General features: G+C 36.9%; 1 protein-coding gene across 1 annotated transcript; it reads left to right on the forward strand.

The window, feature by feature from the left end:
- Window positions 1-18,212: 18,212 nt before the first annotated feature.
- Window positions 18,213-32,418, forward strand: DPT (dermatopontin). The gene is made up of 4 exons (XM_015816012.1): window positions 18,213-18,582; window positions 23,294-23,419; window positions 29,633-29,740; window positions 31,122-32,418. The coding sequence occupies exons 1-4, from the start codon at window positions 18,284-18,286 to the stop codon at window positions 31,186-31,188; spliced, it is 600 nt and encodes a 199-aa protein (XP_015671498.1). The 5' UTR covers window positions 18,213-18,283; the 3' UTR covers window positions 31,189-32,418.
- Window positions 32,419-72,089: the final 39,671 nt, after the last annotated feature.

A 72,089-nucleotide genomic window follows, 5' to 3' on the forward strand; every position in this document is an offset into this window, starting at 1 on the left:
AGATGTTATTTGCATCAGTTTCTGGATGTGAGGTTCAGGACCAATAGAGAGAACAGAGAGATAACTGTGTCGGCCAAAGGAAAAAAAACACCAAATATTTAAAATCTCATTGGATGGTCTTGTCCAAAAAATGCTCCTTTGATTCCGGAAGTGTAATAACTTGTTTTGCTGCTGCTTTTCAAACAAACAGCCTAAAGCTCAGCTGTCATATCGCTTTGTCAGAATTAAATTACAACAAAGGTTGCAATCATTACCATGCTTTTTAAAAGAAGTGCAAACATTAGGCAGAAACTTTCATAGTGACAACCATGAGGATGGAGCCTAGAAATTCAGTGCAATCTACCAAACTGTATTTAATATTCCCTAACCCTCTCTTAAAGGCAGAATAGCAAAAAAAAAGAACATATATGGATAATAATTGGCCAAATCTTGCTTCAGTAGCAGCATGTATGGACTCTTTTCTCTATATAATGTATCAGAGTTTCTGTAACTTAAACAAGGAATATTCCCGTTGGATATGGCTGTTCCTTATGGTAAAGACCAGAACAGCTTGTTGCAACCTATGGCTGGATAGTTTGGTCTCCTCAGGTCCTGAATTGACTTTACCTACTCAGAGAGAATGTGAGTTTAAAACCATTTTTTTATCCCAGTTACGTTTTGGTTACTCATCAAGCCTCAGATGTCTTTGTTGTTTATCTTTGATTATGTTTTTCAACTTGTTTTGCTTTTTTATCATAATTTTTTGTTTTACTTCTTGATGCTTTCTCATGCTTTATCATTTAGTGCTCACTTGGTCTTGACTTGCTTCTTGCTCCTGATGTTTTCTTTGTAATATGAGGATCTTGCTTTCTGCCTTATCTTTTAATATTGATTTCACTTTAACTCTTCAGATCAATTTGCTTGATTGTCCAAGATTCACTATAGCCTTTACTCTTTAAACAATGGAAGACAATATTTCTGTTGCTTTTGCTTACTGCTATCAATCTGTTGTAGGATTTGGCATAGCCATATCAAACCATGATGATAATAATGATGATGTTATCTATTCAGTTGAGTTCAGCTTTCCACATTTTCCAATCTTGTGCTATTCCTTTGAGTTTTTCTATGCTCTGGCTGGTATCAGCTTTGGTAGTGTCTAGTCACCTTGTTCTTTGACAGCCTGGTTTCCTTTTACCACTAAATCTTCCCAACATAATTGCTTTCTCCAGTGAATTCTCCCACATGACATGCCAAAGTAAGTGAGACACAGTTTCGTGATTTTGTCTTAGTGACATGTTATGCGCTCCAATACTTGTTTGTTAATCACCTTTGCTGTCCAAGGAATACACAGAAACCTTTTATAGCACCACAGCTCAGACGAGTTGATTTTCTTCCTGTCTTGCTTTTTTAAGGTCCCACTTTCAGAATCATAGATAATGGGGAACACAATAGAATGAACTAACCTACATTTGGTTCCCAGGCTGATATCCTTGCTTTGCCATATTCGATTCATGTTCATCATTGCTGTGTGACCCAGATGCAATCTGATATTTTATGCCCATAATTAAATCCATTGCTATGTTTTGTATCAGCTATAGATTCCAAGTTATCTTCAAGGGCAATCCCATGTAGAGCACACTGCAGTATCCATATGGGAGGTGACCAGAGCATGAATGACTATGAGTAAGAACTCCTAATCTAAGAATAAGTGCAATTGCCGCAAAACATAGATTTGTGCAATGGTTCTCCTAGCTGCCATCTACACTTCAAGCAGAAGACTGGGAAGATTTTTAATTGTGCACCAGGTCTGTCTGGGTGAGTCCTATCCGATTACTAGTGAAGATGGTAAGGCCTCACGTGCTGACCTGGCTTTATCCATTCCATTTCAGTTTTGCATGTACTCAGTTAAAAGTTCATTCCATCAAATTACTGTATTTAAAAAAATAAAATGTGCATTTATTTATATATTAACCATTCCCTAACCTGTACATTGTATACATATTGGTTCATAATTTATAAATTCTGTATAGTGTTTGTACATAGTCCTGACATACTGTACGTATGAACAAAAAATGAAGCAGGTATATATCATATATATACTGTACATGGATAAATCTGGGGTCCTCACTGCAAATTTTCTAAATTTGCAGAATCTCTGCACTGTAATATTTTAACATTTATTTTAATGCATGTAGTACAATATATATGTGTTTCCTGTTTTAGAGCGATATGAAATATGCTGCTGATTTTTGACCACTGTACCTTTAAATTTTAATAGTGTAATGACAATGAGTTCTAAATTAAACAGAGAGCTGTAAAAGATGCTGGGTCCATAGATTGTCACCCCAAGTTATTTGAAGAATTTTGGGACACATTATGAGCATTTTGGGGGACAATTTTAATAGGCTCCATTTCAAAAATAATTTCTTTCACAAGGGGACGCCTAGTAAAAGCATGACCTACCCATGATTTCTAGAATATGTTCTATATTTTAATTTGGAACTAAATTGTCACTATGTCAGTTGTTTTGTCAGTATTCTCATGACGTTTTAACCCAAGTTGGTATGGCTGTTAATTGCCACCAAGGGGTAAGATTTTTCTTCATAGGTCAGGGATTGGCTTTCTTGGAACATTTAGCTTCTTGCCAATCATCTTTCTAATCCCTAAGAATGCCACTGGTCTTAGCTAAAGCTTGCCAATGTTTCTTCTACATCTTATTGGCCCAACTTGCTGAACTTGCAACTCTTTCCATAACACCTCCCAGATCAACATAATATTTGAACACAATGACCTTGAACTGTTCTTTATGACCATTTGGGACAGGCTGCCAAAAATAGTCCTGTGCACCTGTTATCTTGTTTTCTGGCTGAAAATGAAATTGTGAAACAATGTCTAAACTGTAGAGAAAGAAAGTGCATTCAAAGCATTGTCAAGGAAAAAAGTGCATATCAAATTTTAGATCATGCATGGCAAGCAAAAAAAAAAAGAGCAGAAGAGGATTAAACATATACTTACCTGTCAAATTCTGATTCTATATACTTTTCAGTTTTTGCCAGATAAATCAAACAACTCTTGGTTTGATGAATATGTTATTAATCCTATCAAGGTCAAAAGTAAAATAAAACAACCAAAACAAACAGTAACTGTTTCATTATGAAAAGGAGATAGCCGAACACTACAGTGATTTTTCATTTAGAATGGAATTAAACTTAGAGATCTTTGAAAAGGCCTTAAAAGTTATGTTCATGAGGGTTTCCTAACAAAAGAAAGCAAAGTGGAGCTTATTATTTATTGAACTGGTTGGACCTTTTTCTCAATATCATCTTCTGCAGCTGATATTTGTGTAAGATAGAACAAAAGATGAGGCCGAATTAATTCTTCTGCTATTAATTCTTCTGCTTGGTCTTGAGCTCGAACATGGCATCAGAATATGAGAGATTGAGGGTTCAACCCTATTGTCTTCATCTATCTCAGACTGTATTTGTTCCAGGAGAAAAGTTTTACTTGAACCTAGTGGAAACTCCAAATGCCACCACCGAAATCTTCAGTTAATATTCCTGGAAACTGCATCTGACATCAAGTGATGGTACTGGAAATTTAACTGATGTGCTAAAACTTGGGATAAATAAAATACATTCCTTTTTGGATATGATCTGACTTTTCTACTCCCTATATATTTCCAAGCTAGTTTCCTTCCCTATTTATTTGCTTACTGGTCTTGTACAAGTATGATCTTATCTGCATTATCTTATGAGACAGCAAGATTCTGTAAGTTTTGATAATTCTTTGAGAATAAACATCATGTGTCAGGTTTCCCATATGACTCATATAAATTTAATTATGTGCTTTAAAAGTCATTTTGTTTATGGAAATAATTCGTGGTATATTGAGAAGTATAAGTCCCCCTGATTAGTCAAATTTCCCAGCTGCTGTAGTCAACAAACCATTATACTGATGAATCACAAAAAATTGACAACACAGAAAAATAGACAGTTGGTATATATAAGATATAATAGCCCCCCTTTTTTTACTTTATCTGTATGCAGAAGTTTCAGCATGGTCAAAGAACAGGAATTCTGGGAACTATAGTCTCAGAATGATCCATTTCTTGGTAGGTGTCTCTACCTTTTTAAATCATATTAACAGAACTAATCAGAGATGGGCAAAACTATTTGTTTTGGTAATAAACTATTCCTGAATAGTGGATCCAAATGTTCTTGAGAAAATGGAACATTTTGGGAAAAGCCTGAACATTCTGTAATTGTAACACAAAGTTAGCACTGAACTGTAGATAATTATTACTTCCAAGTGGTCAGGGATTCATATCTTCGGAATTTTGTATAGTTTGCCAGGGTCGTTATTAAAAATGTGTATTAATAATTTTCCTCTCCAATTCTGTTAAATAATTCAGTTTAATGGGAACTTTTGAAGGAGCTTCAAAACTGCATCAAAGACTTGGAACATATGCACCTCTGGAATAAGGGATTAGAATGTCAAAATAATTAATTATACAATTTTGCGTATTTGTATGTCTTGTACTTTTTACATTCTATATAGATTATATGTTATATTTCTCATTTTATATTTCAGCAAAAGTCATAAAGCTATGGGTCTCCTGGAAATGTTAGCACCACAACAATCTGAAAAGGTAGAGCTAAGATAAAGTGATTGCAAAAAAATCACCCAGTGAGCTTCATGATCAAATAGGAATTTGAACTTTGACTTCTTTGGTCAGTCCAATTCCTTAGCCATTACATCTTTCTGCCTCTCAGTAAATTGAGTAATCATTGGTATCCCTCATATTGTGGGCAAAGAGAATTGAAAGTGATTGGCTAGAAAGGCACTTTCTATGGCTGTCTACATATTGCTGAAATATTCAGCATCAGCTGTTATGAGCAATGGTGAAGGATTCTGGAAGCTTTAGTTCAGCAACATCTGGAAAACTACAGGTTCCCCTATCTCTAATGACAAAATGCATATAATCCTCTTGCCCTGGTCTAATGGATAGTCCACTAGCCCACACCTGTATTTCATCATCCACTCACATTTGAGTCAGCCTGAGTACAACTTTAGATGTTCTGCTCTTGAAGTTCAATTTACCCTCATATCTCAGTTATAGATGCTACATGTTACCAGTGTATGGCATGCTTATACTCAGGAGGAAGTGGCCTGAAATACATTATATATCAGCAAACTTCTTGCTCCAATTTGTTCTGCTGGCTTCCAATGGAACCATCTGGTCTCTAACTTGTTCTCCTGCCCCTGTAATCCTCTTTTGGATGTGAGGGAGACTAGAACACTCTCTGGGGGTGCAGTTAGGAAATATGAAATATAAATAAATAAAATATATAAATAAACTTCAGTTTCTGCATCCTTTTTTAAAACAAATAGTTGAGGGGTCAATGTAGACATATGAAGCCATGAAATTGACTTAAGGTGTGAAATTGAAAGTCTATTTTGAATGAATGTTGCTTGCAGAAGCTTTCTCCCTTTCTTCTCCTCTTCTCTCTTCCCCTACCCTGCCCTGCCCTGTCCAGGTTAGTTTACAGCTTCCACACAGCTTCCTTCAGCTTAATTCCTTTCTCAAAATCCAGCTTTTCAACGTTTTTACAAAAAAATGTTACTAGCACAACTTGTTGTTGTTCATCCATCAATTTCGATGAAGACCTTGACATCTTATGGATTATGGGCCATCAGCGGTGTGTCCGTAGATGGCTGATGAGACCGATGTTAGCACAAAATGTTCTGCCACATACTGAACAGAGAAATGTGGACACTATTGCTTCAGCATTTGCAGCTCTGGCTTTACGGAGTGCTCGTTTCTCTTGTGCCAAGATTGTCCTTCTGTGTTCATATGTCTGGCAACCCTGGTAAACCAGGGTACGCCATGTCGGTCGATCATGCGCCAAAAATTCCCAAGAGATTAAAGAGTACAATATAGAAAGGATATAGAAGTATAAAGCTATAATATAAAAAGCAAAGTACAACGTGTGGGGCAGGCCTAAGAATGAGATTATAATATGATAGACATTTATATTTTTACAATAAAATGTGTATGTGTGTGTGAAATAGTACAGAAAACAAATTTAATCATAAATACATAATGTACAAAAGCAGTTGCCAACATCAGAAGAAAGCAAACACATACAGAAATGAAGAACAGAAATCGGAGAGAGGAATTATTTTGCTAACTTGTTGTGGGCACCAGCATCCTCCTGATTTTACATGCTGCTAGACAGCATTTAAAATGATTTTATATCTCTTTTCATCTTTGATTGGGAACCACCCAGAGTTGACTGAAGGCTGGGAAGCTATATAAATGTTTTAAATAAACAAATAAAATTTTGCCACATTGTATGTTATGATGGTAATCAACAACATTTTTCCAGTAGATGCACAAACCCAAAAGAGGACTACAAAACTGCTAAAAATATTTTTGCTGATAGTCGGTAATCAAAAGGTCAACTTTTGATGTTGTTTCAAGAATTTTCTTGGTTGACAATATAAGAAAAAAAAAGGAAGAAAAGCAGTGCATGGAGCCACCAAAGCATTGTTCATACCAACTGGAAGAGAATTTTCACATGATGAAGGATATTTAGCAGGACTAGAATTTCAGCCAAGTGAAACACCAATAGCTGCCCTTAGAATACAGGTAATCGTTGACTTACAACCACAACTGAGCCCAACATTTTTGTTGCTAACTGAAACATTTGTTAAGTGAATTTTGCCCCATTTTACAACCTTTCGTGCAACAGTTGTTAAGTGAATCACTGCAGTTAATAACATGGTTGATAAGTGATTCTGGCTTTCCCATTGACTTTGCTTGTAAGAAGGCCACGAAAGGTGATTGCATGAGCCCGGGATACTGTAACCGTCATAAATATGAGTCAGTTGCCAAGCATCCAAATTCTGATCATATGATTAGGGGGATACTGCAAAGGTCATAACTGTGAAAAACAGTCATAAGTCACTTTTTTCAGTGCCATTGTAACTTTGAACAGTCACTAAATGAACTGTTGTAAGTCAAGGACTATCTGTACTATGTGTTGTATGAATAGCAGCACAGAACAACCCCATTAAGTCTGCACTATAGGCAATTAACGCTCCAAGATTTAGGGTGTCATGATTTCTTGTTTGCTCCAAGACAAAAGAGGAGAAGGGAATGCAGCCATGAGATCCATCAGCCTGGGGGAAAAAAAGAGAAATTTAAAGTAGTGAGGACTTCCTGATTCATAACTCACTGGTTCATTAATTACTGCTTTTGCATCAGCTCACACAATGTACCAGAACACATTAAATTCTTACAGCAAATGTTTTGCCAGATCTCTGCTTCTACATCAGTGTATATCGTCATAAAATATAGCAAGTAAGCTTAGGTAGAATATTAACTTCCAATTCTATTTGTTTAAAAGCCTTTTTGCTATCATAATGGTCATGGTATAGTACTGAATTAAAATATATTCAGTCATTCATTCTTAAAGATAAGGTTCTATGGACCTAGCTACTCACTTGTCAGTTTTACATGATAGGAATGAAGATATGAGCAAGAAAATGATATTGTAACAACTGCAATGTTACTGCTACTACTGGTAATACTATTAGTATAGCCCAAAGCAGTTCTAAGAACATCACAAAAAACCTACTTGCTGAGACCTAAAGAACGTCTGTTTTAGAATAATTTGTTACACAATAACTATGTCACAGAGCATGGAGTTTCCACAATACCTAGCACTTTCATTATTTAAATCAGTATGATGGTTTAAGAAATATAGCCTAATCCTCTATGAATTGTCCAATGCCCCTTTAAAACCATCCACACTGGTGGCACCACAACACCAGCTGATAGTGAATTCCATACTGCAATTTGCTATAGTTTTACATGTGCTATACCAAGAAAAGAAAGTGTACACTATTATATGCAACATTGTTCTACTCAAGCACCTTTTCCTATACAACCATATGGTATTTGCCATCAGATTACAGATATTAACTTGCACAACAAATGACCTGAATGTAGTATCCAGATGGGTAACTCAGGAGCTATATATATGCATCAGAAGTTTCCCATATGGCTCAGTACAGGTATCCATGCTGCTGCTTAAATATTACTGACATGATTATGATAGAAAAATTGAGTCATCTTTAAGCATCTTCTTATTCATGCTTCTAAAATACAAATTGTAGAATAATGGAGTGTGTCTCAGTTTCCCCCCCTCTTTAACAAGCTTCCCTGTTGCATTAGGAAACAGCTTCAGCCCACACCGCATTTATGTTGGATCAGATTGACCCCTTGGGACCAACTACCTCTCACAATATAGAATTAATACAGAAAATGGTAGGAACTTTGCAAAAGGGGAATGTGTTTTTTTCTCAAACAGGTAATAACATAGTTGTAAAATTGTTTTGCTTAAGACATTCTGACACAGAATACATAATAACTCCTTTTAACAATCAAATATAGAGTTTTGTACCCAGGATCTTAATGTTCTACAGAGAACGTGGTATAGCCAGGAACATCAAACTATTATTGCAAACAGTAGAAAAAACTTTTGTTATTCTACCTGGAGGTGTAGCTGAGGGTTGAGGGAGTAATAAATGTGTCCGGGCAAGATTTGACCCACATTTCTCAAAAGATGGCCCAGGGCCTAGACAGCTATGGTTGATCCCAAAAACCTAAACAGAGTTGGACCTATTTAGTTCTTTATTGTGAGACAATCAGAAAATCCCAGTGGTCTAGGCTAGACTGAAAAATCAAAAACATCTTGGAAAAAAGCAATGGGAACAACTTTGATATTGCTGCCAAGAAAACTGTAGCTAAGTCCATGATGTCACCAGATGTCTAGTTCATCCACAAGGAGACCTCACTTCATTTATTCAAACTGTGCCAATCCATCCTCAATATTTTTGCTGGCTTTAACTAAATATATAAATGGAAATAAATGCCAAGTGTTTGTCACTATCTGGAGCTACTTCCTTGCCATCTTGAATACTAGCAAACTGATTTTGAAATCTGACAGATAGATAACAACTTTTCTGCCTGCCTAGTATGTTCCAGCCAAGCACATCAGCTCCAGGTCCCTACCGTTAAATGTTGCCATCTTGTGGGACCTAAGAAACATGCCTTCTCTGTTGCAGCCACTAGGATGATATGCTCTCTCATAGGGTTCTGGAAAGCTTTGAAAACCAAGCTTGGGTTGATATTTAATATTTGTTTAATGGCTCCTGTTTTTGTTTTGTTGGTTTCATTGTTTATTAGAGCATTATTGGCCTGAGCTGTCTGTTTGATTTAATATTTTTAACTGTTTTATGTGAGGGGTTTTTTTTGTAGTTTTGCATTCTGCCCAGGGTCCACTGGAGTTGGATGTCCAATTAAATTAAGAACAATAACAATAACTTTTATCTGTGTTCAAACTTTCCTGCCCAAATGGACATTTGATGCAGTGTTAAAGTCATGGCCATGATCACACATGAGCCACATTTTCCATGTCTCTAGTGCAGTAACTGAAGTAGTGAACATGTTGGGCTGGCAGAAACTCAGAGAATCAAGTAAGCCAAAGTAGACCCAGGCAACAGTCCAGCTGAATGCTATGGAGTCAAATGTTAATGTGTTTTGAAATTTTAAGGTGGAACAAGAAAAAAGCTTCAGAAATGATTTGATCCAAGAAGCAAACAGTCTAGTCTTCCAATTGAGCAGATAAGGGGGTAAACCTGTCCCTGTGCTAAGAACTAATGATCTATCCACTTCACATTTTGTAGTATTTGCTTTTTTTTTATTTTGCACAAATGTATTCTACCAATTTTCTGAATTACTTGCATTTTTAAAAAGTAAGAGCATTCATATGCTTTTTATATGTGCAACAATTTACACGTCAATCTACATGCATTGCTATTCGTTAACTGGGTTATCATATTTCTTCTTTTTCAAAATTTTAAGAAAACTTGAAATTTTTCAATAGTGTTGTTCTCTTCCCAGGGTATATTACTATTGGGTGATAATAATAGTGATAGTAGTAATTATTATCATTTTATTTTATTATTATTTTAAGGAACACATTTTCCAATGTACATTTAATGTGGTTTTCTATATCACTATTTTTGTGTATTATTTATCTTTAAAGAAAAACAAAAAAATCAGAGTAGAAAAATTCATATACAGAATGTTTAACAGATTTCATGTTAAAATGAAAAAAGGATATTAATTTTGTCTCTGTTCTGTATCTAAATTACAGTACTTCTTGGTTCTTAAGATTTTACAAATAGAAAATACGCTCATTGAAAAAAATCATATAGAAAAATAGCCTTTAAAATGGGGCAAAACAGTCTAGAAGTTTCAGCTTCATCATTAATTTTTCTATGTGCAGAGATTTATTTGTCTGTGCAAATAGTCTGTTAATTAACCATTAAGTGGTATGGCCTGAATATGTCTTCTTATGTAAACAATCTGTACAATCCATTACCTCCATTGTTATTTATCTTAACTTTGGAAGTTTTAAACAGAAATATTAGACAAGATACAGAAATTAAAGGACTAGAAATAAAAGGTAAAACATACAAATTGCAAGCATTTGCAGATGGTTTGGTATTTATTCTAGAATCTAGAAGAACCTTTGAAGACAATCCCTAAGCTACTGGAGAAGAAATAGCAGAAGTGAAAATAAACAGAGAAAAAACTAAAGTAATAGTTAAAAATCTCTCAGATAAGCAAAACAAATGTCAGAAAAAATACAACTACAAATAGTTAAAAAGGTTAAATACCTGGGAATATACTTAACAGCAAGATGTTCAACGATAAAAGAAGATAATTATGCAAAATTATTGAATCAAATAAGACTGGACTTGGAAAAATGGAAAAACTGCAACTGTCAATATTAGGAAGAATTGCTATAGTGAAAATGAATATATTACCAAAAATTTTGTTTCTATTCCAAACAATACCTATAAAACTTGAGAAAAAAATCTTTAAAGATTTAAATTAATTAATTTTGAAGTTCATTTGGCAAGGAAAGAAAGCTAGAATTAAGATGAAAATGTTACAAGAAGCCAAGGAAAATGGTGGTTTTGGTTTGCCAGAATGGGTCTTATATTATCAAGCATCTGTATTAACATGGGTAAAAGAATGGATAACTTTTAGAAACAAAAGGTTTTTATATTTGGAGGGACATGATTTACAACTGGGTTGGCATGCTTTTTTATAGTATGGGAAAAATAAAATCCATAAGTACTTTCAAATCCACTATATAAGAAACACATTACTACTAGCATGGGAAAAAATAAAATGTAAAATATACTTGAAAATTTCAGGATGGCTTTCAACAATGGAAGCATTTGTATATCCAAATTTAGTTAATTTTGAAAAAAATTGGACATAAAGAGATATTCTAAATTCTGAAGGGAATTTAAAATCTAAACAAGAAGTGGAAAATCAGGGTATAAATCTATCATGGTGGGCATACTTACAAATGCAAGTTAGATATGATAAAAATGTTAAACTGTATGGGTTTTATAAGGAGCAAACCTTGTTTGATAAGATATTATTAACCTCTGATGAGAAATTAATAAAGAAAATCTATAATTTTCTATTGAATTTGAAAATGGAAAGCGAACAAGTCAAAGAAACAATGATAATATGGGCAATTTTTTGGGGATATAATATAGAATTAGAAAAATGGCAAAACTTCTGGGAAATAAATTATAAATTGACAATGTCAACTCCTTATAAAGAAAACTTATGTAAAATGTTTTATAGATGGCACTTGCCACCAGTAAGATTAGCAAAAATGTTTAAAAACATGTCAGATAGATGTTGGAAATGTAAACACAAGTTAGGTACTTATTACCGTGTTTGGTGGACATGTGCCAAAGCAAAGAGTTATTGGAAAAAAATACATATGTGGCTAGAAAAGATGTTGGGAAAACATGCAGATTTTAAACCTGAACTTTTTTATTAGGTATAATGCCAGAAAAGACTGATAAACAAAGCATATGTTTGATGCTACTTGTAATAACAGTGACATATTGGAAAAATGAAGAAATATCATCAGATGAAGAAATAATTAAAAAAAATACTAGAATGTGTGGAGATGGACTGACTTTGAGGTTGAAAGAAAAAGAAGAAACAGAATATTATCAAACTTGGGACTTATTTTATCAATGGCTAGAGAAAAGAATAAAGGATTAGGAATTAAATCTGTATTAGTGAATGTAAAACTCAAGACAACATGTTTGTTGAACAAGTACTACCGAATATATGAAAAAATCAATAAAAATCTTATAAAAAAAACAATCTGTTTTTTGAGAAGTTAATATTAACCTGAACTGCCACTCATTTGTTTTCAATTCAGATCAGAATTTTTTACAGTTGTGATTTAATAATAATCACAAAATAGGTTAACCAAGTTTAAAGCAATATCACATAAAAAAATAAGCTTTCTTCATTATGACATCATGGTTGGTGCTTACAAAATTGATGGCTTAAATAATGTGTTCCATTCTTCTTCAGAGTAAATGTATGCGTGCATTATTTTGATCTCTCCCATTTTCCTCTTTCTGTAACTAATTTCATAATGATTAATTTTATTGTGTAAATTTTGCATTTTCCTGTGTTCTGATAAAGAATACTTCAATTTTAACTATGAAAACACACTGTTTAACAGTGAGATAATAAGTGACATTTTCTTAGTTTACTTCATGGGATAGTTGCAAGAAAAAAGTGAAAGGAGACACCATGAATGAATGGGGATGGATGAATCCTTTCTGATTGTATTGCTGGTTGTGTCAAATTTTGAATGTGTTCATTCAGAATTCCATTTAAGCTATTTTTCTTTTACAGCTATGAGGTGTAAGTTAAGGTACTGGCTTAGAAACCAGGTTAGAGTCCTGCCTTAGGAATGACAACCGGCTGGGTGCCATGGGCCAGGCATTGTCTCTCAGCCCATGCACCTTTCTCTTCATTTCAGTGAACCTGCAAAACACTGCAATTCTACACAGAGAAAAAACATTTCCATGACAGTGATATATTGCACAATATCTTTACTCAGCCTGAAACATAGGACACTCAACTCATAAGCAGAGTGAAATGGGTAGCTCTATTTTAATGCTGCTACTTATATCTCTCCCCTGAAACCAATGGAAATTAATAATAATAATAATAATAATAATAATAATAATAATAATAATAATAATAATAATAATAATAATAATAATAATAATAATAATAATAATAATAATAATAAATAATAATAAAAGTTGGAAGGGACCTTGAAGGTCATCTAGTCCAAACCCCTCCTCAGGCAGGAAACCCTATACTATTTCGGACAAATGGCTGTCCATTCTCTTCTTAAAAACTTCCAGTGTTGGAGCATTCACCGCTTCTGCAGGCAGGTTGTTCCACTGGTTAATTGATCTAACTGTCAGAAAGTTTCTCCTTAGTTCTAGGTTGCTTCTCTCCTTGATTAGTTTCCATCCATTGCTTCTTGTCCTGCCATCAGGCACTTTGGAGAATAGCTTGACTCCCTCTTCTTTGTGGCAGCCCCTGAGATATTGGAACACTGCTATCATGTCCCCACTCATCCTTCTCTTCATTAAACTAGACATACCCAATTCCAGCAACCGTTCCTTATATGTTTTAGCGTCCAGTCCCCTAATCATCTTTGTTGCTCTTCGCTGTACTCTTTCTAGAGTCTCAACATCTTTTTTACATCGTGGTGACCAAAATTGGATGCAATATTCCAAGTGTGGCCTTACCAAGGCATTGTAAAGTGGTATTAATACTTCATGTGATCTTGATCCCATCCCTCTGTTAATGCAGCCTAGCACTGTATTGTCCACTAGGACTCTGAGATCCCTCTCACAGTTACTACTATTGAGCAAGGTACTCCCTATACTATGCCTGTACATTTGGTTTTTCTTGCCTAAATATAGAACCTTACTTTTTTTCACCGTTGAATTTCATTTTGTTAGATAGCGCCCAATGTTCAAGTCTGTCCAAGTCCTCCTGTATCTTAAGCCTATCTTCTGGAGTGTTGGCTATTCCTGCCAGCTTGGTGTCATCTGCAAATTTGATGAGTTCCCCATCTATCCCCTCATCCAAATAATTGATGAAGATGTTGAAGAGCACTAGGCCCAGAACAGAGCCCTGGGGCATCCCACTACACACTTCCCTCCATGTAGATGCGGTTCCATTGAGGACCACATTCTGAGTACGGCCGGTCAGCCAGCTACGAATCCATCTGGTGGTGATGCTGTCTATCTTTTTTTCTATCTTATCAAGTAGTAGGTTGTGATCTACTTTATCAAATGCCTTACTGAAGTCCAAGTAAATTATATCCACAGCATTCCTCTGATCCACTAATTTTCTCACTTGGTCAAAGAATGCAATAAGATTTGTCTGGCATGATCTGTTTTTGACAAAACCATGTTGGCCTTTAGTAATAACTTTGTTTGCCTCTAGGTGTTTGCTGATTCGTTGTTTGATTATCTTTTCCAGAATCTTCCCAGATATTGAGGTCAGGCTGATAGGTCTGTAATTTCCTGGATCCATTTTTTTCCTTTTTTGAAGATGGAAACTACATCAGCTCTTTTCCAGTCCTCTGGTAGTTCCCCAGTGCTCCAGGATCTTTGAAAAATATAGTTCAGTGGTTCTGAGATCACATCTGCCAGTTCCTTGAGAACCTTGGGGTGTAATCCATCTGGTCCTGGTGATTTGAACTCGTCTAAGCTGGACAAGTGCTCACTTATCATTTTCTTTCCTATCTTGACTTGTTTTTCTATTCTGTTTTTTATGGCACTAGTCTTATCAGGTCCAAGTATTTTCACACAAGCAGAATGCTACACTGTCAGAATCTTTGCACTGTATACATAGTTGCGTATGCAATGACTTCATTTCTGTGAACATTTAAAAAGAGGAATACAGTAGATATGCCATATAAGGGCCAAACTAATCCACTAATGTGGTAAACCATAGTGTATTGCTATGTACAGAACCATTTCTATACATGTAGCTGTCTCTATAACTTAGGATGTACATATACTATGAAAATGCAGGCTTTCTTGGTGGCATATAACCCATCATATTAGCTAAATTGTGTGTGGGGGGGGGAAGGGGTGCATGCAAATAGTTATAAATTGGCATCTGGAGTCTGTCCTGATAGCATTATTGTTGAAAAGCAATTCTACCAATTCCGTCTTTCAAAATGTACATTATATTCTCCAAAGCCAAATTAGGGATAAATTAGGAACAAGATGCATATTGTATTCTTGGTGATAACTGACTGAAAAAATGATTAGTGGTTTTATAAGAAAAGGTTTTTTGGGAGAACTCTTTTCAGTATGATTGTTTCAGTACAATTGGTACAATTATGCAGCAATCACATGATGGAGTTATTGTAATGCATGTTCATACATTATATAGCTACTGCCAGATCTACAATTACAAATACATAAGATATGCTAGTACATGTGCCAGGTATATTCCAAAAGATTTTTTTCCTCCTTTTGAACTAGTGCAGGTGTTTCCATGGTTTCAAGCCATCTTTCATGGCAATTAATGCTGGTAGAATTCTTACTTTTCTCTTTTTATTTTCAATTTTTTAAGCTTTGTAAATAATAGAATGTCAATAATTTTCAAGCATATTAAATAAACATCACTGCATTGAAATTTGCATTGAAATAATACGATGTATCAAAATTCACAACATTACAATTAAAAATATATGTGTCTCCAGTCCTAAGAACTATGTTAATTAATCTCAGGTTTCTTATTTCTCTAAAATAAGACATTCTGCAACTTGCTCATACATTTCTTTCATTATTGAAGTGGACTGAATAGTTTTTCTATATTTAAATTATATCAACTTGGTTTCTTTGAATATGGTAGACATCTTATAGGAGATCATAGTTAAGGTATTGTTTCTTTCTTCCATGGACCTGCCTATTCTTGAGACTTTATAGAAGTGTTAACCTCTGGTATCAAAAATAAGGAGTCTAGTAACACCTTAAAAGTGTATGCTTTTTAATAAAATGTGTTAATTGGAAAAGATGTTACTAGACTCTTTCTAATTTTACTGTATGTCTCTGACAGCATGTAAAATAAACCTGCTGTAGCCTGGTAATCATTTAATTAAGTATAGTATTCAGTAGAAATTGTGTGTTCACATAAAGTTTCTGTAAACATTTAAAAGGCTTGAAGTATGCAATTTCCCAGGACTGAAATTTTGCTATTTTTTTAAATTATTTTCTTTAAAGTCTTTGCTGATGTTAAAGGTTGGGGGAAAAACCCCCGTAATATTGACTGTCCATATATACTTACGGTACATCTTAAAGTGATTTTAAAGTACATATATGGGAAAAAATAATAATTTGGAACAGTACATCCACACTAACCATTCTGGAAAGACACCTTGAAGAGCTATATGGAGAATAAGCAGTCCAATAATATTTGATAGAAATCTCCACCAACTGAAAGGAATTTCCTCCACAAGGGGCCTCCTGTATATGGAATTGGAGCCTTTGGATTTCTCCCTCCAGTGAATTACATCATTCTTTATAGAGAGATCATTCTAGTACACATTGGCAGATAAGCATAATATGAAACTGTCAATATAAAAAATAAATGAAGTGCATTTCCTCCTTGTACAGACAATGTATGAAACTAGAATATGACATGGAAAAATTTCTTCCACAGACATTTGGAATATCAAAAATGTGCTTTTGATTCATTGTCTTTACAAGTGAATCAAAATTATTTTACTTCCCAGGCTGTAGATTTGTTTGTGTTTTGCTCATGTAATAACTTTAATGACTACTTGGAGAAGAAGAGTTGTTCAGATCAGATGGAACATGCATCAAGCGTTCTGGACATTCTTTCTGCTGAACATTTGGAAGGTGGAGACATGGATAGTGGGTGTTGTCCCATATATTGCCTTCACCTATGTTTCTCAACCTTTAAGATTTAAGATATGTGGACTTCAGTTCCCAAAATTTCTCAGCCAGCAAAACCATGCTTTTAAAAAGCAATTTGATAAGTCTTCATTCAAAAAAGTGACAGAAAATTTGGAAAAATGTGGTCATTTTCTCTTCATTTTGAATTCTACTACATAAATCTTTCCTTCTTTAGGAACAGGCAAACAATGGTGCTTACTGTAATTTTTGAAGGTTTTGTCAGACCCATATGAGAGCTACAACCCAAAATGACAAACAGTGTGGATCATAGAATTACCATACCTACTTATATTTCTGTGAAGTTTTAAAGCTAAGGGATTTATTTAAATATGTGTGAAATAGATGCTTTAATTTCCATGATAGATGGACTTTTCATTTCTTTATCATATAGGTCAGTTCAGCACACAAAAAATATGTTTAATATAGTTAAAATCATTCCGATAAAGTAGCAATTACAAATTTAAGTACCTCAGGGAGGAAAATTAAATAACACAATAATATTTTTATGAGATTTTATCTAGTCATTTCCAGCCTTTGAGCACCATACACAAAAAACCCCATTATAACCTATAAATATGACTCAAACTTCATTTGAATTGGTATAGTAGAGTAAAAGAAATAGAAGGGGGCAATGCTTTGATGTCCCCTTTGAGCTGGAGAGTGAGATCAAATAATATTTCTGCCCTCCCATCCATTAGTTCTCTACTCAGCCAAATACAGAGTTCCACATATATATTCTTCAGACGATGAGGAATGTCTTGAAATCCTCCTGTGATCTAGAAAGTGCATTTACCAACTGTACATGCAAATTAGCTGGACTTAGTCCATTATTCCTGTTTATTTATTTATTGTTTGCTTGTTTATTCTTTCCCACTAAATTGTTAGTATTCTTACAGAGCCCATGTGTCCAGCTTAATAGTTCATATAAACATAACAGAATCAGGGACTGTGTCAAAACAGCTTTCATCACATCACAAAAAATTGCAACCTGACATTTCCCTGTGATTCCAAGAATTCCATCATTCCACTACTTACAGTAACTGAAATGGCTTCTTTCTTCTCCCACTTTAGCTACTGTACAAACATATGTTATTAGTTTCCTTACATATGGGATTATAAATGATTTATAGCCCTAGATTATCCCAGTCCTGATTATGGAAAGGATAGAGTGCTTATAAAATTCCACCTTAAAACTAATTAAATGTATCTGCAGTCAGTTCTTTTGCTCAGACATCTTATCTAAACAGTGACACATAGCATTTGGAGCTAGTTATTCCACATCTGGAATCCAAATGTTAGAGATGATTATAAAAAAATCAGCACAACCACGCCACTCAGGCGTTTAGCAGCCAGAAGCTCAAGTAACATGGACCTTGTTCTTCTCTGCATGTTGCTGCCTCTATTCACAGTGGCATGGGGCCAATATGAGAACTTTTACCATTCCTATGATAACTATGGGACTAATGATGACTGGGTTAATGTGTACCGGCAGGGTTTCAACTTCCAGTGCCCTCATGGGCAAGTGATTGTAGCAGTGAGGAGCATGTTCAGCAAGAAGGAAGGATCTGACAGATTGTGGAATTATGCCTGCATGCCCACCCCAGATACACTTGGAGAGCCTACTGAATGTTGGTGGGAAGAGATCAACAGAGCTGGACTGCAATGGTAGGAAACCAAGTTTAAACTTAGACTCCTTGTCATGCGTGGTTAGGCTGATGCAATGTTTCAGACGATGGATACAAAACTGCATGTTAACACCATAATAACTTGTTAAGTTAGTATCATCGTTTTGTGTACTATAATGGTGATGCCACTATTCCTTTCTATGAAGCAGTTGTAATATTTTCTTTATCTTATGAGGTAAATGGAGTACATTTATTGCATTAATTTCTAATTAAATAATTAATTGTTAGTTCCTTAATTTATTGAATTTATCCTAAAAGTTTGATCTGGGTAAAAGTTTTCATCTTTCTAAGAAATTTGAATTATTTTTGTTATTTTTTTTGTGGGGAGAAGAAAACAAATGCTTGTCACGTAAGTTATTCCCTTGTTTTGTTCCATTATTGGCTCCAGTCAAACAAATTTCTTGAAGCACCAGTAGTACTTGCAAAACGTTTAAAAAAATAGCCAAATGAAAACATTATGGCAGAATAAAAATAAATCTATGTAAATATATATAAGCAATTATAGCTTTAATTATATCACAGTTAACTGTCTGCAACAATTATTGTTCTTCAGGCATTTTAAGGACTGGCCCATGACAAACCAAATTTCACAACATGGAGATAGTGGTAGTAAACAGATCTGGTTCATGTCTTGTTTTGACATCACAGGATAAGAAATATTCAGTTATTTAGTTGACAGTTAATAAACTTCAGTCTTAGATTTTAAGTATACAGATGCCAAGAAAATCTTATGAACAAAGATGTCTGTTTAATTAAACATGTATGTGTCACTATTAAATACCTCTATTATTCCCCAGCATCATCATTTTTTCTTTATTTTTTAAAGACAAAAAGAAATTAAATTTTAAAAATGTATATATTTGCAAGGTTCAGATCCCAAGGACTTGGACTTGAATTCTATTATTAATGTGCAAAATATTTAAGAGAACATTGCAAGAATCATCTGTCTGTTGTAAAAAGAAGCTTTGAGTGAAAACTGCTGTTCTTGCATAATGGAATTATCTAATTATTTATATGTTTATTTGGTTAATATCCTGACTTTGTTTTGTATAATTCAAGCCAATGTATGCAATGCTCTCTCCTCCTATCTCCCCATCACAGCAATCCTGTGAGGTAGATTGGGCTGAGAAAGAGAGTGACTGGCCCAGAATCACCCAGATTACCTTGTGGTAAAGCTCAAGATTTCCTGATTTCTTGCAAAGCACTTAATCCATTTATCTGATATGGCATTTTAAATTTATATACTAGTAAAATGCTCATTGTCATGACCTTTAACTGGGTGAAACATAGACAACAGTCTTTGAAGCAAGGTACCTCAAATGGACTACAGAATGTGTCCAAAATCTGGGATCCCTTACTCCCAAAGGAATGAAATTTGGGAAAGTTGTGGCTACCTTAGTGCTACTGAAGCAAATATATCCTTCCGTTAGAGTAAATTTGACAGCATACAGAGGGCTTCAAGGGAAAGGAGAATGTCCTGCCTAGACTCTTCCTTACCAGTATAATATGGGATACCACCCCAAGAACTGATGTGGGATACTCCTCTCAAGCTTTTCAGCCAACTGAAATGCAATCCATAGCTTTAAGTGCTAACTGTCTTGCATAGAGTGCTAGTGTAAAAAAGGAATTGCAACAAAGAAAAAAACAAACAGCTAGCCTCTACTATGGAATTACGCAAAGAGGACAGCTCATGTTGTCTCTGCAACAGCATATTTTTTTTTACCTGTTTTATTTGGGGCAGGGGACAGAATTTAGAGGCTATTAAACCATTTTAGTCCTTAAGAATTCTTAGAAACATCAACATTTGGGCTTCTAATTAGACCCACTTTGGAAATACAAAGACCAGAATGGACTTCTAGTTTTCTACCTCTGTTGCACTCACTAATTCCCCTGATTGTTTGACTTCTATAACAATCTGTCATTTATCATAGTGAAACCTGAAAATCGTGTTATCACGCCAAGTATTTATCAGACCAAGGAAGTGCTAGTTCACTTTGGCAAAGAACACCATGCCTCATAGTCTTGTAGTCCATCTTTCCCACCTACCTCAGAATCCCAAAGTTAAGTCGCTTATTACAGTCTTGCCAGAATTACATGAGGAAGCTGCTTGTGTGGAATCCTGTTTAGCCAGACATTTTTACATTTCCGATTATCAAAATACTGAAATGTAAAATGCCATAATAAGAAACAATCTCATCTTCGCTTAGCATTTTAGGCTAAATGAAGACATTGCAGTATCTAAATACAAAATATTTTCACATCTTAACAATAGTATTTATGATTGTTGAGACTCTATAAAGAGTACAGAGAAGAGCAACAAAGATGATTAGGGGACTGGAGGCTAAAACATATAAGGAACGGTTGCTGGAATTGGGTATGTCTAGTTTAATGAAGAGAAGGACGAGGGGGGACATGATAGCAGTGTTCCAATATCTCAGGGGCTGCCACAAAGAAGAGGGAGTCAAGCTATTTTCCAAAGCGCCAGAAGGCAGGACAAGAAGCAATGGGTGGAAACTAACCAAAGAGAGAAGCAACCTGGAAGTAAGGAGAAACTTCCTGAGAGTTAGAACAATTAACCAGTGGAACAACTTGCCTCCAGAAGAGGTGAATGCGCCAACACTGGAAGTTTTAAAGAAGAAACTGGACAGCCATTTGTCCGAAATGGTATAGGGTTTCCTGCCTGAGCAGGGGGTTGGACTAGATGACCTCCAAGATCCCTTCCAACTTTATCATTATCATTATTATTATTATTATTATTATTGCAGAAAATGCAGAAAAGAAAGAGTAAAAAAAGAGAAATAAAAAATTCTTTTAGCCTTTTTTGTTGTGTTTTTATGGTGTAATTATAATTATAATTCTTAATATAATTACTATAAAAACAATAGTATTTATGTTTGCATATGTCTTTGGGCTTTGTTTATTGAAACTTACATAGATTTGATGCCAAGGCTGCTGAGAAATGGGATTGACAGATTCTTTGATGAAGGAAGATCTAGATGAGTGTTATTTAAAGTGAAAAAAAGATACAATTAAATATATGCAGTAAATATTTACTTGTATCATTATGGTTAGGAAACAAAGAGGTTTATTCCTAAACAAGGGATATTTTGAACAATTTATCCTCACAAAAACCTTGTAAGCTAAGAAAGTGCCCAGGACTTCCAATGGTTAATAAGGGATTGATGATTTCAGAGGCCTGTTCTGTCTCCATTATATCATCCTTTTCCCTATGGTTGAGTCACAGCAGAGAACTTTATTTTTGCCCTGCAAATCTGCTTAATTAGATAGGATAGTGGAGCACAAGTATTTCTATTGTGTCACCTTTAATTTTGTTTTTAAAAATCATAGAAACTGCCTTACTCTGAGTCAGATCTTTAATCCATCAATTCCAACATATCAGCCTTGAAGGGCAACAGTTGTTTAGGATTTCAGGGGGGGATTCTTCCTGACTTCTTGGCAATTTCAAGGACTGAAGCTGGAGCTTTCAGAATAGAAAGTCTATGTTCTACAGTCCCTTTCTCATTACTGGAGATAATCAGAGGGAAATAATAAAAAGAAAAAATTTCTGTTTTTATTTTGTCAAAAACATTGGATTTGGTGATAGGACGTTTTCTTTTTGGTGGGAATTTCCATCTTACCTTGGCTTCGTCTCCTCTTTCACATGGCAAAATTAGCTACCACAGCACTATAATATCTTCACAGTGATTTTCTTAAATCAATGTGGTTTTAAAGACGGCTTTACTGCTTATCTTCCAAGCAGTCCTGGTTGTTTTTAACTGTTAAGGAGAAAAAAAGTACGACAAGAACAATAAACCAGTGTGGCAAATGTTGATTTCTGCACTCCTTATTGCCTAATGGTGAGGAATGCTGATTGATTCCTGCTGAGTTCTCTACATCTGAAATATAGTTGTGGTGAGAATAACCCCAAGCCATTTCAAAATGATTCCAAGGGATTGGAGAGTGAAAATAGAGGTTTTATGTGCCCAGAGAATATGCAGATATCTATACTGCATATCTATACTGCTCACAAAAATAAAGGGAACGCAAACCCCTTCAGTTCCATGGTAAAATGTTCCCTTTATTTTTTTGAGCAGTATATTTTTCTTCTTCCAAATCAAACAGTGCAGAGGATGAAGCCAAGATTTTCATGCATTGCATTTTTTAAAAAATGAAAGAAGAAGATGGTTTGGCTTCTATTTCCCCAAAAACAAAAGAGGCTATAGCTTTTCAGGAAAGAAAAATGGCAATATGAGGAAATGTTTCACATGGTTAGACATTTGACTTAGTAGACTTATTAAAAATGAAATGGAGCAAGGGAGCAGGAAGAATCTGCTTTATACTGGCTTTAGGGTGGCCACTTCCATTTTCCCAAAACAAAAAGAAACACATATAGTAATTTGTAGCTCAAATGTAATTTAAAAACAAACAAACAAATGCTATAATTTAAATAGAAAGAAACCTATATGATGGATAGCTTCAATAGCTTCACAATTTTGTCTCCTTTCTTATGTTTCTTTAAGAGAAAAAGTTATTTATAAAAATCTGGTCATTAGTAATTCTCATCATGATGCTGGTCAGTTGTCACTGGTTTCTAATAATCTGCAAGTCCGGGCTTCTAATTATGATTTTTATTTTACTAATGTTTATGTGTTTTACAAAGTTATTTTTTTTTCCTCTCCCCCCCCCCCCAGGTATCAAACATGTTCAAATAACGGCCTAGTGGCAGGATTCCAGAGCCAATATTTTCCATCTGTGCTTGATCGAGAGTGGCAGTTTTATTGTTGCCGCTACAGCCGGAGATGTCCATATTCATGTTGGTGAGTTCACAAAACTGAACTGTCTATCCATATTAAGGCAGTATCTTTATTATTACAATTCAAGATCAGAAAATAGCTCTGGAAAATGATTGTCCAAGTCATTACATCTTCAGCAGACAAAATGGCAAAAACACAAAAGGAGGGAGAAATTGGCAGAGATGGGCAATTCCACAGAATGTACTCAAATCAATACATTATTTTTTATTATTTTGCCATTGATATGATTACTATGAAACCAACCAAAGAAGAGATAAACTTGATTTATTATATGTGATGAAATGTTAACTTACTTGAACCGTTTGGAAACAATGAGCTGTAAATAGAATTTATGTGTATATAGTAAATTACCAAGTCAAAAATTATTAATAATTTTATAGTTGGATTTTATATGTGTTTTTATCTTGCTACCAATCCTTGGAGAATCTTTTTATTAGCTGAGCACTTGAATGTTGCATGGAAAAATCTACACTTATCTTTCCTATAAGACAGAAAAATAAAATATTTGTAAAAGCATCTGTTCAAACTACCTTTTGCCCTAGAGTAAGGACAAGGTGATGAGGACCCAGATTGTTGGGGGCAATATGCTGACTCTGTAAACTGCTTAGAGAGGGCTGTAAAGCACTGTGAAATGGTATACAAGTCTAAGTGCTATTGCTATTGCTATCTGCACCCTAGTCCTTCCAAACCAATCCGTCTGTTTATGCAGATATTCTTAATAACCTATTTGGATTTAAAGGAAAATATTTTAAAACCTGTACCAATATGAATTGGATTTTTATAAGCAAAGATGAATGACAGATCTTATAATTTTACACAAATAATTTGTGGAACCCAAAAATGTAATCTCTCTTTCTGGATCATAGAGTACATTTATCCATTTTATTATAAAGGTGATTGAGATCATTCATTATTACAAAAATCTCTTTTATTTCAAAAATCTCCTTTATTTCATTATCTGTTAAAGATCATTCTAGTTATCCCAGGTAAATGAAAGTATTTATTTGCTACTACATTACTTTTGATGTTAGGGGGAGAGGTTGCTCCTTTGTAGGTAGATATGTCTACTCAGAAATAAGTTCCAGTGAATTGAGGAGAGAGTATTCTATAATAATTATACATAGACAACTCTGCCAATTAGTCACTGCTTTCTGAAACCTGCAACAAATCACTCAACATCACAAATTCGCAGATTGTTAATGCAGCTGCAGTAAAGAGAATCTATGATCCAAATTTTATCTGTCCTGTTAAGAGGAACATTGACAAATGTGTCTGTAAACTAACTGAACAAAACCGACTCAAGTTACTTAGACAAACATAACTATTTATTCAGTTACACTGTTAAAAACTGGACTTTCCTCCCCCCCCCCCCAATCTTTTAAAGACAGCAAATGCGGTAAAACAGCTTTTGGTACTTAATGGTTTCAGCCATTCAGGAGCTAGGGTAAAACATTTCTTTCTCACTGTGTGAAACAAGCAATAATGTAGGAACTCAGGAAAAAAAATATTGATTACAAACATGTTTCAACCATACTCCAAACCAGCAGCATTCTGCATATTTCATAAATGTTATAATCAGGGCTTTTTTTCTCATAGAACGCCTAGAACGGAGTTCCGGCACCTTTTTTGGATGGAACCTTGTAGGGTAGGCAAGGCGGGTTGTATGACGTGTGTGAGTTCCGGCACCTTTTTTTTTTTTTTAGAAAAAAAGCACTGGTTATAAGCACTGCATTGCTGTGACATTTCTGCAACAATAGCTGTAGCATAGATTAGGAAGCCACAGCTGACAAATGCAAGAAAGTTTATTGTGTGTGCGTTTTATGCTTTTAATTTGGAAGAAGCATACTTTTCAGAAAGGAAAGAGATGGGCAATCACTTTCCTGGTATGGAAAATTAGGAAACTGCAGCAGCAGGTGAATTGCCCAATGGGGGCAATGATTGCTGGCAATCCAAACTGAACACCTGGCAACCATACTAAAGCATCCCAATCTGGACAGAATGTTCTTACAGGAACTTAGAATCCATCTGGCATCATCAGAGGACTGGAGCAGTTAAGACAGTGAAGAAGTGCCCTTAAATCATACATGAAGTGTCAATGGTAAACTCAGGCAGTAGTTGATCTGAAGCCTTTATCTAACCATCTGTTAATGTTCATGAAGCTGTAGCACATATGAATTTGAATAAAAATAAGCCTAGAGCTGGAAGATCAAGGAATGTTGAAACAAACTAAACCTCTGAACATTCTTCAAGGGTCAGCTGATATATCTTATCTTCATTTAAGGTAACAATTGTGCATTATGAAAAGTAGTTTGTTAATATTATTGCTGAAGCCTGCCATAAAGATCTGTGCTTAATATGAAACAGGTGTTTCAGTTCTTTGGTGCTAATCACATTTTAAACACGGTATAGCTCCTTTTAGAAGACCTGTGCCAGGATGCATATTCAGGACTATCTAGCTCAGTGATGCCAAACCTTTTTGGGCTCAGTGTGTCAAAAATGCCTAACCTGATTCTGCTGGTGTGTCACACCACCTTCTTCCTTCCCCAGACACAAGAGAAACAATATGTAACATACATAATTGGAAATATTTTGCAATTTGTCTTTGTCCCTCAGAAAAAAAAATCCTATTGGAGGCAGCTCTAGGTTGTATGAGGCCTGAAAACTCTGGAGAATTCTCTTGTGTGGTCTTGCAGCTTCTAAAATGAGTGGGAAAGCACACCTTGTTCTCAGGTGATTTTTGGAGGCTCCAGAGGCCTCATGGGACCATACCCCATTCTTGTGCAGCCTCTGCAACCTCAGAAAACCTCAGAAAACTAAGCAAGAATGGGACATGGTGGCATGTCACCAAACAAAATGGGCAGATTTTGAAAAAAGCAGGAGGAGCTGCTGAAAGGTGATACTAATTGTCACTACAGTATTACCTTTGTTTCTGTTCCTCTCAAATTCAGCTTCAGGGTTCCTTCAGGCAAATTATTATGTCAGTTGCAGATTCAGATTCTCATCTCTTCTTTGTTAGAAGGGTGTAAAAACTTAGTTCAGGATTGCACTTAGTGTGTCAGTGGATGCAATTTGAAATAATGGTCTATGTCAAATGGTGAGAAGGTAAAAATGTGTTCACAAGCTGTATTCCCTCTATCACATGCCTGAGTCTGCCTTGACAAAGAACAAGCCACTATAAAGCAGCATTTATGCTGCACAGAACTCTGCTATATGGAGACCCTTCAATTGACTATCTGGAGACCTGGATAAGGTGACGGGAGCAGTGTGCAATTTTAATCAAATAAGGAACAAACGTTTTCCCAGATTTTATTGCTTCCATGTGCATTACATAGGCAAGCTGAAAATGCCTGACATAGTATAATCAGTCTGAATTGTAAATAGTTCCAGAATTTCAGAGTTCATTGTTTGGTGCTTTTTAAAATATTTTTCCCCCCAGAAATGCTATTCTGTTATAATACTTAGACAATACATTGAATGTTCTTTTGAAAAAAAAAAAGCAGATGAAAAAACAGTAATTAAATCACATATGCTGGGTTTATGAAAAAGTAAACTTACCCTACAAAGTTGGTGCCTATATGCTTAATTATGGAGAAATATAGAGTAATTTTATTCTCTGTAATTGTTAGGGAGACATGGACAGATAGACGCCACTGCCCTGTGTTAACAAAATGAAACTTCACATTCTTCATTTCTGTTGGTTAACACTTTGGGCAATGTACCACAATGTACAATTTTTTTCCTATGTCATCTTATTGAACAGTATAAAGATATGCAACTCTCTGGGGTGATTGGTATATGGTGGAATTTTGTGGATTTTTTACAACAGATATGCCATGGGAACTGTGGCTGGCCAAAAATTGACCACTAATCTGCACGCAAGCTGGTAATATTATACCCTGCTGACTCCTCTAACTTATAAGTATTTTCAGTGGTGGAATTCAAATACCTAAACAACTGGTTCTCTGTTTGGATGCAGGCCGGGGCCTCCGAGGCCTAGAATGGACTTCCAGAAGTGGCATCCACGCACTTCCAGTGGGCTGTTCTAGGCCTGGGAGGCTGCCTCCGAGGCTTAGAATGGAGTTCTGGAAGTGGCATCCACACACTTCCAGTGGGCCATTCTAGCCTGGGAGGTTCTCTGAATGCAGCAAAATTTAGCTATTGGTTCTGCCAAACCGGTGCGAACCGGCTGAATCCCATCACTGAGTATTTTGCTATAACTCCTCTACCCCTTATTTTTTTACTTCTCAACAAGTAAACACATTACATGACTGTATCAAATGTAAGTAAACACATTACATGACTGTATCAAATGTAAGGAGCTGGGGTGGCACAGTGGTTAGAATGCAGTATTGCAGGCTGACTCTGATCACTGCCAGGAATTTGATCCTGACTGATTCAAGGTTGATTCGGCCTTCTGTCCTTCCAAGGTCGGTAAAATGAGGACCCATATTGTTGGGGGCAATATTCTGACTCTGTGAACTGCTTAGAGAGTGCTGTAAAGCACTATGAAGCGGTATATAAGTCTGTGTTATTGACTGTGCTATTGCTATCTACCCACAGTTATCATTTTCTAAGAATGTAGATGAAGCAGTCCCCAAAATGAAGATATGTTAAAAAATGATACAATGTGGATATTTCCAATTTCATTATTAAAAAATTAAAGTCAGATAAGATAAACATCCTGGTAGGCATCATTGTCTATTCATGAAATAAATAGAGATACTGTATTTATTATATCTCCCCATCACATCTTTGGATAATAGTAACCTCTCCCAGATGGAAATTCAATTTCATTATTGAATAAACTGAACACCATTCTACCACTCAGAACAAATCAAGATGTGACTATATGCTTACCATTTTGTTTAGTCCAGTTTTCTGTACTACAGTCTTTAGCTTTCTTTCTGATGGAGAAACTGAGGGGATGTACTGAGGCATTCATTTCTCTCTAGAAGCACTGATTGGCTGACAGTTCTCTGTCCTCCACTATTGTTTCTGAAAAGCAAATGTTGATTAACTCTGTTTTTCCTGTAGTATCCAAGCATGCTAATAAATGTGGAAATAGATAATCTATACAATCCCAATTGTATTTTAATTGTTAAATCAGAAACATATTGATCACCTTGAATGCCATAGAAATAGGAATCAAGAATTACTAAACATTTGAGTATTTAACTACCATTAGTAAACCCATGTCAATTTTGGTCTATAAATCTAGCCTCTGATTCTCCCTATTCCTTTAAATTTTAAACCATGCTTGATTTGGATTAGGTACTCCTGGTCATTCTGAAGTCATCAGCCTTTCTGGAACAGAATCTACAATACTTTGCTCTCGACTTGCATACATTTCTGACCTATTTGGATTGAAAGCCAATTTCTCTGAAAACAACTGCCTCTGGCCCAACTCGTTCCAAGGTCTGACTCATATACAGTATAAGGGGAAAAGGACAAGCCTATAAGTGGATTGACAGATGAATTTTGTCCACGATCAAGATGGGCATTGTATTCATATGTTGACTTTGGATAGTATAGTATATATATTGTTGCATTCACCAAAGACTTAAAACTCCTTATTCTAGTTTTAATGCAAAACTCATTCCTTTGGCTAGCTATGACTAGTGACCTTAAAATACCACTTTAAAGATCACATTTTATGATTAAAGGTCACATTTTTACATTCTGAAAAGAGAGAGAAGTTCCCTGAGAATGGGAGCATGAGTTTTAATGCTTGGAAGATTAAACCTCTGGTCCCAGTGACTAACTTGGATCCTATCACATTTTAAGACACATAATAGAAAATTAAACTGATAAAACTCATAGTTTTTTTTTTCTGTCTCCATTCCCAGATCCACAGGAATTGGTATCAATAGGAGAAGAACGGATTCCTAGGATCTACTGACTTGTCTTTGGGGAAGCATTATTTCATGCTTTTAAAAAGTATTAATATTCTGACCAAGGATAGTCACATTCTGTAATTAATTTTTTTTAAATAAGATTGAAACTTCTTTGAAAAAAGAAAGAAAGAACACTCTACTCCTACTTACAATAATTGTAATTACTTACAATAATTGTTTTTCAGGTCTTCTGAGATTTATCAAACATGTGTTCAACAATCTGAATTGAGTCTCAAGTATCAATCATTGGGTTTTGCAATGGGCTATTATTCCTGTACAAACTGCAGAAATGATTGTTGTTTTCTTTTTCCTGATTTATAAGGATGACATCAGAACATCCAGAGCACTATGGAGAAGATATGGACATGATGTTGTACGCCTATGATCATTATATCCGCGGAGCAACTACAACTTTCTCTGGTGTAGAAAGGTCAGGTTCAAAAATGCTGTTGAAAGCTGAATCTTTCCCTTAACACTAAGCATGAAATATTAAAGAAAAAAACCCAAAGATGAAATAATTGCCTAGATGTGATGGGAGCAATGGATATAATGAAAAGCATGATGACTTTTCTGAGAGGCAGAAGGACAATTGACCTTTAGCAGTTAACAATTAGCTAACAGCCAGACAGATATCAACCTTTTTTACCACCACCACCCCAATATTATCTTAATAGACATCCCTCCAGTAATGGCAATTCCAAAACAAATACCTTAAGTGTAGAAAGAGCTTAGCCCTAGACATTAATAGGAAAAGGAGACTTTATTATATATTAAATTCTGATACTGATATTGTAGAGTAATTCAAGTTATTAATTTCAATATTTTTAGAATATAGAATTATAGTTCTGTACTTATTTGGCTGAAGTGGTTTTGGCACTTTTTACAGAATTAAAGGAAGATTCTTTAACAACTGAAGCAATTTAAAGTAATAGTTTGAAGAAACTGCAACTGAATTCCTGATATTGTGCTGTAAACGTTTAGAGAGGATAACCTTGTTTATTTAGTGAATTAACATTATAATAAAAGAATCAATATATGATGGGGCCAGTTCTTGACCATTCTTTACAACTGAGAGCAAAAGGAAGCAATACCAAGCAAATTGTACATTTGCTTTCAGAGTAGTTTGAACATTCTTGAAATAAAAAGCAATTCAAATCAATGGATAATCAATACTGTTATAAAACTTTCTTTTGGGGGGTGTATCTTCAAGTGATGATTAGCATCTGGCAACTGCCTGAATAAGTCCCTGCAGTTGTGTTGGGGAAAAAAATCTGAAATGGCTTGCCATTGCCTCTTTCCTGGGGCTGAGAGAAAGTGACTGGTCTAAAGTCAACTAGCTGATTCTGTGCCTAAAGTGGGATTCATACTTTCCCAGGTTGTAGCCTGGTGGTTTTAACCATTGCACCAAACTGCTCCCACTTAATCATTACATCTGAGCTGAAAGAATATAGCCATAAAATATGCTCATTTTTAATAATGGAAAATGTATTTCTCCCCCTTTTTCAATGCAACATATTTTGCTTTAGTTTGATTACAAGCAGCATTGCTCCTGGATGAAATTACATTTGGAAAAATTCTATGAAGTATCATTAATAGCCATTTTAAATCAAATTTCCAATTTTGTTTAGGCTCAAGGCCCAAGTATTTCAGAATCATGCTAGAGACCTTGCTAGTTGTTTTTCTTTCACTAGAAAAACCATAATTCACAAAAAATTACTGTAAATAAATTTAATTCATAATCTTAATATATTTGGTATTGTCTTCTTATTTACAGTGTATTAAACCTTATTTTTATTTCTCTTCCTTTGCAGAGATCGTCAGTGGAAATTTATTGTCTGCAGGATGACAAATTTTGATTGTCAATTTCAAAATGCTTAAAAATTCTGAATATATGCTACACTTTGGAGTTTGGGTAGGAAATATAATAAAAGGGTGAAAGGGAAAAAAGACAGGAAAGTCAAATCAGTAATAAACGCATCAATCTCTTATAGAGGTTTGACTCTTGTATTCAAAAAAGGCTGGTAAGTACGATATTGAGTTATTTCTTTACTTTCTGCAGGGGAATTCATAGAGCTCTTAATTAGAGAATAGAATTTCTGCCTCCATTTTCACAACCTCTGCAGAGCCTGCGCACATAATACTTGAATTTCCATTGCTTTCCAGTCCATTACCTGCCTAGTCAGTTGCACCTGCAGAATTAATGTTAATTTGGGAGTATGCATGGCAAGTCTCTCTTCCCATAATAGTAGAACTTTTACCCTTATATTGGTGTCAATTCTCACATATATCACTATTATGACCTGGGCATATGAGTAGTTGCTGGGCAGAGAGCAATCTTTGAGAAAACTGCAGATCATTTTCCTGATTTTTTTAAATGGTTAGACCTTGTTTAAACCTGGATAAAGTTACTTCCTTTGTTATTTAGCTACTCTGTACAAATACAGCTTGGTTTTGCATAGCAACTTTATATCCACTGCATCCACTTACGGTACTTACAAAAGAGCTAACTTGAGCTTTCTTCATATCTGTTCACACTGCTGAGATTAGCAAAAAAAAAAAAATCACCTTTGCAAATCATATCATTATTATATTATATCCATGATAATAGCAAGGTTGGTTGGTAGCAGTCATTTTTAAAGATTGTTCATCTACATTTTTAATTGTTTGACTGTTTACACTTCAAGTGAAATAGATTAAAATACATTCTGAGGACCATAATATCTCCATGTTGAATGGTATCAGATTATTTTTGTTAACTGTTATACATCCGTGTTGCTTCCCTTGTAATTAGAGACCATAATAAATTCTAGAATACTGAAGCCCCATGGAAAAGAGCAATGGCAATTGTGCAGCTCTGTACAAAAACCGATTATATTCCAGTGGCTTTTGCTTTGTAGCTCAAATGTGAATATAATTTTGTTGAACATTGTTTAAGGCTTAATTATGAAGGCAGTCACTGAGGGAGTTACTTAAGAATCAAATATAAACAAATGCTGTGCAATTTATTCTAAATACCTGTATCTATTATTCAAGTATATTATGAATTATTTACAATTAAATGAATAAAATAAATAAAATTATATGGCAATTCAGTAGCTTTTAAACAGCTTTCAACAATTGTTTGTGCATTTAATAATTGCGAACAAATTAGCTGTAGAGATTCTGTTACTAATTGCTTAACATAAATTAGCAAAGTTCTACTATATTCAAAAACAATAGATACAAATGATTGTTTATGGATTTGGTCTCACTCATTATGAAAGTATTAAAATTGTAATCAGCATGCCTTTGAGAAGGATTAGGAAAATTTTAAAATATGAATAAGTTGTACAAATTGCATTTGAAGTGAATTCCATCTATTCAAGAAAGAATTAAAGTGAAATACCTTGTATCTAGCAAGAATGAATAGATACTCAGGAAAGGGCATCATTTTGCATTGTTAATGGATCAACCCATCCATTAATTAATGCAGCCTAAAGAGCACACTCCCATTAACACTTAAACACTATGCTTCAATTTTTATCTAAAAACAAGAGAAAGAAAACTTTCATAATTGGGATCTGGTTCCCTTCCTGAAAATCTTTGCATTTCAGAAGGCAGCTTTAGTAATGTCTCTCCTGAGGAATCAAGATTAACTTGGCTGAACCAGTAAAACTCCAGAATTTCCTCTGAAGTAGAATCTTTTGTGAGGAACGTGATATTGTAAATCACAAGAACAATTTCTTGGAAGTAAGCAGAAGAGTGAATATTAATGGTGTATTAATTATATACAGGAATGGGTAACCTATATGGAAAGAGTTTATGATCTTTGCAATATTGTATATTGCACAGACGTGCATACGCACACACACACACACACACACACACACCCCTTGATTTAAGATATACTTATGAAACAAGAAAGGATACTGTCTTGAGCCAAGTTTCCCTACAATAGTGCTATGATCTAATCTTTATCAGAATTGTCCTTAGCTGGAAAATGCTAGGAATGTTCAGAAAGCCTTCTAGTATTTCTCTACAAAAGCTGCAATTCTGGAATTTGCCAGAGAAATTACCACTAAGAAAAAATATTTCCTAGGCCACGTTTCTCTGAAAGAACAGAATACTCATATATTGTATACTTACAGAAATAATAGCTTTATTATCATTTCCTGGAAAGGTATCTCACATATGAGCTTAATTTTGGCTTCTGTAATCATTGCTATGCAAGAAATTAGATAAGACTTTTTCTGATCGTCTGGAATTTTTTTTGACTAGAAATGGCAGAGGTTGAGCTTGGGAATTTCTCAACATAAAACATATTCAACAGAGATGCCGGTCCTACTAATTCTTCTTAGGATTTTTTTCAATCCATNAAAGGTATCTCACATATGAGCTTAATTTTGGCTTCTGTAATCATTGCTATGCAAGAAATTAGATAAGACTTTTTCTGATCGTCTGGAATTTTTTTTGACTAGAAATGGCAGAGGTTGAGCTTGGGAATTTCTCAACATAAAACATATTCAACAGAGATGCCGGTCCTACTAATTCTTCTTAGGATTTTTTTCAATCCATTTTGAAACTGTGTGCGTGCAAACATTTAATACTGGTGGGTGAAAGAGAGAGTGATTCAGAACTCATTTGCATCTAAATATGGCACACATATCCCTAGCAACGTTTTGGGTTTTTTTTGCTGGTTCTTCATGATGTTGACTTCATCTGATCACCATCTCTTAAATGAATCAGTCTTAAAATCATCCTTAGCTGAAATAGTATCAGCTGTATTACTGTGACACAGGTTTCACCATGGATATATTCTGAAACTTTTAAGCAACCATTTTGTAAGTGATTCACTGAGTGGTGCGGTGACCTAGTGGTGAAGACACATGGCTCCCACTCAGAAGGTTGAGACTTCAATCCTAGGTAGTAGCAGATGTTTCTCTCCTAGGGTGCAAAGAAAAAAAATCTGCTGCAAATTCTGTTTGGCATCAGGAAGGCATCCAGCCTGTAAATGCTCAGCTCCATCCAGTTGCCTCGACTCTACCCTGAATTAAGGGGTTACAAGATCTTAAAAGGGAGTTTGTAGATGATTCCTAAAGGGGTATAATAATAAGCTTGATATCTATTGGACATTTCAGGACCTCGTTCCTCTACTCTGTATGCATTTTCTTCTGTCATTCTGAAGATTAGATTGGAAGAATAGAGCTGGAAGGAACCTTGGAGGTTTTCTAGCCCAGCCCCCCATTTAAGCAGGAGAACCTATATCATCTTAGACAAGTGTCTGTCTAGCCTCTTCTTTAAAATCTCCAGTGATGGAGCACCCACAATTTCTGGAGGCAAGCTGTTCCACTGGTTAATTGTCCTCGCTGTCAGGAAGTTTCTCCTTAATTCTAGGTTGCTTCTCTCTTTGTTCAGTTTCCAATCATTGTTTCTTGTCCTGCCCTCTGGTGCTTTGGTGAATAATTTGACCCCCTCTTCTTTGTGGCAGCCCCTCAAATACTGGAATAATGCTATCATATAGCTCCTGTTTCTTCTTTTCTTTAGACTAGTCAAACCCAAGTCCTGCAGCTGTTCTTTGTATGTTTTAGTCTCCAGGCCTTTGATCATCTTAGTTGCTCTTTTCTGAATGTTTTCCAAACTCTCAACATCTTTTTTGTGATATGGTGACCAAAATTGGCTGCAGTATTCCAGGTGTGGTCTTACTAGGGTTTTATAAAGCAGTACTAATACTTAGCGTGATCTTGAGTCTATGCCTCTGATTATACAACCCAGGATTGTATTTGCTTTTTTGGGCTGCTGCTGCACACTGCTGGCTCATGGTTAAGTGATCGTCCACTAGGACTCCAAGGTCCCTCTCACAGTTACTGTTTTTAAGCCAGGTCTCGCCCAGTCTGTACTTGTACCTTTGATTTTTCCTGCCTAACATGTAAAACTTTGCTTTTCTCCACACTGAAACTTATTTTGTTGGACAGGGCCCATTGTTCAGGTTTGTCAAGAACTTTTTGGATTCTGAGTTTGTCTTCTGGGATCTTGGCTACTCCTGCCAGTTTGGTGTCATCTGCAAATTTGATGAGTTCCCCTTGAATTCCCTTGTCTAAGTCATTTATGAAGATATTGAAGAGTACTGGGCCTAAGACGGAACCTTGTGGTACCCCACTGCTTACTTCTCTCCATGTGGATGTAGTGGTGTTGAGGACTACTCATTGAAGTGCAGCTCCCCTGTACCTATTATATCTCTGAAGTTATTCCTGGTCTGGTACACCTTGAACAGCAGCTGGTCTGCAATGGTAACAGGGAGTGGGATGCACAGTTTTCTGCAACCTTCCCTGCCAGCTGTCAGATATGTTCAGACTGCTTTTGAACAAGGTTTTAGTACTCTTCTGAAATAGTACTAAACTTTGCTCCAAAAGAAAGTTGACTATCAGTTGACATCAGCTGATAGCCAGATTCCCTTTGCATCAATCTGTGCAAAACATTTGAGAAAAAAACCAGAGGGCATTCTAGCGGAGAGTTAAACTCATTAGTCTTGGCTTAGGTCAAAATTCCTCCCCAAGCTTCAAATCCAATCTACGTTAACAAGAATGATTGGCATAGGCTTTCCTCCTGGTTATGTTTGATGGAAGGGATGGGAAATATACCAATCCTTGGTGCTGACATTTCCTGTAAGTTGTAATCAAGGACAATTGCATTTGTTGTCATTGTGTCTATGAGAGGATAGGTATGACTAGTGAAAGACAAAAGTTTTATGCTGGTATAGCTTTTTACCAGTTCCATGTGTATACAATTAATCCTCAACTTATGACTGAAATCAAGCCTGAATTATGGTCACAAGTCATTGCAGTTGCAAGTCAAGACATCATGATTTTTCAACATTTTCACAGTGGTTATTAAGAGAACACAGTGATCATTAGATAACCAATGTTCCCCAAAGGGCATTTTTTTTGCCAGAAATCAGAAGCAAACACCTGAAACCAGCAAAAAAGATGCTGCAAATTGTGGTCATGTGGATATCAAGATCCTGCATATGGCCATAAAGGTGAGCTGATTGTCAAGTGCCCAAAATATGATCATGTGACTGTAGGGAGTGATCCTCATAACGGAAAATAAGTCATAAGTAGTTTTGGGGAATCCAAATTTCAAATGGTAGCTAAATGACAAGTCAGAAGTCAAACACTCCCTGTATTGCTTTAACTTAGCTGAAGGAAGAGCTGAGAAAAGCAAGAGAGACGGAGGAGTGTTTTAAAGAAAAGATGTCTTGTGATTCACCGATCCAGTATGTGCTAAGCTTTGACAAATGTAAGCTTGAATAAATCATTGCTTTTGTGCCTATTTATAGGCAATGTACTTTCTTTCATTTTAATGCACATAGATTACCCTCCTCCTGCAAAGTTTAAAACTGGAAATTGAAGCCCAATGGAAATTACTTTTACAATGTCCATAGCTGTTTACTAAGAAGCTCCCTACTGTGATGTGCCATAAATATTAGATACTCTTGATGCTTCTGCAAAAAGCTATAATGTAATTTTTATTGATGGCATTCTACTGAAAATGGTTATGCTGTAACAAGAGAAGATAGTTTAGATGATGTCAAAGGAAGACAAAAAGTGCTCTTCAACCATGTATGGGGATGTACTTCTTATTTTCTAAGTGTCTCCATTAAAAAAGATGTTCATTATGCTTTATTTTTAATAGGATTTTGTCCTTTAGACAGCCACCCTACCCCAGTTTGATGTCATCTAAAAGTTTAATGAATAGCAATTCAATACTATTCTCTAGATCAGTAGTGGCAAACCTTTTAGAGACTGAGTGCTCAAACTGCAACCAAAACCCACTTATGTATCGCTGGGTGCTGGGTGGGCGTGGACTGCTGGGTGGGTGTGGCTACAGTGGTCATGGCAGACTGGGTGGGCGTGGCCAGCTCAATATTGCTTCTGGGAAGGGATGTCTGTGGGGGCCGGGCAGTGGGCAGGGGGGCTCTGGTGGGGGGGCAGTGGGCAGGAGGGCATCTTGCTCAGCTGATGGCTTGGGGGAGAAGGGGGCAGCTATACCCCCTCCCAAACACTGCCATCTCATGAAAGCAGGATGAAAACTCCAAAAAGCGACAAGGAAAAAAAAGTTAAAACAGAAGACTGTCACATGATGATTTTCTTCCCTGGGGGATGGGGGCATGGGGGGAGGTTCCTGAGCCCCACAGCTCTTTGGAGGGGGAGGAGAAGAGTGGGGAGGGGCTGTGCTGGGATCGGGGCTCCTCGTGCCTTCTGCTGCCTGACTGCGTTCTTCTGCTGCAGATGCCATGGCTCCACTTGCCTGGCAGGGTGGGGGTGCGCACATGCTCAGGGACGCACATGGGGCTGCTGCCTCGCTTGCCATGCCGGAGTTGGGCCAGGCTGGGCACGGACCCTCCTTGCCGCTTCTTCCCCTGCGGACATCGGGAGCATCCACTTCATCTACCACTCATCCTGGGGCAGCTGGTGCCATCCCACACTCTCCAGCCTGTTGCTGGCAAGCCGGGCACACTAGAATGCCTCCCTTTGGGCTCCCTCAACCTCTCCCCCCCTCCAGGCTGGGACTGGTCAGATTCCCTCTGTGGGCAGCGCTGCGCCCGTCCCCGGCCATCCCTCCTCCTCCATCCTCCTCCTCCTTCTGCAGGAGGACCGCAGCTTATTGAGCTAAGCAGCACCTCTCCCTGCATGCATCCTCAGGAAGAGGATGGAGGAGGAGAGCTGACCAGGGATGGGCACAGCACTGCCCATGGGGGGAATCTGACCAGCCCCAGCCTGGAGGAGGGGCGAGGCTGAGGGAGCCCGAAGGGAGCAGGCGTGGTGCTTGGAGGGTAGCCGCTCTCCCCCCTGCCCCACACTCCCGCAGAAGGGCTGGCTGGCTTTGGCGTCACTTCGTCAGGCTTGGCCATGCATCTGCCCAGTGGTGCTGGTGGGCCCGTCCTTCCTTCCTTCCTTCCTTCCTTCCTTCCTTCCTTCCTTCCTTCCTTCCTTCCTTCTCCCTCCCCTCCTTCCTTCCTTCCTCTCTCTCTCTCTCTCTCTCCCTTTCTCCAAAGTCCAAACTTATGGGTCCTCCTTCTCCCACTAGCCTTCTGCAAAGCGCAAATGGACACCGCATCCTACTTGTCTTCTCCAAACTCATGCCCACCATCACTTCCAAAGGTTATCTGCTCACTCACTCACTCTCTCGCTGCACTCCTGCCAAATACTGCTTGTATAGGTTCCCCTCTCCCTGCCCAACTCTTGCAGCTGTTCCCATGAGAGCGCTGCTGGATCCAGTTTCCCTGCCCTCTCCAGTTCCCACTAATCAGGCACATGTGGAGAGGGGGAGGGGAGTGTCCCTCTGGCACATGTGCCAACAGAAAGGGCTCTGTGTGCCCAGTCTGGCACACATGCCATAGGTTCGCCACCATGGCTCTAGATCATTTTAAAAATTGTCAATTAGCATATGGCCAAACCTAAAATCTCCCACTTGATACTGCCCCCTCCAGAATAGAGCAGAATCATTTATGAGTTGTTCAACCAGTTTCAAATTCTCTGGACCATCTGTTTTTATGCCTCTTGTTTACAAATGCATGATACATTTTGTCAAGACTCTGACTGAGATGAAAGTCACTACTCCTAGAGTATTCTCCTAGTCTTACAGGCAAGTCATTCTGTCATAAGAAGACATATCATGTTCTTAACAACATGCAAAATGCCATCTTTTCTGATACCTTGCTTAGTACAAGGCAAGGTAAACTGAACTGTCTGAATCCTTTCATTTCCCCTTTTGAATAATGAGACTAGTCTCTTCTCCAATATTCTTGTTTATTTCCAACTCAATTTTCATCAAAAGTTGCATACAGCAATTCTGAGAAGAAATTTTGACCATTTCTTTAACATCTTGCGATATAATTGCCTTAGCTCTGGAGAAAAGAGTTCATTTAAGATTGCAGAGTTGATTCTAACTATACTTTTATCAGTCCTGAAGTGTGTTTTTCCTTGTTTGCTAAATCATATTAGGAAATGCTCTTTCGCTCTTTTGAGAAAAGACAAAAAAGATGTCAAGCAGTTCCACCTTATCCTTATTTTTTTATTTATCCTGCCTTTATTAATTTTATATTATATATTTCTAATACTCCTGCCTCCTCCTATGTGCAACAGACCAACAGCTTCCATGGTAACTTTATTTCAGAATGTCTCAAACACCAACAATTACAGTTTGCATTTTCTTAGTTCAACCAAAGCCAATTATTATGCACCCAATTATGGGAACTTTCCCAGCTTAATATGTCTCCAGTGTGCAAGACTGCAGTCAAGTGAGAAAAGGCACTTCTTAGAAAATCCAGACGCTGTGATAGAAGGCTGCTTGCAGATAACAAGCTGGAAAAGGATCAGAGAGATTGGTGAGATAAGTGACTGATATTTGAAGACATCTTATCTGAACTTTGTTGTCTTTTACTTCCACCAATGGCTGGAAATAGCTCATGATGAGCCTCTTCTCCCTAGAGAGATTGTAGGCAGACTCAGAACTGCCCGGCAGTTGAAAGGACATAGTGACATGCAAATTAGTTTTTTAAAAATAGCTGGATGAGTGGATCAGGATTCCTTTGTAACCAGGGAGATATACAGTAGGAAACAGAAAGATATGACTGAGCCTGAACTGATATGCCTACTCTTATATAACATATGTAATAAGTCATTCTCCTGTTAATATGAATATAAATGAGAATCAGGGTTCCACTGAATGGCCCACAATTAATTTAAATTAATGGCATGCAATTTCTTTTCAATTTTGTTTATCTAATGTAAATTGGCATAATGGTATATCTCAGTGGTGGCAAACCTATGGCACGGGTGCCAGAGGCGGCACTCAGAGCCCTCTCTGTGGGCACGCGCGCCGTCACCCCAGTCCTAGGCCTTCAGCTGGGTTTTATAAAACCTTTTCGCTTTAGGCCTCCGCCGCTGTGTGCAAAAAAAAAAAGGTTCAATCAATCAATTTCAACTTCTTGCGGGGGAAAAAAAGTTCTTGCAAAGTTGGAATTGATTGATTGAACTTTTTAATCCTACCCAGTCTGCCATTACCACTGCAGCGACGCCCACCCAATGGGCCATGCCCACCCGGCACTTGACGATGCTTAAGTGGGTTTTGGGTTGCAGTTTGGGCACTCAGTCTCTAAAAGGTTCGCCATCACTGGTATATCTAATGTAAATAGGTATAAAATTGCCTTCTCTAGAAGACGAGGTCTATTGACCTTTGATTCCTATAAACTTTAAGCAATGAGTTGTAGAAAAAAATGGGCTAAATTTTAGTTCTAACACCTACCTATCTCTTAAACAGCAATCTTATATCCTCAGAAGAAATATTTATGATGTTATGGCCAAATGCTTCTTAAAGATTCATTCCCACATCCTTCTAGCCTTCTAGCCTTCTAACAATGCCTTGGAAACTATTTATTAAAAACAGCTCTCTTGATTTTGCTTCCATCTTACCTTCAGCCTGTCTTCAAAGTTGGCCTAAAATCATACTTATTTGTTCTGTAATTGCATTTTTTTTTGTCTTCTCCTGACACAATCTCGAGCAATCTCTAATTTTTTATGATAGCGATAGCAATGACATCATCAAGAACTGTGATCTGCCCTGCTCATACTTGAGCACTTGAGGCTGCTACAGGTACACCTCAACCACTGGGCACTATTGTCCATGGCTATTTTAGTTTGATTTGCAAGCAAAACTAACCAGATGGCTTGTGCACAGGGATCTGCCTAGTTACTACTTCACCTACATTTAAAAAGTGCTAATTAGGCATTGTGTGGACTTAGCAGTCTTGTGGAACAAGAGCAGATTTGTATTTTTTTTTTAAAAAATGGAGCTTTGTTGATTGAACCTGAAAAAAAGATCAGGGTTCTGCCACTGGGTTCTTAATACTTCTGTCTTCTATAAATTTTCATCTGCTTCTGTTCATAAAGAGATTCATAGAGTTGTACACTTAATTTTATAACTTTGGGAGGTAGCACATTTTGATTAGCTAACACCATTTTGCAAGAATAGTTGGGGGTGGGGGGAGCTACCAGTAGTGGCCATTCACTGCCAGCCTTGAATTTCCCATGTCGCACTTAGTGATTTGGCATCTACGAAAGTGGGGTGAAATTCTTCTGTGTGTTTCCCTTCTTTCATCTTGGACTTTTCCTGCATATGGTTCTACTGATTTTCAAGATCGGGATTCCAATGATAATATCCCAGCTCATAGCTCAGTGGATCATACAAAGGGCATGTGACAGAATAAGAGGGAACTCTGTCAATATGCCTGTGAGTTTATTCAAGCATCAACCACCCTCCACCCTCCATACACAGCTATATCCCTCTACCCCACAGACCTGTGAGCTGGGATGCTTTTAAAATCCTTTATACACCTATGGGATGGAAGGTGACTACATCTTCTATCTCAAGCACACACTTGAAGTACCCCAATCCTGCCTCATGATATATAATTGGTAATTACTTTTCCCACTAGCAGATAACATAGAGTGGAAGGGGAAAGGTAGTTGACAAATATATCAATTGCTGCCCCAAAATTATCCCATATGTTGTGTAGTGGAGCTAGGGTGAGAATGGGGCCAGCTGAGAGGTTTTGCGGGAGCCCTGCCGATCCGGCAGGGAAATGAGGAGCTCCGGCAGCCGCTGTGGGTCTGGTGGCTGGGTGTGGCTCTGAGGAGGGAAGAAAAGGGAGGAGGAAGCCAATGGGAGGGGGGAGAGAAAGAGACCGGAGGGAGGGTTTTTTTGGCGGGAGATCGGGCGGAGCCAGCTGAGGAAAAGGAGAGAGAACTTAGCTCAATAAGCCTGCCATCCAGAACTAGCTGAGCGAAGAAATAGAGAGAGAGTAAGAAGGCCAGACAAAGAGAGGGAGAGAAAGTAGGTTGGGGAGTTTTATTTCTTCTCCCTTGCTGGAGCCAGCTGGGTGAAGGGAGAACCAGGAAAGAGTTTGACCAGGTTGAGGGTATGTCTTTTAGTGGGAAGTAGAGGGGTTTTTATAGGATCTGATGGAGGAGGCAAAAAGGGGATAAGGAAGAGAAAGGGGGAGATTACATATAGTAAGGGCAGAGAGAGACAAGGAGAGTGGATAAAGGAGGGCCGCTGTGAGCTCCAGAGAAGGACTGATTACATCGCCTTAGGCAAGTTGCTGCCACCAGAGACTGATTACCATCACTCTAGGCAAGTCGTTGTTACCAAAGACTGACTAACCTTGTCTTAGACAAGTTGCTGTCACCAGAGACTGATTACCATTGGCTTAGGGAAGTTGCTGTCATCAGAGACTGACTACCATTGCCCTAGGCAAGTCGCTATTACCAGAGACTGACTAACATTGTCATAGGCAAGTTGCTACTATCAGAGAATGGCTAACATCGTCCTAAGCAGATTGCTTTTACTAGGGATCAACTACTACTGTTGTACGCCAGCTGCTGCTACCAGGACTTGACTACCATCGTCTCCTATAAGTCTTACTGCCTGAGGTCAACTATCATCATTCCACATGAGTTACCGTCAAAAGAGATCGACCATCACCGCCCTTTGTGCGTGGCTGCCAACCGTGACTGAACATCACTGTGCTACGTGCCCTGTCAGGTAGAGGTGCCAACATGAGAGACCCCTTGGATCGGCAGCCAGCTGAAGAGGAGGCCAGGAGGGCCTGAACTTTAGTGGTCCCTTCGGGGGTGGCGCTACAGTTGTCTAATAATTGTTAACTGCTCATAGATAGCTTTAAGGCTCTACTTTTCCTTCCTGTGTTAATAGTTTCTTTGTCAATAAGTTAAACAGATTTGATGTCTCTTTGCTCAGAGGATAAGAAAGTAACCTTCATTCTCAACTTTCCAGGAAACTCAATGGTCTCAGTGATGGTAATAACTGAAAGAGATTGAGAGGCCATACTTAAGTATTATTTCATCCATCCAGTACCGTTGACTTTCTCTTTAGTCAGACATCATGAAATTATTATTTTTTTCAAATTGCAGTTAATGACAGCAAACATGAAACAGAATTTATCACAATGCTTGCTTCTATCAAAATAGAGAGGAGGTTTTCATTTGCATTTTTCACCAATAAGTCCTAGAGATATTTGGTTTGGGACCTCCTCCAGTTCAGCATTTGAAATGTTGAAATTTGAGATAAGTCTGCCAAGGAGTTACTGTAGTAAGATTCTCAACTGGCTGAAAAAAAGTGAGTACCTGGCACTAGGAGGCCTTTGGCAGAACATCAGCTGGCTCTCAGGAGAAGACTTGATTGCAAGGACCTGGCCCTCAGCTCTCTGTTGGCTGAAAGTAAACAACAAACCTATTTCTACTATGGGTTCATATCAATGGGAGGTTCCAGCTGGCCTGTTTAAATAACTACAGTTCTTTTTATTCTTTGAGGAATCTGAATTAAAAACTGAAGACATATACAATAGCAATAAAAATCGCACTTAGACTTCATAGTGCTTTACAGCCCTCTCTAAGTGGTTTACAGAGTCAGTATATTGCCCCCAACAATCTGGGTCCTCATTTTACCAACCTCAGAAGGATGGAATCTGAGTTAACCTTCAGCCAGTGAGATTCTAACTGCTGGCAGTTGGCAGAATTAGCCTGCAATACTGCATTCTAACCACTGCACCACCATGGCTCTTGTTAATACAGTTAAAGGAAAATGTACAAATAAAGGAAAATGTTTGTAGCTCAGGGTTGAAATGAATGTTCCTTGGTGGTCTCTGAGTTTGGTTGCTTGATGATGTTGCCTAGTTTGAGTAATCTGCAAGAAAACAACCAAGCTCAGAGACCACCAACGACCCATCAAACAAAAGTAGTTCCAGTCACTGCACTGAATCAAATTTCCAGCTCTATATTTAAAGCAATTATTTCTGTTCTATAGAATAATTCTATTAAAAGGTTATTAAGCCATTCTGAAGCTAAGTTTAACATATATTCGCTGTAATTCCTTATACCCTAATTGTGCTTCATTGAGGATACTGTATGTATGTATTAACTTTTTTGCTTTAGCAGCTTGCACAGTTCTCTCAGGAACATCTAGGCAGACATTTCCTGGCCAACAATTGCCCATATAAGATGAGCCTTCTTCATTTCAATCATGTTCTTAGGTATACTTTTGAAATCTGTGTGCAGAAATTTTAATATGGAAGACATGATAGCAGTGTTCCAATATCTCAGGGGCTGCCACAAAGAAGAGGGAGTCAAGCTATTTTCCAAAGCACCTGAGGGCAGGACAAGAAGCAATGGATGGAAACTGATCAAGGAGAGAAGCAACCTAGAACTGAGGAGAAACTTCCTGACAGTTAGAACAATTAACCAGTGGAACAACCTGCCTCCAGAAGCGATGAATGAGCCAACACTGGAAGTTTTTAAGAAGAAACTGGACAGCCATTTGTCCGAAATGGTATAGGGTTTTCTGCCTGAGCAGGCGGTTGGACTAGATGACCTCCAAGGTCCCTTCCAACTTTATCATTATTATTATTATTAAATGATCAGCTAGCTTCCCTTCCTTTCCTTTGAATTCTTTACTCAAAGCTTGCATTCTGGGAGAAGTATATTTATCAATTTCCATTCCATTCCTTTCAGTTTTTCATTATACAACTGGACAGGTTTGTGTTTTCTTGGTTGCCAAATTGTGAATATATCAAGTTTGGCTGATCAATTTTTTTTAAAAGAACGTACTAAAAGGTCTATGTAGCTTGGTGCACATTTCCTCAAATGTATGTTTTATTCTTGGCCTTTCTATTTAATATATTTTTTCACACTTTACTACACAAGAATTTGTATATTGTTTTCATAAAGACATACACATTTGCACAGCCTTTTCTTTAATAAACTTATTTTATATGGCAAACCATTCCAAAATTCTGGAAAGTGTACATTTTGAAAGATGATTAAATTTCACTTTGTATCAGTTAACAATGCAAAATGAGAAAAGTTTGCATTGCAATATTGGTCAAACACATTCCACACAGCTAAATCTTTGCTCTGAAAATCCAATTAGACTAGTACTGGCATTGACAGGACCCAACAGTTGGGCTAGAGATTTAAACCCAAGCTAATAGGATTCCATTGCTGTGTAGCATTGTGGAAGATCTCCTTAAATACTTAATGTATTCTTAGACACTGAATAGCTACTGGAATGTACCAGAATGTGTTGCTGCCAAGGTTCCATTAATGTTCAAGCAAGGCATTTATCTGAACTTGTGAGGAATGAAAGTATCTAAGGTATAAATGATAATTTCACATATTGTTGAATCACAATTCCCAGCATACTTTTTCACTTGCCATTGAGGAATATCTGTAGATTTCCTTAACCCCCACTGCTTGATTTTGTTTTATCTGTCTTTCGTCTTGCCACATAACCTCTATATAATACTAAACTGTCATCATTTTGACTTTTAACTGAGCAAAATAGTGCATCGCAGGGCAACTATTTTTGAACCAAGGTAGCTCAAATGAGCTAACTTACAGAATGTATCCAGAATCCAGGTCCAATGACTACCGAGGGGATGAAATCTGGGGAAACTGTATCTGCTTTAATTCTTCTGGCTGCTGCTGTAGTTACATAATCTTCATTTTCAATGCTTTTTGCCAGTCTTGCAATCCCTCACTTCCTACCTCACCCACCAGCTACTCCTCTCCTTGCTGGGAAAGGAATGGAAGGTTTAAATGCCATAAATACATTCTCCAATCTAATTATTGGGCTGGATATCATTATATAGACCCACATAACAATAAACCCAAAAACAAATAATTAAAAGGAGTTACCTCACAATTCCATTGCAACAATAGAGGCATCAAGACTGGCCTAAATACAAAAGTTTTTATTCAGAAAATAAAACAAAATAAAATAAATCAATGCAGATAAAACAATGTATATTTCTCCAGGAAGTGTATTCGTCTATTAGCCTTGGAAGCCTTACTAGTAAATCATGCATCAAGATCTTTAATGTCAATCTTAAGGCCCAGACAAGTTCAGATAACTTGTTCGTTGGGTAAATTGATAATAAACTATATTGAATTTTGAAGTTCAGACCTAGCCCTTTCAATGGAGCTTGGAAATGAATAGCAAACAATTCATCTAATATGCTATTAGTGTTAATACAATAGTAGTGTGTTGTGACTCAAATACATAGTAATCAGCTGCTTTTCTTACAGCAGTCTCTGCTTCTGAATCATCTTTAAAGGGATGATCACCTCTCCAATTCTTTCCATAAGTGTAAGGCATGGTAAAGATTGGTTCTCTTCAGAGCACAGTGTTAAATATTCAGGCATCCCCTGTACTCTACATGGAATTATTGCTTCCCTGGGACTTGTTGATTAATTGGTGGAAACTAAACAAAGATACAAGCAACTTACACCTAAGAAGAAATTTTCTGGCAGTAAGAACAATCAATCAGTGGAACAGTTTGCCCCAGAAGTTGTGGGTGCTCCAACACTGGAGAGGTTTTTAAAAAAGAGATTGAACAACCATTTGTCTGAAATGATATACAATCTCCTGCTTGAACAGAAGGTTGGACTAGAAGACCTCCAAGATCCTTTCCAACTCTGTTATTCTGTTGTATCCATTACAAGAACAATTATTATTATTATTATTACTATTACTATTATTATTATTAGTAGTAGTTTTGGTGGGTGATACTAGATAAGCTTGTCCTGCATATTACATTGATTCACTATAGTCTCATAAATAAAACCAGAAGGGCATCAGTCTGGGAGCTGAGAGAATACTGGGAATAGATGACTATGACTAATTGGTTAAACAGCACTTTGACATATAATTACACAGCTGAGAAAAACTAAATGCAGATATAAAGGATGCTTATTGAGAAGTTTCTAAAAAAATGTACAGTTCCCATAATTTTCACGATCACCCATGTACATATTAAATCAGAGTCAAAACTAGTTGCTCTCATTTTCCCTTACTTTTTCATTTTCAGTGCATGGGTCAAGTAAAGAAACCAAAATAAATTGAAGGCATTTTAATTAAATTCAATAGATGGGAAATCATACTGGAGGATTCCGTTTCAAGACTTTATCCTTCCTGTCAATCTAAAGGGTAATTTTATATTAAAATGAAATGCATGAAGAAAAGAAAGTTATAGAAAATACTTCCCTTAATTGCCAGTTGTCAAATCCTAACCAAGTTTATTCTTAAATCTGGATTCTTGTCTTTGGGCTAAACCAAAAAAGCATCTTGTGGCATCTTAAAGACTGCTGATTTCTTATCATATAAACTTTGATTATTCAGAGGACAGTTCATCAGTTTAGGCTTAATCAGACCAATTCACCAATTAATTCATAACCAGAATATCAATTGCATCATGATATCATGGTGGAACCTCCATTATTTCACACTTGTGTCACACATGTGTAGGTAAGGGGCTGAGTTTGCCTTGTATTATTATGATGGACATTTTTTCATTTATCTCATATTGCCCAACTCTTCAGACAACTGTGTTCATTAGATGCATGGGGTATGCAATAGAGGTATAAATAGGAATATAAAATAGAGCATTCTCTACACACATCTGTTGCTGAAAGAGATGAAGATAGCGAAAATGCTCAAGAATGACCATTAAACTGAAGGAGTTACTAACAGACAATGCCTGGTGAAATAATGTCTGTTAGACTGACAAGAATCAAAGCAAAATGAATGATTCAACATCAGTGGGGAGAGTCATTCAAGTCTATCCCCAATTGTGGAAGTTCATTGGGTGACTTGGGACCTGACCTATTTCAAAGAGTTCTTGTGAGGAAAATGGGAGGAGAAAACATAAAGTGTGCAACCTTGATCTCCCATTGACATATAGTAAATTATTCCTGGGAACCAGTATGACCCTGTGTTTAATTTCAATGAGATATCATAGTCTGAGAAATTTTGAATTTAAATTCAGTCTTTTGTCAAGCAATTTAAATAAATGCAGGTGCCTTGTATGTCTTAGTTGTAAATGATAGTTTTTATGGTGGGTTTTGCTAGAAATCTGTAGCAAGTAAGCCTATGTGGTGATCCATTGGTTGCCTATATCAGGTTTACATGCTTTAACATTGTGCAAATACATGGCATGATTATTACATACCAATTTCCACATTTTACTACTAAATCCATCACTATTAATATTCTTGTTAGTATTATCAATGTTCAGTTTCATAGCAAGCTCTAAGCAAACAAGCTAAGTGTCACAAATTCTATTTTCTCTTTGAACCAAACTTCTCAGCTTAGCTGAAGAAATAAAGACAGTTTATCAAACAAATATTGTACCACTGACTTTGATTGTCTACTCCTCTACATCCTTTCACCCCAGACATATTAGGCAAAGTTAGGCAGTGACTATCAAAGGAGAAAATGTTATAGCTAAGGAAAATGTGAGTATATGTTGGAAGCCAGAGTTCTCTATATTTGCTCTATATGCAGGCTGTTGGTCTCAGGAGCAATGGAACATGCATTCCTCTCTCTAGTTTTGGAATAAAATTCACCCCTCCTTCTAGTCACCTTTCATTTGCGGGATGCAAGAAATGCCATTTTGTGCTAGGGTGATACAGTTCTTGAAATAATTTGGGACCTGCATTAGAAGAATCCCTTTCAGTAAAGCAGAGCCTTAGAAGAAGAAATCTGGATACTGTGCTACAAATAAGAAAAATGTAGAGTTTTTTTCACTTCTTTTCTTTTTGTGCTACAAACAAATATTTGGAAAGATTCTTGGTGACTGTCTTGCTGAACTAGTGGGTGTTTCAGTTTCTCTTGTACAAATGGGAGCGAGCAGAGGCAGATGTCAGACTTTTTACAAGATATCTGTGCTACAACACAGCACAGCAGCTGTTCTACTGGCCACTTTCTCATTTTTACATTCTTAAAGTAGGGAAAGAACAGATGGCTGAAGAAGAAATCCAAGATTTATGTCTTTTTTCTCCAACATGTTTTTATTAAGTTTATCACAGTGCATATATGGAAAAAAAACAACCACAGTAAATTTCAGCAACATTGCTGAAATTTCCTTTTTAATCCAAAATTCCAACAACTTTTGTACTTAACTTTAATGGAATGTGGGTTTAGTTCACATAGAGTGGATCATAGAACAAACCAATCCAGAATTATCATTCAAGGCAGAAATGACCAGCCTCAAATTATTATGTGAAGATCCAACTCCTTTGAGAAATCCATTATGCTGAGAAGGAAAGAGAAGTCCAGCAACAAGGCAGCCATACAAATGGATAAAGGAAGGAAGGTGTGTAATGCCCATGTATACACTATTGGAAAGACCTGAAGGGCCAGGCTGGAGGGAAATCATCTCAGAGATTGTTTATCTGTGTGAGTGTTAAAATTTGATACCAACTTAATTGCACATAAGCATTCAAAAAATACTCCCCCATGCATAAACATAACTTTATATTTTTAATTTTTATTTTAGCCCTAAGAAAATCCTCACTGAAAGTGTCTCAGAGGGCTGTCATTATTAATTTAATAATAAATATATATTGATCTCCTCTGTACAGAAATTCTGAAAGATTTCTTCTTTTCTAATATATAAAAATATGATTGTGGAATGCAGTGACAGGTAAGACTAACACAAATGGCTCACAAACCTTCTTAGCACATAGTCTCCTGAATGTATTTTTAGTTAGTTAGCTGGTTAGTTTACTTTGGATGCCACCTAATTTTATGATGATTCTAAGCTGTTTACAAATAAAAGGGGGGGAAACACATTAAAAGAGAAGACAGCCAACCAGAAGAATAAACACCCAGTTTTAAACAGACTAAACAAAGCTAAACTAAAAGGGAATTTTGTTTATTATATGATTAATTCTTTGAGCAGGTAACAGGTCTGTGTTATTTGCTCAGCATGTATTTGGAATTTCCTGACATGAACCTGGTCTCAGCACAAGTGCTTCTCATCTGTAAATATTTTCAGAAAGTTGTTTTTTTGTGAAGGGTGACATAAGCTGACCTGTAGCTCGTGGCTTGGCTGCTCTTTGGATTTATCTACTCTATGTAAATCGATGTAGTATACTTTTAAGCAGAATTTGTATATGATTTGTGTGGTTCTAAATTAGAATGAGATACTACATAGAGCAATAGCCCTGTAATCTTTAATACATGTGTAGAAAAGAGACTTTTAGCTGTCTAATACCACACCTGCCATCTTGCATTATTCATATGCATATTGAATAAAGTCTTCTTTGGGTCAGGAAGATTACTATTCCAAAGATCCTATCTTTGGAAAGTACTCTATCTAATGCATTATTAAGAAGAAATATGGAACTGGATACTTGGCAATATATTTGAAAATGTCAGTGATAACTTGAAAATTCAGTCACTGTTGTGTTTTTAAAAACCAGACATAAAATCTACTAGTAAAACAAAAGAAGAATCGAATTGGAAGAATTTATTTCTGCTACTCAGTGTTTTGACTGAAGTATAGCATTAAATTTTGAGGTGAGTACAATAGCTTAGTAGTGTTTTCCCAACGATGAAAAAGAAAGAATTATGTCAACAAAAAATAAAATTAATACCCAAATACTTTTTCTATTTATGAATGATTTCATAAATAGAGGCCGTACGGGTCTGGATGGGGAGAAACAGACTCAGGCTCAACCCTTCCAAGACTGAGTGGCTGTGGTTGCCGGCTCCCAGGTATGGTCAGCTGACTCCATCACTGACTATAGGGGGCGAAACTTTGGCTCCCTCGGAGAGGGTACGCAACTTGGGGGTCCTCCTGGATCCACAGCTGACACTGGAAGACCAGTTGACGGCTGTGGCCAGGGGGGCGTTTTGCCGGGTGCGCCTGGTGCACCAGTTGCGGCCTTTTCTGGACCGGGATGCCTTGCGCACAGTCACCCGTGCTCTTGTCACCTCCCGCCTGGACTACTGTAATGCTCTCTACATGGGGCTTCCCTTGAGGAGCACTCGGAGGCTCCAGTTAGTCCAGAATGCGGCCGCGCGAGCGGTGATGGGAGCGACCCGTTGCTCCCACGTAACGCCGCTACTGCGCGAGCTGCACTGGCTGCCTGTGGCCTTCCGAGTGCGCTTCAAGGTGTTGNAATTTAAATTCAGTCTTTTGTCAAGCAATTTAAATAAATGCAGGTGCCTTGTATGTCTTAGTTGTAAATGATAGTTTTTATGGTGGGTTTTGCTAGAAATCTGTAGCAAGTAAGCCTATGTGGTGATCCATTGGTTGCCTATATCAGGTTTACATGCTTTAACATTGTGCAAATACATGGCATGATTATTACATACCAACTTCCACATTTTACTACTAAATCCATCACTATTAATATTCTTGTTAGTATTATCAATGTTCAGTTTCATAGCAAGCTCTAAGCAAACAAGCTAAGTGTCACAAATTCTATTTTCTCTTTGAACCAAACTTCTCAGCTTAGCTGAAGAAATAAAGACAATTTATCAAACAAATATTGTACCACTGACTTTGATTGTCTACTCCTCTACATCCTTTCACCCCAGACATACTGTATTAGGCAAAGTTAGGCAGTGACTATCAAAGGAGAAAATGTTATAGCTAAGGAAAATGTGAGTATATGTTGGAAGCCAGAGTTCTCTATATTTGCTCTATATGCAGGCTGTTGGTCTCAGGAGCAATGGAACATGCATTCCTCTCTCTAGTTTTGGAATAAAATTCACCCCTCCTTCTAGTCACCTTTCATTTGTGGGATGCAAGAAATGCCATTTTGTGCTAGGGTGATACAGTTCTTGAAATAATTTGGGACCTGCATTAGAAGAATCCCTTTCAGTAAAGCAGAGCCTTAGAAGAAGAAATCTGGATACTGTGCTACAAATAAGAAAAATGTAGAGTTTTTTTCTCTTCTTTTTTTTTTGTGCTACAAACAAATATTTGGAAAGATTCTTGGTGACTGTCTTGCTGAATTAGTGGGTGTTTCAGTTTCTCTTGTACAAATGGGAGAGAGCAGAGGCAGATGTCAGACTTTTTACAAGATATCTGTGCTACAACAAGCACAGCAGCTGTTCTACTGGCCACTTTCTCATTTTTACATTCTTAAAGTAGGGAAAGAACAGATGGCTGAAGAAGAAATCCAAGATTTATGTCTTTTTTCTCCAACATGTTTTTATTAAGTTTATCATAGTGCATATATGGGAAAAAAACAACCACAGTAAATTTCAGCAACATTGCTGAAATTTCCTTTTTAATCCAAAATTCCAACAACTTTTGTACTTAACTTTAATGGAATGTGGGTTTAGTTCACATAGAGTGGATCATAGAACAAACCAATCCAGAATTATCATTCAATGCAGAAATGACCAGCCTCAAATTATTATGTGAAGATCCAACTCCTTTGAGAAATCCATTATGCTGAGAAGGAAAGAGAAGTCCAGTAACAAGGCAGCCATACAAATGGATAAAGGAAGGAAGGTGTGTAATGCCCATGTATACACTATTGGAAAGACCTGAAGGGCCAGGCTGGAGAGAAATCATCTCAGAGATTGTTTATCTGTGTGAGTGTTAAAATTTGATACCAACTTAATTGCACATAAGCATTCAAAAAATACTCCCCCATGCATAAACATAACTTTATATTTTTAATTTTTATTTTAGCCATAAGAAAATCGTCACTGAAAGTGTCTCAGAGGGCTGTCATTATTAATTTAATAATAAATATACATTGATCTCCTCTGTACAGAAATTCTGAAAGATTTCTTCTTTTCTAATATATAAAAATATGATTGTGGAATGCAGTGACAGGTAAGACTAACACAAATGGCTCACAAACCTTCTTAGCACATAGTCTCCTGAATGTATTTTTAGTTAGTTAGCTGGTTAGTTTACTTTGGAGACCACCTAATTTTATGATGATTCTAAGCTGTTTACAAATAAAAGGGGGGGAAAACACATTAAAAGAGAAGACAGCCAACCAGAAGAATAAACACCCAGTTTTAAACAGACTAAACAAAGCTAAACTAAAAGGGAATTTTGTTTATTATATGATTAATTCTATGAGCAGGTAACAGGTCTGTGTTATTTGCTCAGCATGTATTTGGAATTTCCTGACATGAACCTGGTCTCAGCACAAGTGCTTCTCATCTGTAAATATTTTCAGAAAGTTGTTTTTTTTGGGAAGGGTGACATAAGCTGACCTGTAGTGGTGGCTTGGCTGCTGTTTGGATTTATCTACTCTGTATGTAAATCGATGTAGTATACTTTTAAGCAGAATTTGTATATGATTTGTGTGGTTCTAAATTAGAATGAGATATTATATAGAGCAGTGGTTCTCAACCTGTGGGTCAGGACCCCATTTGGGGTCGATCGACCATTTCATGGGGGTCGCCAAGCAAGGCTGTCCGCCATTTTTTTGTCTTGTCCGCCATTTTTTTCCCCTTTTCCGGCAGGTGCCTTACCTCCCTTGAGCTGGGCCAGCTGGTGGTCAGCCTGCTCCGTCTCTGCCGCTTGCCAGCTACGCCTTGGCCAGCGCAGGGGGCGGAACCACGCATGCGTGGCGCTCCCGGGCAGGGAAAGTCCTCAACTTACGACCAGTTGGGTAGTCCTCGACTTACGACCGGTTTAGTCCTTGACTTACGACCGGTTGGGGTCGCGGCATTAAAAAGGTTGAGAACCACTGACATAGAGCAATAGCCCCGTAATCTTTAATACATGTGTAGAAAAGAGACTTTTAGCTGTCTAATACCACACCTGCCATCTTGCATTATTCATATGCATATTGAATAAAGTCTTCTTTGGGTCAGGAAGATTACTATTCCAAAGATCCTATCTTTGGAAAGTACTCTATCTAATGCATTATTAAGAAGAAATATGGAACTGGATACTTGGCAATATATTTGAAAATGTCAGTGATAACTTGAAAATTCAGTCACTGTTGTGTTTTTAAAAACCAGACATAAAATCTACTAGTAAAACAAAAGAAGAATCGAATTGGAAGAATTTATTTCTGCTACTCAGTGTTTTGACTGAAGTATAGCATTAAATTTTGAGGTGAGTACAATAGCTTAGTGTTTTCCCAACGATGAAAAAGAAAGAATTATGTCAACAAAAAATAAAATTAATACCCAAATACTTTTTCTATTTATGAATGATTTCATATACCGTTTCTCTTTTTTTTTCTTCTTCTTCCTCTTTCTTGTGTTCCCTTTTTTGCTCCTTTTCCCCAACTTATTTAGCAGCTATTCAAATAGCTATTGTTATGCATACAGTATTGGAAATAACATTTGTTTAAGGTCTCTTCTTCCAGCTAGCCAGCCAAAAACTATCTCATAAAAATCTCTCACCAACGAGGGTTTCAAAACATGAAATCCAATCAAGGAGCATTCAAAGAGCAGGAGATATCTCTACTTTGTCCAACGGTATTAGTTACTATATACATACAAGTTTTGTTTCAGTTGGTTGGCTTCCCATAAATCACAACGGTTTCACAAGAGTCAATCATGACCACAAATTTCCATTCATCTTGGAAGACAGGTACTCTCTGTACTTGAATTACAATTAGAATTGCAATGCAGCTATCAGTTATTGGCTGAATGCAATTTTTGTTTAATTTTGTTTCCTGTTTTATTCATTCAACTGCTAAGAAAAAATTCTCACTGAGCATACCTTCATTGATTTATTGCATAACTGCTATCACCTGTTGGCATTAGGGATAATGTTGGGAGATACTTTGGGGGAGACAATTACAGTATTTAATAATGGTAGGTAACATTCTAAACTAATAAGAAGTAAAGTAACTTTGCATATATTCAATATATGCAGTTTATTTTACAATGAATACATTTATAAATGCATATTTAGTGAGAAAATATATTCAAAATAGGATAAATGAAGAAAAACTATGTTTTGAATTTTCTATTTAATTTGGAATAGTTTTGAAATGTAACGTTTAAAATTAAGTAAGATGAAATAGTTTTATAAAATAACCCATCTTAACTTGAAAATCAACCGATCATTTCAGTCATAGATGGTTCAAAGCTTGGCTACTAAACTTTAAATAAATAAACTTTAGAACAGTAAAGAAAATATAACTATCATATGATTTTTGAAATGGGCATACTAGTTCCTTTATTATTGCAGATTGCAGGATTTCAAATTACTAATTACTGAATTAGTCAGACCTTCTTTTTGACACATATTCACTGTTTTAGTGCTCTCACTGACCACACATTCTTCAAAATAGCATCTGATTTGTTGTGTTCCTCCTTTTCTACTCTGGTGAACTTCTTCCAAGTAAAATTATGTTTGGCAGACACAGTGGACTGATTTTTAGCTCTGCTAGCAGGTAGCAGTTGTGCCAGAAAAGGAAAAGACACTGCCTCAAATAAAAAAAGGGGAGAGGGGGGTGCCAGCAAGGAAATGGTGAAAGAAGAATAGTAAAGGAAACTCCAGCAATAGAAAGCAAATGAGATAGCATCCCTTTTGTCTGAGAAAAAATATTACATAAAATGATGAAGAAGAAATCCTTTCTCCCTGATAGTACTTCTGTTTTCACTTTTGCTGGTGAGCCGTGGAAGGAAGGAAGGAAGGAAGGAGGGAGAGAAGGAAGGAAGGAGGGAGGGAGGGAAGGAAGGAAGGAAGGAAGGAAGGAAGGAAGGAAGGAAGGAAGGAAGGAAGGCTTCAGTGGTAAGGCTTCAGACTAGAAACCAAGAGAGTGTAAATTCTAGTCCCACCTTAGGTATGAAAGCTGGCTAGGTGGCAGTCACATCCTTTCTGAACCTTAGGCATCTCACAGGGCTCTTGATGTGGGGATATTGGAAAAGGAGGGAGTTTTGGGTATGCTTGCTGCCTTGAGTTATTTAAAAAATAATAATGAAGTTGGAAAATAAATAAATAAATAAATACTTAGAGTTTTGCTATCAATATCACTCCAGTGACTGCCTGCCTTTAGAAGTAGTTTACCTCAGAACTGTTTCTTCCAGTTCCTCATGATTCTTTTTCTCTGCATTTTCCTGAACCCATGTAACCTCAGTCCCCCAGTACTGACATCAACACTCTTCCCTTCAGGCAGTTTCCACTGAAAATGTTGGGCTCCATTCCATGCTCACATTCTTCTTCTTCCCTTCCACCCTTGGACAATCATCTCCCTGTTCTTTCACCTTGCTAGAAATCAGAAAAGTTGAGGGAGTCTCATTTTCATTCAGTGTGACCTATAAAGATTTTGGCACCTTTGTGATTATGAGAAACAACAGCTGCAAAATCCAAAACATGGGAGTGGATATATGTGTTGTCCTTGATCCAGAAGGACTTTTCAGATTTCCTGTCCCAGAGGCACCAGCTTCCAAGTGGAATAAAAATCACAGGAAACTGAAAGGTCATGAAGGTTGTATAGGGTTTCTTTTAAAATATCAAAGAGGTTCACATTTAAGCAAAACAACTTTATAAAAAGAATGAGCTCATTAGCCTTCTCCTCTGGCATCTAAACAACTGATTTATATGTCCTGAAACAGTTACTTTGTATCAACTAATAACATATTGAAAATTCAGACAATATGGAACAGGATCCTGCTGCATCATCCATTCCACGTGTTAATATGCGTTCCTTCAGATCTTGAGCTGGCAAAAGTATCTTGACATAAAATTTTCTACTTTAATTGTTGTTCCCTAAAATGATTGGTAGATTCCTTACCTTTATTTCCCCTCCCATAAAACATCACTGGCTGGCAGAAAAACATTCACCAATCACTCTCCTTAATTTAGGAAGGAAGTGAGTTTTGACAGATGGCTAGACTTGGGAGTTTAGACCATCTGTCAAAACTGCCTCTGTTTTTTATATCTTTTGTGTAGCTGCCCTCAAAGGAAATCAGCTAATAGTGAGGCTCCTTTTGAACATGTCCTAATAGTGATATTCTAGAATGGTTTATTGTTTCAATAACCTATGTTTAAAATAGCCCTTAAAACTATGGAGCAGGTAGAGGGGGGTGTCAGAGACAAAAATAAAGTAGGAAGGATCTCTCCCACATTATATACCAAACATGTCCCATGCCTGCTAGTTCTTTTTGGGTTAATTGATAAGCATTGGTAGGTCATCTGCACGTGCCACCTCTTCCACTTCTGTCAAGTGTTTGGTTGCATGAACAGATTGTCCCAGAACAGAAATAATACAAGAGTTACTTACTATCTTTCAAATAACCTTAGGCACAGTCCATGAAAATCAGTCATGGACTTCCCCTTTCTTCTAGCATGCATAGGAACCAGATTGTTTCATCTCCACTCAGATAAAGTAGCCTTAATAATATTATGATTGAGGAAAACTTAGTCAACCACACACGTCAGTTAGATGGCTCAAGAAAAAATTCTTGTACAGAGGATTCCTGGTCTCTTTCTATTTGCTCAGCATGAGCAAATAGTAAATGAAAGGTATATGATAAATGGTAAATGAAAGAATAAACATGGTATCCTCACATACTGCTGCTTTTCAATATACACACTTTTGTATAGTAGAGTAGAGAAAAGATGCTTGAGCTTCACAAAAAAAGGACTTTCAGAACAGCTTAAATGTGTGCACATAAGGACCCCCTTATATGACACTTCCTACAGATCTCTCCTAGAGAAGCCAGTTATCTAGTCTTTCCTGCAGGCTGCTCCAAAATAATAATAATAATAATAATAATAATAATAATAATAATAATAATAATAATAATAATAATAATAGTAGTAGTAGTAGTAGTAGTAGTAATAGTAATAATAATAATAATAATAATAATAATAATAATAATAATAATAATAATAATAATAATAATAATAATAATAATAATAATAATAAAGTTGGAAGGGACCTTGGAGATCATCAGGTCCAACCCCCTGCTCAGGCAGGAAACCCTATACCATTTCGGACAAATGGCTGTCCAGTCTCTTCTTAAAAACTTCCAGTGTTGGAGCATTCACAGCTTCTGGACACAGGTTGTTCCACTGGTTAATTGTTCTAACTAAATTTGGGAATTTGGGATGGGCTAATTTAAATATTACTTTTAGGACTTCATAAAAAGAATTTAAATGAGACCAGCCTAAATCAGGTCAGTGGCTGATCTTACTGCTCCAAACCTAAAATAACAATTGATTACAATGCAGTTTAAATCAATCTTGAGATGCAATGGATGTGAATGTACACAAGAGAATCCCACAGTGAAAATGTCTCAAAATGTACAACTGCATTAATGAGGATGACTCAAAACTAAGATGTTACATAAATTTCATCCAAACTTTCATAGTTTTTGAATTCTAGTCTAGCTACCTACCTTAGTATAAATAATTCCATTTGAATTATTCTAATGAAAAAGAGTTACACACCTTTAGAATAACATTAAAGGGGAATTTTCTAGCTGATCTAATTTGGTTGCTTTATGGAATTGCTAGGGTAGGACGTCAGCCAGGTGACAGCATGGCTAACCTTTTGTAATAAGAACTGGATCTTATAATATCGGATGGAAATCTCAGGGTTGTAGATTTGATTGGGGGGGGAAAATCCCAGAAGGCAGTAATGGCAACCTATTTCCATAATATCACTATAACAAAATTACATGTTTGTGTACATGGAATAATTTGAACAATAGGCATTATGTAGGGTTTGGTCCCAAAAGACATTGAACTTTGTTAAATTAGGCAGAGACATGTTTGTCATGAGACATATCCCATGATCTCCACAATGCCAATCCACAATAACTGTGGATTGGTATTGCAGTTTCCAGATGTTCTTCAAGGACAGCCTCCTGCAGACTACATTGCAGTAATCCATTAGGAGGTGACTAGGGTATGAATGAGTAATACCTTCCAATCCAGAAAAAGGTTATTAAGTGCACAAGAACTAAGTTGTGCAAGGCCCTGGCCACAGCTGCCACTTGTTCCTCAAACAAGAAATGTGAATCCTGGAAGACCTCCAAATTGTGTACTAGTTGTTTAGAGTAAGGCAAACTCATCTCGGACTCCCAGACCCTTGTTCCTTAGGAGAGACCATTTTGTTTAGGCGATTATGTGCAGATAGAATAAGGGCAGATAAATACTGGTGTTTTACTAACTTTACTGCTCCAAGGTCTACCTTAGTAATAGCTCAAGCTATTCTATAAATTCTTGGCTCATGTAAAGTTTCCAAGATGGCCTTTGGAGCTGATCTGGAAAACATTGCTGAAACATAGCTAATAAGTCAATTTTCTGAATTTGGAGTTTATGCAACTCATTGAAGAACACAGTGAGTTATGCATCATGCTATCATCTCTTAGTTAAAGCTCCAAAAGGAAATTCATGAACAAACTGGGAGCTATTAATAAATATATAGTTCAAGAAAGAACAGAAATCATTCAGTTAGGAGATGACATAATGAATATAGATATAAGACCCTGGAGCACAACAGGCTTGATATCAATATTGTCATCTAATTAAATAGATATAATCTTGCCAATGGCTGGGGAAACATGCAAATATTTTAGCTAGAGATGGAAATGACATGAAGTGATTATATAGCATAGGAAATGAACTCTGAGCTTTCATGATATATGTAAATTGCAAGTATGTTAAGGTTACTTTGATTATATATTTAGTAAACAACCAACAAACCAATCTTAGAACCCTTGTAATGGAACTTCTGTTATTAATTCAAATTTGATCTAGGTTTTAGTGATTGCCCAGAAAGTCCTGGATCTGGAGGCAAAACCAGATCGCCAATGGGGATGAAACTGATCACTATTCTTCTGTGCCTACACCGGCTAATGTTACCTAAAAAGGCTGATGCCATAAGCAATTTGTTAATCTGCTGCAATATTTCTTGAGTTTTTCCTGCAACAGGTTAATATAGCTATCCATTTCAAAACAAGTATCCAGATAATTATACAAGCAATACATCGCCATTGAATTTACACATCCTATTATAGTTTATGGGTGGTTATAGTTGTCAAGTGGTGTAGAAATGCTGATTGTGATCATACAAGATTGCACATTTTGCACATCCTTTTGCTATACCTATTCAGAGAGATATAGCAAGAAAGACACAAAGCTGCCCAGAATCACTTGGTTGAGTTGGACAACTATAGAAATTGACTGACTGATTGACTGACTGATTGATTGAAATCTCTGACAGCTGCATGTCACTTATAACCAAGGTCACACCCACCTCTAATTAGGCCTTAACTCAGTAGCTGTAGAGCACAGGTGTCAAACTCGCCATGTCACATGACATGTCGCGACATATCGCAACTCTTTTTGCATTACCAGCAATGGGGTGGGCACGGCTGCAGGCCGGCAGTTTGACACCCCTGCTGTAGAGGGAAGTCTCAGTCAAACATCTGTTATTTTGCAAGTTGTCAGCAATGTTGATGTACGTGGAAGGAAGATCATGTACAGTTTAGTACTTCAACTTCATCAGGGGGCACCATCCATCTAGTCTCAGAAACTGAGCATGGTTTAATCTAGTTAGCATTGGATGGATGGTCACCAGAAAATAAAGAGGTGATGGACTAGACATCCTTGAAAAAGGTAGAGGCAAACCATATTGCTGTCACAAAGTCTGCATGGGCATGGGCATGAAGACATCAAGAGCTGAATGCAACTTGAAGCAGCTAGTAGATTTTCTTTGAACAATGTTGAGTCTTATTTTTAATGTGGGAAATATAACTGAACAATTATTCCAGAAAGCTGGATTAAGGTACTAGGTTAGAAACTGGGAAATCATAAGTTCAAGTCATTTGTTAGGCATGAAGCCCATTGGGTGGCTTTGGGCCAATCACTTTCTTTCAGTCCTAGGAAGCAGATAAGGGCAAACCACTTCCAAAAAACTTACCAGGAAAACTGCAAGCTGACCAAGTTGTCGCTGGGAGTCAACATTGACTTGAAACCCCCTGCCCCCCCCCCACAAATATAAAATATATTCCGAGGCTGCTATGATTAGCTTTCTCCAGCATTGTATGATTTTACCTGGCTGATAAGCACTTTTACTGTAAAAAAATAGTCAAAGTATTTTATCTTATTTTAAAATCTATTGTTCATTTGTAAATATTGCACAGGTTTGTTAAGCTTGAATTGGTACAAGAATCACATCTGATATTGCTCAAGAACATTATGTTCTTTTATCTGTAATTTATGTATACTTACAGTTCTACATGCACAAATACTTTTGAAGAACTTTCTGTAATTTTTAAAAAATAGACTACTTTCACTGTGATTGTAGTCTCATTCACATACCACTGTGCACCATAATTTAGCATGAAAAAGTAAGCTTTGGATTAGTGTACTCCATCACCTATGATGGTGCCAGAAAAAAGTTGGAAGGTTTGTCCCAGTTTTAAAAGACACAAACTATAAATAATTTATTGAAATGAAGCAAAATTGGATTGAAAAAAGATGAAAAAGAGCCATTCTACAAGTTTACTTTTTTTTTGTTTCCTCTTCCCTTTGAATGCTTCCCATTTCAGCTGTTTGTGCTAAGAAATTCAGCTGCTTTCAGTACAGTATAAGAATTTTATAGCATAAGAGACAGATTTGTCTTCATTTTCTTTTTTTAAAAACCATTCCATTTTTGCAGGACTACTGTCTTTTTATATTCTAAAGGAACATTTTTTTTTAAAAAAAATAAACTACTCTGAGAAACTATCTACTGTGAGATTGAGGTACAACTGCTTTAAATAAATACATACATGAATAGTGAGGGAGATGACTTCTTTGTTAAGCACAGTATTGGGTCTAAATATATATGAATTGTGGTTATTGGAAACAACACAGTATTTACCTGTATCAAAAGTGGAATGGGGAGGAGAGCACAAAAAACAAAGGTTTAACTACAGTTTATTCAGGTTTAAAGGCAACCTGTTTTCTAATTTTTCATTACAATATTTCAGGTTCTTCACTTCTAGGAACAATAGAAATCTCAAGACAGCTTTTTTACAATTCTTTTGAAAGAAACAAGAACTGAAGATTTATATGTGCATTGTGATATATGCTTTCAGATGCACAATTTGAGCAGAGGGGAAAGTAAGTACCAGTACTAATTTTTAAAGCAGCATCAGCATTGCTCAAAAGCATGGCCTTTGGAGGCCTCTCTACAGCTCTGTCTTGCCAACCAGATGCAAAACTGAGAATTTAGCCTTCACTGGCTACAGTCAGACTGCCAAAGTATTCATCTATACATCCCATATAATCAAGTAAGAAATATTTATTTTTTAAAGATCTTTGACAATTAGAAAATGAGAAAAAAGTCCATCTTACATGATGGTAGGAAAAATCCAGAAATATATTGTGCAATTATTTGGCTAGTTGTAATGGTGAGTCAGGAAGACTTTGAGCAACAGGGTGAAGTGATCAAATAAGGGAACGATCAGATAAGAAAGGTACAGCCTGCAGTTACATAATGAGTGAAAAAAGAGGCTCAGAAAGGATCCTCCCTAACAGCTCAGGCTGTAAACAAAATGGCAGGAGATTTGTACTTTCTGACCTCCAAGATTCTGTTAATGTAGCTTTACAATAAAGTAGAATGAGCTCATCTGATCTGTTTTGTATCAGGAATACCTGAGAAGGGTGACACTAGTGTACTGAAAAGCTTAATATATAGAAACCCAGGTTGAGAGTTGTCCTGGAGGCATAAAAGAAGCTAAGAGACATTTGGTGTTACATTGGTCTACAAAAAATTGTTTTCACTTAAGAATGTCATTTGTTCACAGGAAATGAAAAAAAAGAGGATATATAATCATTAGAATTAAATATCCATATTTATAAATAGACTAGAATAAAATAAAATAGGCAATGCAATTACTACCTCACTTTATTTATATTATTTCATTTCATTTTTTTTAAACAGAAGATAACATGGCAAATTCTTTCTTTGGAGGTGATTTCAATTAATAACAATATAAACTCCCAATCAGAAGCACTTAGGCTAATTCAAAAACTGTGAAGTGCTGATTTCTTACACCATATGGATCAAAGGGGACACATACAGTATCATATCCTCCTTTCATTTTTGTAGCTAGTGAGCCGATTGTTAATAAAATTCCCTCCTAATATAGAAAGGGGAACTTTCTTCGTCTTGCATACTTTTGGTTACAGAAAGGTCCTGGGCTATTTTGATCTATTGCAGACATGCCAAGAAATGCAAGGCTATTGGCAGCCTCTTAAGCATTTGGGAACAAGCATTTTCTGGAGAGTCTTCAGTGCTGGTAATGTTGGCACTGAACAATCACCTTGACATCTCAACAATGTGTTTATTGGTTCGATACAGTTCTTAAAGCCTTTTTATGAATGCAGTCTTTCCAAGGTGTCCTTAATACAGTTCTGTGTCTATATAGAAAAATCACACAATCATAATTTTAATAATAATCATTTAGCAAAATGAGAATGCATATTTAAATATTTGAGGTTGAAAGGAACTCTTCTCCAGATAAAAGGAAATCCCACTAGAAAATAGCAATAGATATGCCTAATTCTACATCTCCTTATAAAAAAATCCATAATTGAAAAGCCATTACTCTCCATCTTAATAGAGCATGGCTCTGCAAAATGTTAGGTTAGTTTTTCCTAGCTAGATTTCAGCTGATTAGTTGATAAACTTATAAAGGGGAACAGTCAGTGACAACTGATTTCTCCTGTTGAATGAAGAAGTACTCTAAAAGTTGATCCTTTGGGAACTGTGTACAGCCTCCATCCAATATCAAATGAATCTTTCTGTCCAGTTAATAGATTTCCTACCCACAATATTTCCATTTGGTCTAGAAAAACTTCAGTTTATTTTTTTTCATTGATCCACAAAAATTTGAAATCACTTCCTACCGCCTTTTATAGATTATATAGTTCCCCAGGAATTGGTACCTAATAAACAAAATCAAGGCACTGCATCATCATGGAAATACTCCAGCCTATATCTATGCAGCATGCTATTAAATAAGAGAAAATTACAAATCAAAGGATGAATTTACAACAGTAGGAATAATAATAACAGGGCAAACTGTCTGTGGAAATTCAAACATAGCAATCTTGTCATTCCATATGTTGCAGGAATATTTGAAAAGCTCAGGAGGATTTTTAACCAAAACAACATATATGTACACTTTAAATCCAAGAATACGCTGGCAGAAGCTTGTCCATCCCAAAGATAAAACACCAGACAAAAACTGAGCAATGATATATATGCAATACAATGCAGTGAGACACTGAACTATACATTGGTGAAACAAAACAACCGCTTCACAAACTCATGGCACAACATAGGAGATCAAACCCATCAGGACAAGATTCAGATGTCCATCTGCATTTGAAAGACACATTTTGTGTCTTGAAGACACATTTTGGATAGAGAGGATCATTGGTTTGAAAGAGGTGTAAAAGAGGCCATTTATGTTAACACTGAGCAGCCCTCTCTCAACAGAGGGGGGGGGGGAATAAGACATCACCTATCTCCAGTCTACCATGCAGCTCTTGCAGCAGTGCCAAGAAGATTTCACAACCAACTGCACCCTGAAGGTAAAGATAGACCCCCAAGAGCTCTCACAGAGAGTGCTAATGGACCAGATGACTGCAAAGAAATACAATCCTTCCATTCCACCACCACCACCATTGGGTCAGAACCTATCCTCCATCCTTCCCCCGTATCACAACTGATGAAGTTTCTTGGATGAGAAACGAAATGTTTTGTTCTTCTTAAGGAAAAAACAGTCCAGTTGCCTTTTGAAAAAGCACTTTTGAAACAACAGTGCAAACTATTATACTATGTAATAATATCTGATCAGGCTTGGCTATTAGATAGAGTTGTTAAATGTGAGTGGAACTTGTTTGCTTGTTTGCTTGCTTGCTATTGCCATAGTATATCTTCATATTTTTCTATATGGAAAATCTAAGCTATTATCTGATCGCTAATTTCTTCTTGTTATAAAGCAATTTCTTCTTGGTTTATAGGCAAATAATAATCCGCAGCATTATTCTCGGTACTATGGTAAACAATATTTAATAATTCTGAGTTATCGTAAAGAATAGCTTTTCCCAGAATTATCCACTCTGGTATTTCTTAAGTTCACAACTTTAAGATGTGTAGACTACAGCTCTTAGAAGGCAGCCTCTTAAAGCTGCTGAGAAACACTAGTCTATTTCAATTTAGGATCTCTTTCTTTTAGGCACTTACCTAGCCATTTTAACTTCCATTGTACACCTTTGCCAGTCCCTTACTGCAGAATTTGAGAAGTCCTTTTTACCTAGTGCTGCATCAATATTATTGCCATTTTGCATTACAAAAAGATCAAGTCCAGTCTTCCCTGAATCGAAACCTTTATTTCTTGCCTGAAATAGTAACTCTGGCCTTACATTACATCATTGGTTGTTTGGATCCTTTTCCACCTGGTCTTCTTTCTGAGCCTTGAACTTTAAAAATACATGTTGGAGAACAGTTATTCCTTGGCATGACAGCTGCTCAAGTTAGTCACTATGTGTTGCACTCATATTACAAAAGTTTAAAATGTACAGCTGAAGGAGGAAAATAATACTGATGTAAACTTGCTTAACCTCACTATTGTTATTTCTTCCTTATATTTTTTAATTTCTTCACTGGGAATCTGGAGGATCATCTGTAAATAATGTAAATGATTAATGTAAAATATTGTAATGTAATGTAAAATATTTAGATCCAGGACTCAAGAGCAGCTTACAACAATTAAAGTTGCAAACTAAAGAATTTCTATGCTCAAATCACTAGATTAGGTAGAATTAAAAATACAGTGAATAAATACCTAAATCAGACCTGATATTCTTAACATCTATTTTATAGATTTGGGGCAGGCTTCAAGAGAAAGTGCCAATGTTTCTATAAATCTTGGGCATCAGGTAGATTGGTAATATCAGCTTCTTATCAACTGCTGAATAACATGTATCATGAGTCACCTTGACCCAGGGTCACTTTGTAGCCGAGATGGATGGCATAAAAATTAAATAAATAATTAGATGATAGATAGATAGACAAACAGAAGACAGACAGATCACACAAGCGTTTCCAAAGATTTTGTTTTAGGATTCCATGTGCAAGCGTGTCCAAATGTCAACTCTATTCCTTAAATATTTCTATAATTCTGTTGGTGTTGCAGTCAGGTGATTGTAAAAATAGGGGAGTATTTATTCAGCACTTTAGACTGGTAAGGCCCTCTGGGCATTGTCCTCCAGGCCATCCTGCTTCAGCCCATGGGATAATTAAATACAATCCAGCTGGGCTCTTTCCCAGTAGTAACCAGGTTTCCAAGCCAATTTCAGTTCAAAGGCCAGATCAATCCAATCTAATCACAGCTGAACATCAATGGTGGTGGTAGGAACAACATACTGAAACAGGAGAGAAGAGTCGGCTATCTTTCATTTGCTTCAAACACAACTCTCCTTGCACGTATCACCTGATGTAGGGGCTACTTTTGAAAATATTTTATTATCCCCAAAGAGACAATCAGCCAATAAACCCTTTGAACTCACCTGTGCAAAACCAGAGCATTTCTCAATCCCCTCACATCTTATGAAGACTTATTGGGAATGTTCTCTCACTGGCTGAAAATACCCTATTTAGTAGAAGAGGGGAAAAGCAAAATTAGAGAAATCCAGCAATCTCAGGTCTCAACATAACTTTGTACAGCATAAAAGAACACCACCATTCGCCAGCATTGTGCCTTTGGCAGGATAGGAATCATTAACTGGGGCAGCAATGCTTTCCTGCCGTCTCAAGAAATTACAGAAAGTGTTGTAAGGAAGAGCCCTGAGAAAAAACAAAACTGATAGGATCACTCATTCCTACCTTGTACAATTTTCCACTTCTAGTTATGTTCAGAGTAATTGCACTCCTTGTTTTGCTTAGAGCTAGTCCCTTGCACTTTGATTTTCTTAAGAACGTTATGTGGCCTGAAACTAGGAAAATCCTTCACAGCTTCCATTTCTGCCACTTTTCGCTCAAGAGATTTTAATTTTGGGATGGCACAACTCTGCGTATGCCTTTGACTATGAGGGTAAAAATTTCCCCTATTTTACTTTTCTCTATATTTTGGGATATATATGCAGGTAGATCCAGAAATACTTTTCTTACAGGAAAATCTAGTAAGCCAACTCCTGACTATAAGATGTTTTCAAACATACAAAGAAAGAATGCTGCTCTGACCAGCATTGCCTTGGCCTCTCCATGCCTTTCCAGCATGAAACTGGACACAGTTTTTATTTTCCTGGTGCTGGTTGAACATAGACCTGGTTTCTAATCCACTCATTATTTACTATTTCCTGATCATTTGCCTTTGCACCCCTCATCAGGTAGTAGTCTGTTCGATTGTAGCTTGAGGTTAAATCCTAGTTACGTGGCTCATTTAAGTTAGCAGCCAAGCAAGTTGTCTTCTTTATATGGAATAGAACTGGAGATTTTTTTCTTAGTTGTTTGAAAGACTATTGTCTTAAACTAGCCTTGAAAACCCATTCATGGCCTTCGTTTGAAACATTAATTTGGCCTAAGCAGCAAGGCACATGGCTTGCACTAAAGGACCTTGTATTCAGATAATAGAAATGGAAAATCCCTTTGCTTTTATCCTGAATAGCGCCTGTCTCTGTCTGCAGTGACAAATATTAGCAGAACCCAGTCCTTGCTAGGGTGATATAATGGCCTTATGGCATAACAGTATATTGTCCTGATTCCTTTTTCCCCCCTCTGTGCAAGGAGTTTTAAGACTAATAGTCTTGTCTGCCTGGAGATCCGATGACTACTTTGAGAGCATAGTTTGGTGAATAAAATGGCAGCATGCCTATTCTATCCTCCTTCCTAAACTACAGGTATCTCCTTTGTGTCTGTGTTATCTGGATGAAAATATTTACCAACCAACAACCAAGGCTGTAGAGGTCACATTACTATACTTCCTACAGGGGAAAGAAATCTTTGCAAAGTCTGTATATCATATAACTGTGCTGGGATTATGGTGGCTTAAGGAGGAAGGACTGGATGACTGGAGGTATAGTGAACAGTAGGGAGTGTTTGCATAAATCATGGTTTGGGACCAAACAGGGCCAGCATCATGGAGGCAGCAAATAAATGCTGTAACTAACTAACTAACAAAGAAAGAGTCTGTATCAATAAAAGACTGCTTCAAAGGGTGTGAAAGGACAGGATGAGAGCAAAGTAATATGAGAAAAAGAAACTGTGTTTATACCAAGAGGAAAAGTAGATATAGAAAGCACTTTCATCTCTGCAGTTTTTTTACTTAAGTGAAAATGTAAGTCAGCATCAAGCTGGTGATGACTCATGGCTTGTTCTTTCCCCTTTCTGGTAAAAGATGGGCGTAGAGGAAGGTCAGTCTGAGGACCAGTATTGAAAAGCAAGCTGCTCAATGCTGTGATGAGGAATTTCTCTGCTTCTTAGCTTCTCTCTGTGTCAACACTCAGATCTGTGAACTGTTCAAATGAAAGCAGTTTGTGTAATAACCACAGGAGGGAGGTAACTGAGACTTCTTTCCCTCCACCCACTTCTTCCTGCCACAGCAGCTACTAATAGTTGTTGCAGTCAAACTGTTCTGTGCAAATAAAGAAATGTAACATACATCATCAGATGGTATTCTGTTAGTTGCCCAGGGTAGAAAATCTCCTGGGACAAGAATAGCTGGTTTCATCACAAATTAGTTGGTATTTCTGCCCAGGGCACTTTGTCTTTCCTTGATCTCTGGGTCCCAGCCTTAAAAAGAAAGCTATGCAGCAACTTGAAAACCTTAACTATCATACAGGAGAAGTTCAAAATTGTCTGTCAATGTGATTAGCCAGAGGAGAAATGGAGAAAACAGAGCACACTGGAGGAAGATTTATGATTAGCTGTGGGCATTAGGAATGAGAGTTTTGCCTCTCAGGGACTTCTCATTAAATGGGATCTAGCCAATCAGTGCAACTAAGTGGAGGGCCTAGAATAATACCATGATGTGGACAAAATGTTGCATCCCTGCCGAACATCCATATCTTATCTCCCCCTTAAGGTCCAGTTTAGATGTTAGGTATGATTTATTGATCTGAAAAATCATTCACACATTCATTTCATAAATGTGGGCTGACATATCATTTGATATCCTCCAAAATTACTCCCTGTGTAAATCCTACATTTTTTTCCCTGTCCAATTATATTCACTTTGTTTCTTGTTGTCCCATGCTTTTTTTAAAAAAAAATATTTTAATCTTTTTCCTCATTGCCTTGCAGCTTTGTAAAATATTTTAGGGATCACTTTTGACCAGAAATGAAGTAAAAATGCTTTAATGTATTGTGATCAGAGTGGTTAGTTTCATTACTACTGTCCTTTGTTAATATAACATCCATGGAAAGTACATGATATCCTTATTTTTTTAGTTATTTTACTCCCATTATAGCATTATATGTCTCAGAAGAAAGCAAGAGGCACCAGGCTGAATTTTTTGCAGGGTTTACTTAGAGAATTGGTGGTGCCTTGTACACAATGCAGTCACCTTCTTATGCAAAGTGGGTGACTAAAATGGGTGCCTATAGTGCCACTGAAGTGTTTATGATTGGGAGTAATATTTATAACCCACTTCATAAAGAGCAGAAAGTCTGCCAGAAGGCAGATGAATGAGTGGAAAATCTGAGGCAAGGACTGGAAGTTCTTCAAGAGAAAGTCCAATCAAGTGGTTAGGAGGGAGAGTAGGAGTTACAACTCATATCTGCAATAGTTTCCTCAGTGCCTGTCTCTCATGTTAAAGACCATTTGCACAATGATAATGTGTGGAAATTATAATATTCAGGGGAGACTAGTCTAGTATACAAAGGTACAACCATAATGAGGTACATATGAATGCTAGTTTTTCATGCATATATAAAAAGTCAGCCCAGAAGAAGTTAATAACAACAACAACAATGCACCTGCCACATAACACTCCAGACTTAATAATTGTCAATAAGAAAGACAAAAAAGTTTGTACGAAGACCTACAAATATATAGAAATAGAACGACTGTGGCAAAGGCAAGCAAGGGTAGTATCAATAGGCATCTTGGTGCAATCCCAAAACAACTGGAGCACCACTTGAACACTTTTGGCATTGACAAATTCACCATCAGTCAATTGCCCTTACTGGAAACAGTTTCCATTCTGCGATATTTGTAACACCATCAAACATCCACATCTGCCTATCCCAAGTCCTCGCTGAGGACCCAATAGGTAGACAAAAATGCCAAACCCAGTCTGAACATCTGGCTGACTGTGCGAATAATAATAATAATAATGTTTTTTCTTACGTGCTTTCTGATCATTCTAAAGTAGAAATGCCTTGGCTGAACTAAGCCTGGGACTAAGAAGATAAGGACAAGCAAATCCATTCCCCCCCCCCCAGAGACACTGGGGTGCCCCAGGGCTCTGTTCTGCGTCCAGTGCTCTTCAACATCTTCATCGATGATTTGGATGAGGGGATAGATGGGGAACTCATCAAATTTTCAGACAACACCAAGCTGGCAGGAATAGCCAACACTCCAGAAGATAGGGTTAAGATACAGAAGGATCTTGACAGATTTGAACATTGGGTGCTATCTAACAAAATGAAATTCAATGATAAGGTTCTACATTTAGGCAAGAAAAACCAAATGCACAGGTATAGTATAGGTGGTACCTTGCTCAATAGTAGTAACTGTGAGAGGGATCTCACAGTCTTAATGGACAATCACTTAAATATAAGCCAGCAGTATGCTGCAGCTGCCAAAAATGCCAACACAGTGCTAAGCTGCATTAACAGAGGGATAGAATCAAGATCACGTGAAGTGTTAATACCACTTTACAATGCCTTGGTAAGGCCACACTTGAATACTGCATCCTTTTGGTTACCATGATGTAAAAAAGGTGTTAAGACTCTAGAAAGAGTACAGAGAACAAAGATGATTAGGGGACTGGAGGCTAAAACATATAAGGAACGGTTGCTGGAATTGAGTATGTCTAGTTTAATGAAGAGAAGGATGAGGGGTGACATGATAGCAGTGTTCCAATATCTCAGGGGTTACCATAAGAAAGAGGGACTCAAGCTATTCTCCAAAGCACCTGAAAGCAAGACAAGAAGCAATGGATGGAAACTAATCAAAGAGAGAAGCAACTTAGAACTAAGGAGAAATTTCCTGACAGTCAGAACAATTAATCAGTGGAACAACCTGCCTCCAGAAGTTGTGAATGCTCCAACACTGGAAGTTTTTAAGAAGAGACTGGACTGGATATAATGGCACAACAGATTAAACGGACCAAACAGAACTTTTTTGAAAATGCTAACAAACCGGGGAGATGGTTAGCATATAGATTGAAGAAAGAAAAAGAAAAAAGGACAATAAATAAGCTACAAGATTCAAAAGGAGAACTACAGTTCCACAATGATCCAATGGAAAAAATCATTAAAGATTATTATAAGACACTTTACAAGGCAGAGGTAGTTTCTAAAGAGGAAATACAGACGTATCTGAAAGAAACAGATTTACCAAAAGTCCTGGAAAATATCCAAAATATATTAAATGGGAATATATCAAGGATGGACATTATAGAAGCAATAAAAAGGCAAAAAAAAAAAAAGATAAGACTCCAGGCCCAGATGGCCTTCTGGCAGAATTTTATGTAGCATTTCAGCATATACTAATTCCAATGTTGGAAGAAATATGTAATGAAATCTTTTCAGAGACTAAAATACCAACCTCGTGGACTGAAGCCAATATTACTTTGATACCCAAAGAAGACACTGATTCCACAAAAATAAAAAATTATAGACCAATATTGTTACTAAATGTGGATCTTTGCCTCGATAATGGCAAAAAGAATTAAGAAATTTTTGACCGAATTTAGCCATACAGACCAAAATGGTTTTCTACCTAAAAGACAGATAAAAACAACTTAAGGATTA

The sequence above is a fragment of the Protobothrops mucrosquamatus genome, unplaced genomic scaffold (assembly GCF_001527695.2).
Source record: "Protobothrops mucrosquamatus isolate PMUCROS unplaced genomic scaffold, P.Mucros_1.0 scaffold_107, whole genome shotgun sequence".
Lineage (NCBI taxonomy): Eukaryota > Metazoa > Chordata > Lepidosauria > Squamata > Viperidae > Protobothrops > Protobothrops mucrosquamatus.

Bases quoted from the DNA above. Each gene is read 5' to 3' on its own strand.
- DPT (XM_015816012.1), top strand. From the start codon at position 18,284: ATGGACCTTGTTCTTCTCTGCATGTTGCTGCCTCTATTCACAGTGGCA. The intron at 18,583-23,293 runs GTAGGAAACCAA...CCCCCCCCCCAG, and splicing joins AACAGAGCTGGACTGCAATG to GTATCAAACATGTTCAAATA. The intron at 23,420-29,632 runs GTGAGTTCACAA...CTGATTTATAAG, and splicing joins AGATGTCCATATTCATGTTG to GATGACATCAGAACATCCAG.